Source organism: Eschscholzia californica, unplaced genomic scaffold (assembly GCF_041429995.1).
Source record: "Eschscholzia californica isolate CP2 unplaced genomic scaffold, dmEscCali1.0.p SCAF_1, whole genome shotgun sequence".
In the NCBI taxonomy this organism is placed as follows: domain Eukaryota; kingdom Viridiplantae; phylum Streptophyta; class Magnoliopsida; order Ranunculales; family Papaveraceae; genus Eschscholzia; species Eschscholzia californica.
The window spans coordinates 9362270-9434358 of NW_028238198.1; the positions used below are offsets into that span (position 1 = coordinate 9362270).

Sequence of the window (72089 nt, forward strand, 5' to 3'; positions counted from 1 at the left end):
GAGTAAATGTAACATTCTGACAAGCAGTAATTAACTAGGATAACTCATGCTTTGATAATGTAGTTTTAAGTTAGTGGCCTTAACTTCAATTGTGTAACTCATGTATTGTGTAACTTGGTCATCAAAAACAAAATGTATTGTGTAAACTCCCTCTGCATCATAGGTCCTAGACATATTCCAACTAGAATAAAGTTGGGGATTATACCTAATTTTTGTTGTAGCGACTAATTGATTTCCTTGTAGTGACAACTTGTCAACTTGACATAGCACCGTGTTGTTGTTCTACATAAATTTTATCACATAAATAAATTTATTGCCCATCAAGTTATTGGATGATGGTAGTATGAGGCTATGAGCATCATTATTTAATGAATAATTGAAAATCGGATACAGGTAAAAGTATAAATTTAACCGATGTTAAACCAACGCACTCCAACCTCCTATGTACATAAGACCAAATTAAATTAAAAGAAGAAGACGAAGTAAATTTAGCTATGATATTGAGATTTAAATGTAATATAATAATTAAAATTGACAATATTTATACGACCAAATTCTGGCCGGCGACCTTTAAACATTTAAAAAAAATATTTCACTTCTTCTTCCTCCTTCTCTCTCCTCTTCTTTCTCCCCCTCTCTCTCTTCTTTTTTGTCTCTCTCTTTCCCTCCCTACTCTTTGTTTTCTCTCTCTAGACCTCCGACAAAGTGGAGTCTTCGTCGGAGGTCTGGTGAACCAGCAAACCAGGCCTTCGAAGGTCTGGTTTGCCCGCCAGATTAGCGCGAAGAACCAGACCTTCGAAGGTCTGGTTTGCTGGTTCACCAGACCTCCGGCGAAGACTCCACTTCGCGGAGGTCTAGAGAGACAAAATACAGAGAAGGGAGGGAAAAAGAGAGAGAAAGAAGAAGAAAGTGACAGAGAAAGAAGAAGAGAGAGAGAGAGAGAAAGAAGAAGAGAAAGGAAACATGAGAGAGAGAGGAAGAAGAAGGAATTTTTTATTTTTATTTTTCTAGGTTTGAAGGTCGCCGGCTGAAATTTGGTCGGCCCGCGACCTTTGCCGGCGAAGATGTTGAGGTGGCGAGAAGATGAGGTGGCAGAGAGAGGTGATGAGGTGGAGGAGAGAGAGATGGTGACTGGTTAACGAAGTTATAACAGTAAGTCAAAAAGGGGATCATTTGGGTATTTTTTGGCAATATATGCGGCTAGGCAGGAAGCTGGTTACAAAGTTGGGGCTATTTGGGAAATAACCCTTAATAATTGTATACAATTAGAATTTAAAGTTTTTAAAAAAAAGTTTGAAGAAATTAAAAGATGATGTCTCGGTCTAGGTCTCGATCTGTCTCGGCCGAGATACCCGAAATTCTCGGCCAAACCCTAACTCGGTGTCTCGGCCGAGTCTTTTCTCGGGGGAAGGCCAAGACCGAGTCGAGACCCGAGATTCTCGGCCGAGACCAACTACATAGTAATCGAGTCATTGTCCCATCTAATTGTCAAGTATCTCTCGTTTGTATGATTCCATATGAGATGATCTGAGAAGATATTTTAGTTCATCTAGACATGGAGGTGTTACTTTTTTTTTGTTAAACTTCATGGAGGTGTTACTTGCATTTCCAAAAGTAACATGGGCTAGTTTAATCTAAAGTGTAGCTAGGTTATACTTCTGTAACTACTTTATAATGGGTTGGGTCGAAGGGACCCTATTTTAACTCTAGTTAATGAATGCACATCTATACACACCCTTGTAACTCGTTATAGTGCATTTTAGAACCTTAGTTGAAAATTGAAATTGCAAAATGCCCTGTCTTTGTCCAAAGATTTTTTATTTTTTGGGAAAAGTACAGATAAAGAGGGTAAATGTAACATCCTGACAAATAATAAATTAGCATAACTCATGCATTGATAATGTAGTTTTAAGTTAGGGCACTAACTTCAATTGTGTAACAGTGTAACTCATGCATTTAACAATTTCTATATAAAGAAGCATTGACCCCTAAGTGAACTCCATCATAGGTCCTAAACATATTCCATATCCATTAAAGTTGCCGGGCCATTATATAGAAATTAAAATGGTCAAGTTGGTTCATGTTTCCATTGTATTTTTCGTTCTTCTACTTGTCCCTAGATCCCTCTCAGCCGGTAATATTTTCATTTTTTTTTTGTCTTTCATCTCTACTTTTTGTTTGTTATCTGATAAAATAATCGATTGTACTTTAATTTTTATGGTTATTATTTGATACACCAAATAAATCTTTATTATTGGTTTCCACCTCCCTTATGTGAAGGATAGAAAATACAATGATTGTTAAATAGTTCACAAGTTAAAATTGGCATTTATGTGATTCAGGTCGGGAACTAGAAATTAGTCAGTATTCATCTGGAGCCCCAAGCAGCAATATTGGTGGCGGCAGTGATGGTGTGGATAGAACTCTTCCTCAGACTTATTGCTTTAGGCGAAAGACTCGAAATTTTGGGACCGTAAAGTGTTTTAAAAAATGTAAGGCCTGGGGGTTTCTTGGTATTCAATGGAACAGGATAAGTTGTTGTTGTTCTAATACTTATAGCCCATCATAGTAGGAGCATTATAAGTTAACAAATTTTTTTGTTGTTGAAAGAATTCTAACTTAATAATTGCTAAATGTTGTCATTTGTAATTTGGTTTTTGTTATCTTTTCCTATTTTCTTGTTTTTCGTTCTAATTTTTCAGAGGAAACCTCCCTAAAACAGTTAGTCACCTACCTACTATGCTAATAATTTAGGCGTTTAAATACGGAGTAAAACTCAATCCATTTGACTCAAAGTTAAATTATATGGAGTATCCCAGCAGACACCATTTGATTCAAAGTGAAATTACTTGTTAACTTAATACATTTGATTTAAACTCAAGTAATATGGTGCATGCACCAAACTACTCCATTTGGTTCATAAGTAAAAAATTACACACAAGCTAATATTACCACAGGACAATTTATATTGGACTTAAAAGTTCATAACTAATCAGATGCAGGTGGTAGCCTCTTATTAGAGAGGAAATGGGAGATCAATAAGAGAGATCGTTTCGGGGCGAAAATAGGGACTTCATGCCCTGCTCCTCTCACTGTAACAAATGTTAAGCCGGCATACTCAACTGTCCAACCTCCCACCTAAGAACACATCAAATAAAAACAAAACCACGGCGTATATTTAACCGTCATATTATAAATTACATTTAATTAAGGAAAATTTAGAAGAATTTTTAAGACATACCTCCTTTCTATTGAACCATGGCGCCCAATGTCTAGTTATATTTAGACCTAACTTTCTCAAGGCATACCTAGTCGAGGTCACAGGAACTTGTGTGTCTGTATCTCCACTAAAGAAAAGGAACCAAATCGATTAATGAGAAATAACAGTCATAGAAACATGAAAGAGAAAAGAATCACATATATACCTATATACCCATATCCGGATTCCACCAGCGATGAGCTCTTTGATGATTGGAAGGACAGATCTTGCTTCATCCCAAAAAATGACAGTATTACTGCAAATACAATAATTAATTTTTGTTATAACTTGTAAAATTTAAATAACAAAAAATGCACATATACGAATATACTTGTCCATTCTTAAAAATTCATACCGACAAGACTCCCAAGGCATGATAACATCATCCATATCGACATGCAGTGCTTTCTGCACATTCGGATCATTGAAGTAATGAATAGCATAGCTATCCAAACATGGGTCGTATCTTCTTGATACGCTTCCTAAATCCATCTGTAAAGAAAAGATTATTACTAAAATAGACTACGAAATCACCTGATAACTTATGAAAACTCATCTTTAAAGGTTTACCAATGTCTAAGACAAAATGTTTTCAAACTTACTGATATTTTTATAGTGGTGTCGTTGGGGCACTTTGGCGTGTATAAACTGTACAAATCAATATTTAAATCCAATAATTGATCATTATACTCATCAGAAGCTCTCTGGCATTCTTGATTAGGAGCTGGGATGAAATTACATGATCGGAGTACTTCATATAACTCATCTGAGATTATTGCATGCTGGTATGCATAATCATAGATACCTTTGTACTCTGTTTCCATGTCTAACGTAGGATTTCCAATCTGAAAAATATAATATGATTAATCTTAGAATTCAAAATTTATATGAGAATAAGAAAATGTGAAAGATGATGATGGTTTTATCCTTGATAAATTAGGGATTTACTTACAATAAGACCTCTTAGCTTTATAAAACGATTAATTCCCGATCTTTTGTTCTTATTAACAATCACCTCGGCTAGCTGTGGTATGTAATGCCCTAAAACATACAAAATTGCAGAAAATTATTTTATTATTATATTTTTGTATCACTTACAAACATTATTATGGAGTATAAAGGATCGGTCGTTCTTATACCTGCAAAGCTTTCCCCAGCTATATAAAAATCATGGGATTTATATTGAGGGAATCTGATAAACCATCTCTCCATGAACTCATAAGAATGTGCTAAAATAATAATAAGATAAATAACAAGTAATTAGAAAACAAACCATTTCAAAAGAAGAATAAAACAGCAAAAATATGAAAATTATATAATGTACTATATATAATATATAGTGACTTTTAACATTGGACAAGGATATAGTCTTTCTAAAAAAAAAACATTAGCTAAGAGAAAAAGAAAAACTAACCAGTGATGTTCTCGTTATAGGTTTCGACTGCATTGGAGTATGAAAACCCTGTTTCGACCGGAGAGTCTAAGAACAACAGATTCGCGGCTAACAAAGGAACATGATTGAAAATAATCACATACAAATATTAGAAGAGCAAACACTAAGACTTGGTAAGTGCAATAGATAGTGTTATTTTCGCAGCTAGCGGCATATTTTAGTAGGTTTTACCTTTCACCCAAGAGTAGTTGTTAAATCGGAGTTGATCAGGGCGTCCCGTGACAAGAAAAGGACCCAGTTCTTGAGCTGCTCCTATGCCAACAGAAGAACATCCTGGTCCTGTATAACATAAAATTAATAACTTTGTCAATAATCTTTGGTTAGAGTGGTTACTAAATTCACTTTTCGAAAAAGAAAAAAAAGGAGAAAACATAGTACCCCCATTAAGCCAGAGAACAAGAGGCTTTGTTGTTGGATTTGTTTCGGCTTCAAAGAACCAGTAGAAAAAGGATTTCTCAACCTCTCCCGACTGAATTCTTATGTAACCAGCAAAATGTTGAAGAAAACAGGGGGCTGCCCTGGTAGATTGGTAATCCTGTCGGCTTCAGCTTCACTAGAATATTTTTGAAAACTATTGCTCCCTCCTATGGAGCAAATTACTAATACAATAAGGAAACAAATTCTTGAGGTTGCCATTACTAATAACCTTTTTTCTCTCTCCCTGAGCCTCTCTTTTGAAGAATCAGTGGTGTGTTGCCTTTGTTTATGGATCCTCTTTGTTTATATAGTCTATCAAAATTGATTCTACAATTAATGACTTGAGTACGGCAAAGAGCTTAATTTACTCAACAACCCATTTGTTTTCAATAGGAGCCTACAAGCTCCCAATCAATAGGGGGTATGTTAGGAGTATTTTGTAGCCAAGTTTGTTTTGTTTCTTCAGAAAGAAAAGTTTGTTCATCCAAAATTGTCAAGAACACAACAAAATACAAGATAACGCCAAGAGAAATATTAGGGGTCACAAATACACGACCGATCAATTACACCTGATCCATGGAGAAATCGAGCGATCCAAAGAGATCTAGTTTGACTTGGTCATAGTAGTTTCTTTTTGTTGAGTTAGGTCATAGTAGTTAATATTGTAGAAGATTTTATATGAGGTTATATGTATATCACTTATACCTTTTTTTTTGTTGAACTTATATCACTTAGGTGGTGTTTGTTTTTTTTATTGTGTCTGAATCTGAATTGTCTGAATCCGAAGTGGCTGAACTGAATTGACTAAATTATTTTACAAGTCACATGTTTGTTTTCTAAATCTGAATCACCAAGTCTGAATTGAAAATTTGACTTTTATACCCTTATTAATCTTGTTAACCAAACAACCCTTATAAGTCTTTTTTAATCAAAGAAAACCCTAATTACCATTTCAATTTTTCTCACCTCTTTTCTGCTCTCTTCCATGGCTGCCTCTCCCTCTCTCCATCCTCAACGATTGTCTTCTCTCTCTCTCTCAAATAGATCAGAAGTCTCTCTCTCTCTCTCACGAAGATCAGATGGTATCACTTTATCTCTCTCGAATATCAGCAGCTTTTTGTCACTAGAAGAAGAAGATCGAAGCCCTCGAACATAAGGAGCTCTCTCTAGAACGAAGATCAGAAAGTTAAGTCCTTTTTCTGCTTCGACTTCTACCAAGAGTGATCAGAAAGTTAAACCCTTTTGCTGCTTCGACTTCTACCAAGAGTATCTCTGATTTGTTGTGGTTTGTAGTGGTGGTGGCGGCTCTGATTTGTGTTGGTGCTCGGATTTGATTTGTGTTGGTCCTCGGATTTGATTCGTGGTGTGCTCGGGTATTGGTGGTGGTGGTGGTTCTCGGATTTGATTGTGGTGTGCTCGGGTCTTAGTGGTGGTGGTGGTGGTGGTGGTGGTGGTGGCGGTGGTGTCTTGGGCTAGTTGAAATCTCAGAAGGAATTTTTGGGTTTAGAAGTTCTATGTTTGAGTATCTTTTATATTTAGGAATCCTAATTTGAGTTTATCTAGAAGTGTCCAAGTTCCTACAAAAGGAAGTCAGATATGTCCTTGTTATTCAGATCAGAGAAGAATGTGGTATTTTCCCTCCTTTTGTTCAGAGATGGTAGAATGTGGTACTTTCAAATTCTTAAGAGCTCCTTATACGTTTTGGATGGGAGGACGACATTCATTGTTTTTCCAAGAACAAATAAGGTAATATATGTGGTTTCTTTCGTCAAACTAAAAGACGACGGACGATGTTGCAACTTATTGGACGTTTATACGTCGGTATTGCTTTTGCGAGTATCTTGGCAATATATGTTTCAAGTAATAGTTGTTGATATGGTCAATATTTTTCTTCTTCGGATTTTCAGCAAGTTTGGTGCAAAGTGGCAATTAAGGATCGCATTGTTGGCTGTCATTTGGGGGGCAAGTTTGTTCTCGGACGGGGAGTATGATGGAAGCCATCATCATGGGCCTCATGGTCAAGTCATTGGGCCTCACGGCTGAGTTCATTAGGGTTAGATTTGAGAGTTTCGGGTTTATAAGTTTCTATATTTGAGTATCTTTTATATTTAGGAATCCTAGTTTGAGTTTATCTAGAAGTGTCTAAGTTCCTATAAAAGGAAGTCAGATATGTTCTTGTTATTCAGATCAGAGAATATTATGAATCAAGTTTATCGTTTTATCGCTTTTATCGTTATTTCATCAGTTTTATTTCATTAGTTTAGTTTAATAACAATGGTAAATTCCATTACTTTTACGCTACCGCCACTTCCACGAGCAAAGAGGCCGCAACTCTTGCCATCGACGCTTTTGATCCATCTCGGCCGAACCGACAACGTCCCAAATGTCAACGCCCTTGGTGTGATCTTTGTCGGGTTCACAGCCACGTCAAAGCTACGTGTTATGTCTTTGCATGGGTTCCCTAATACTTCGACCCATCCTAATCGACAAAGGCCCTGGCCCAACCATATAGTCAACAATGTTATAAATGGCCCAACTCATAATAGGGCACCTTTAGCAACTTCGCTGGCCCATGAGCAATACCAGGGCTTCATCAACATTCTTGATCATGTGCGTTTGTATGGAGGCACCCCACCACCCGAACACCAGTACCTAACCCGCCATGAACCTCACAAATATTCTTTTTTCTTCCTCTCCTTGGGCCATTGATGCCGGTGGCGCGAAACACATGTTCATAGCTTTCTCGTTTTTCACATTATACACGTGCACCTCCAAATTACTTTGTCCGGGTCACCTCCAAATTACTTTGTTCACCCCCAGTGTACCCACTGTCCGACCTCCCACATAAGAAGACATCAAATAGAAACAAAAAGATGAAATTTCAACAAAAAAAAAAACAAAAAGATGTAGTAAATTTAACCGTGATATTATAAGTTACATCTAATTAAGGAAAAATTAGATAGATTAATTGATTAAGTTTGATTATGACTTGGAAAATTTAAATAAAACAAAAGCACACGTAAAATTATACATATCAATTTAAAAAACTTCATACGGGCAAGAAGTCCAAGGCAGTTTTAACAAAAAAAAAAAAAAAAGAAGTCCAAGGCAGGATAACATGTACACATCAACATGGGTCATGTCCTCCTCATGTGTTTCCAGAAGGAATAATTTCATGGCACTTAAAAGTCCTTGCTCATTTAATAATGAAAAGGAAATTTAGGGTGGCCATTAGTTTGCATCTTTCCTTCCCCATAGCCTGTCTCTTAGACTTGAAGTTGAAATTAAGGGGTTGCATGGAAATCAGTTCCTTGAACATGTTCAATCTGAAGTAATGTGCCCTCTTGAATTTAAAAACATTACATATTAAGTCCATAAAAACCAATTCTACAATAAATGAATTGAGTGTGGCAAAGAGCATTACTCACTGATCAACAACCCATTTTGTTTTCAAGAGGAGGCTACAATTTGAAGTAATGTGCCTCTTGAATTCGCACATGGCGGGTCTTATTCGATAACATTACATACTAGTCCATAAAAACCAATTCTACAATAAATGAATTGAGTATGGTAAAGAGCATTCATTACTCACTCAACAACCCATTTTGTTTAATTTTGAATAGGAGGCTACAAGCTCTCAATGGATAGGGTCATAGGGGGGTGATGTTATGAGTATTTTGTACCCAAATTTGTTTTATTTCTTCAAAAAGAAAAGTTTGATCAATCAAAATTTAGAAGAAAATATCAAATTTTAATAGGGAAGTTACCTTTGTTGAAGAGGAAACAATTGATGCGTCTTTGATGAACTTTCATAAACTCCAATATATCAAATAAATAATATCTTCTTTCCTATTCTCGTACAAAAAATATCTTCCTTTTTTTTTATTCAGTTGATTTTCCCGTCTTAACTATGAAACATAATCACAAGAATAATCTTGAAAAAGTTAAACAAATCGACAAAGCGATCGAATAATGTAATCACAACTAAAAAGAACAGTTGGAATTTTGACACAACAATATAGAAATTGTTGGGAAAAGCGGAAGCTAAAACACGAACAAATAACCTGCTCATGATACCATGTCAAATTCACGATTATATAATAATCGGGGAAATACATTAAATTAATGACACGATAATTTAACGTGGTTCGGTCGATTACTCAAGACCTACATCCACGGAGAAATGATTCTTTATTAATAATTCACCACATACAATTGTATATGGGTTTGATCGGTTACATTGGTCAGACATAACTCGATGAGTTTGAATCCTAGAACCCTCTCCTATTTATAGATGACTTAGGGTTTAGGGTTTCCTAGTTTCTAATTACTAAACTAGGAAATAATACAAAATCTATCTAATATTACCATTAGATAGTTACAAGAGATATTCTGAATATATTATACTAATATTACATATCTTCACATATCTTTTAATATCTTCACATATCTTCAAATATATTCCGAATTCTTCTTGATCGTCGGATCTCGTCTTCTCGATCCGTCACGTACATACACGTGTTACACACGTATATTGTTTCTGCAACTCATCTTGACCGCCGGTTCTCTTATTTACGATTCCTCTTATATCTTGTATTCTATTAATTGTCAAGAACACAACAAAAATACAAGATAGGGCCGAGAGAAACATTTATAAACAAGAATTATGAGAACTTAGTGTATTTTATATTACCTTGCAGTCATATAAAGGAAATAAGGATTTCTTGTGACGCATACCCATGATATTCTTTAAATATTTGTTTTGCATGGTACTCACCCTGCTTCACTAGTTTTATTTTTATTGATATATACACCAAGGTAGTTTCTACTTTCTTTACATATATACCTAGCTAGCTTTTTTTTTATTAACCAAGCTATATTAGTAATTATATGGGTATGTAGCTTTCACTTAATACGGTTGCATATAGGGGTGGGAATTGGACGGATTTAGTTGGACTTGGGCATAATTGAGTCGGACTTGGGCATAATCGAGTCGGACTCGGGCGGATCGGGCACTACAATGCCTAGCCCGTTACTAGTTACTGGCAGATCGGACTGGACAAATTCAACACCTGTAGTTCATCCAAGCCGGCCTGACCGAGCGGGCTCCACCGTACTCGGGTGACTTTGAGAAAAAAACAAAATAATAACCAACCATTCATTTATAATTTTTTAAATCAACCATTTGATTTATAATTATGTTCTTAAGGGTTATTTCCAAAATAGCCCCCAACTTTGTGACCAGTTTTCCTGCCTAGCCCCTTACTTTAGCAAGTTTGAAGGTTGCTGACCAGAAATTTTGGCCGACCGGCGACCTTCGCCGGTGAAGACGATGATGTGGCGTGATAGATGAGGTGGCAGAGAGAAGTGATGAGATGGAGGGGATAAACTAACTGACAGTTAACGGGAACTGAAAAAAGGGGGTCATTTGGGTATTTTTGATAAAGTAGGGGGCTAGACAGGAAACTGGTCACAAAGTTGGGAGTTATTTGGAAAATAACCCTATTTTTAATTAAGGCACCCAATTTCATATATATGAAATCCTAAATTATCTTTTTTTTGTGTGGAAAAGTTACTCGATCCATTCAATAATACAATGAAGTAAACGACAAGGACAAGTTACTTCTGACATAACTAGGGTGTAAACTCGAATATGAAGGAGAAATATAACTTAATTAAATAGATTTGGAAACTTTGTGGGCCTTCCACTACCGACGAGGTTAGGGTTGAAGAACATATAAAGAACAAAATTACTAACCAAAATTACTAACCAAAATTACAACAAAATTACCAAAATACTAAACAAAACTATCACAAAAAGTTTTGTTTGATCAAACAAGAACATATAAAGAACATAATAAACAAAATTACAACATTACTATCAATCACAAGAAAGAAGATTACAGCAAAAACTAACAACAAATGATCATAATATCAAATCATAAAAACAAATCAACAAATAAGATATGTTTTACAACCTTAAATAAAATGAAAAAGATTACAGTAAAACCTAGATCAAAGAAGATAAAATGAAAAAGACTTAACCGTGTCATTTGATTCGTAAATCATCGACGTATACCGAACATCATCTTATGATTCTTCAATCTTAACCCCCACGTAAATCGAAGAAGATAATGAAGAGGGCTTCAGTTTTAGTTTATCTTGGTCTCTTAGTCGTATTCTTAAATGAGATTTGAGAAGGGAGAGACAGTAATGGTAATGGAGGTTAGAGAAAAAGAGTCGGAGAGAAAGAGAGAGAGAGGCGGATTAGGGTTGAGGCTTTGAGGGCAACTGTTGAGAGAACCTATTTATAGGCTCCAAGGGGCGTTCCATTTTAATCTAACGAGTGAGGTCTATTTTGAAGGGACGCCCTACCTCAACCGTTGGATCTAAAGGATGTACGTGGAGGTATTGACGTAATCTTAGTGAGAATATATTGGCAGTACCAACTCCCAAAACTTAGACAATCTTTGTACTTATGTTTTTCAGTCTTGTAATCCCAATTATGTTATTTTCTCTTCTTGTAAAGTGTATAAACACATTTTCAATGATCAAGAAACACTACAAAAATGCGCTCTATTACCGACGGATGTTGCCGACGGAATACCAAAAAATCGTTTGGGATAAGAGTATCACCCACCGCTTCCTCTATAGCCGTCGGCAGTAGTGCACTCCACCGACAGTTTTTTTAGAAAACCGTCGGCATATCAAAAGTATTCTTTAAAGAATCATAATTTCTCTTTCCTCTAAACAGTTTTGGAAATCAAATTTTCTCTTTCGTATTATCTGAATCAATCAGAAACCAAAATCCTAACCAAAACAAAACGCCATCACCACGGATATTTTCAAATCAATTTTCTCTCTCTTCTTTACAGATTTGGAAATCAAATCAATTTTCTCTAACTTACTATGTAAATTTTTTTTTCGATTCAAAATCAATTTTCTCTCAATTAACTTTCAGATTTGGAAATAATATATTTTCTAGGATCAATTTAGCATGATTTGGGGGTTAATATACAAAACATATATATATATATATATATATATATATATATATATATATATATATATATCACTTTCTCTCACTTAACTTTCAGATTTGGAAATAGTATAATTTTCTGGGAACATGAAAGCAACATCTGTTTTCGTTTTTACTCATACATAAATACGCATTGAATACAAATTATGAAACAAATACGTAAATTATGTGTTATTTATGACGAGGAAACCATCATTTTTCATTTATACAACGTAATTTATCAAATGTATGTGGGTCTTGTTCAATAAATTACACATAATTTCTTTTACATTATACATCGTTTACATTCTGTTACAAAAAAAACGTACAAAATCTTCTCTGGTTCAAAAACGGTGCTCATCCATGTACTCTCCATTTGTAGTCTTGAGCAGGACAAACAACAGTTACGCTATATTGTCGAAGAGCATATCCAAATGCTTTTGCACCACCAGGAAACAACTGACCATCGGTAAATATTTTATCCGAGCCATCAGGTTTTAGTTTCTTTGACTTACTTTGATTTGATGATTCTGTTTGAAATTCTATCTGTTATATTAAATCTACACAGATAAATACACATACATTAAACAAAAAAAATCATATATCTATTATATAAAACGCAATGTTTTTTGCTGTCTGGGACAAACCAAAAGATAAATCTAACCGTCTGTTGTGTTTTTTCTCAGATATTAGCCATTAGATCTCTTACCTACCTAAAAAAAAATACAATTCGTTCACCCACTCACTAAATCTATTATAAAAACCCATGATAAATTTTGACCGTTCAATTCCCACAGTTAAATCTCAACCCTTAATTCTTATCTCAAATTGTAACCACCGTTATAAAATTAATGACAGATTAAGTTTATACTAATGACCATTTTCACAATTTATTATTTCCATAACTTTTTCAATATTAATTGTGTTTTAGGTAATGAAAACATAGCCCTTAGATCTTAATCCCTAAAATCTCCTAAAATCTTAACCTTTGATATCTCCCTCATAACCTCTCTATCCTCATAATTTTCCAAAAAATAATTGTCTTTCGGTTATAAAAGAAGAAAGATTAATGAATTTTATCTCCCAATCCTTTCTCTATATATACTTTCCTCCTACAATCTTTCTTTCTTACACTTCTATCTCTCTCTTTCTTACCAAATTTCTCATTTGTTAGTAGAACAAATTTTCGTCGATGGTTCAACATTAGTTTTTCTTAGTTGATTTAGTATTAGTTTTTTTTAATTTAGTTAATATGTAATTAGTAATGTATGATTAATACATAAAATTCAGTATATATAGATCTTTTATTAATATTGTGTATTCTCCATAAGTTTACTGAGATATTTAATTGTAAATACAATTGTTGTATGGTAAATCTCATTTTCTCTACATGTATCTCTTTCTCTATCGAGCTACTTTATTTTCGCTTTCTATGTTAATCTTTCTAAAGTGAATAATTAATTTTGTTTTATTGAAGTTTTGATTTTCAATCTTTTTGTATCGTTTCTACTAGATATGAAAAACATCTATTTTGAAGAGTTAGTTGTTATTCTTTCTCTAAATTTACAATTAAAATCTATTATCTTTTTTACTTTTCAAAAAAAAATTTGAGATGAGTAAGACTCAATTAGGTGGTAGTATTATAATCTTTTAACAAGACTTTACTAATTATGTAAACAGATAGATGCGCACATATATATATATATATATATATATATATATATATATATATATATATATATATATATATCTTTGCCGGTAATTTTTTAACATGATTTTCTCTGTTATAAATTTTCTCTTGATTTCTTCTTTAGATTTCAATAAAAATGAATTGTTTATCAATTCTTTTGAACAATTCGAATTACTTCTTATAAAAGTCAAATGAATTTTTACCTTCATTATACGACCTCAAAACTTCTGTGAATTTTTATGCTGCTTCCAAAATTAATTATCGATTTCGGACTTTTCAGAATTAAACACTATTAACTTATTTTTAATTTATGATCTTATGTTCGCCAATGTTCTTTTGTGTCTTATTGTTTGTAAATGTGATGTACTTCGTATTCATAAGTCGAAAATCATTGACTTTGTATGATTTGCAAGACACAATTGTCCGTGCCCTAGGGACACGGGTTATAACTAGTTGTATTATAAACTACATGTACAGTTCCGTAAATTATGTATAATGTTTGTCAAATTTTGACAATATTTGAAGGTTTTGAGTAGTTTGGTAAGTTAACAAGGCTACTGTTTTGTGTGAAATGTACGCGTAATGGTAAATAAATAATACATAATTTATGTGCACTTATACGATATTTTAGAATTTATTATAAATTATATATAATGTATAACAAATTACGCGTATTTTACATTCTCTTATAAAAACATGGTTCGGAAGATGTTTGCGTAATGTACTAGAAAGTATGAAAATTTACCGTAAATTACCTATATTGCCGAAGAGCATATCGAAAGGCTTTTGCACCGCCAAGAAATAATTGACCGGGTTCAGTGAATATCTTATCCCAACCATCTGATTTTAGTTTCGTTTTCTTACTTTGATTTGATGATTCCGTATGAAACTCCATCTGTGATATCAAGTTTACATACATTAATAATGAAACATTTAATAAAAAACAAATATTGTATTATAAATAACAGGTACAGATCAATAAATTAAGTATAATGTATGGAAAATTACAATTGTTTATTAGGTTAAGAGAAGTTATATATGCTTGTCATGGCCACTGTTTTGTGAAAAAAGGACGTGTAATGTAGGATAAATTTTTCATACTTTACGTACTTTTGTAAGTAGTTTTTGATATCATTGATAAAGTACGTATAATTTTTATGATAAATACACATATTATCATTCAGTAATAATAACATCTTACGGCAAATGTTTGCGTAATGTGTTGTAAACTATGGAAATGTATCGTAAACTACATATATTGTATATTCTGTTATGAGAATCCGTACGGATATTCAGCAGGTTCGCAAAATTGTGAAGGGGAGTACACTTGGGAGGATGTGTCAGGGAATCCCGACACAATTCATTTTCCTTAATTTACCTTCGGCTTGACCCTAAATAGTCTGTACCGCTGCTCACCCCTAATTTTAATAGTATTTTCGGACGAATGAAGATGGCATGTTTCCTATTATAAAAATTCTCATTAGTTCTGGGAAAATGTGTCAAAAGAGTCATTTGTTCCATTTTGAGTTAAGTTAAAAAGAAAAAGTTCGGTTGTCCCGCTAGTATCCTCGTTGAACACCAAATAGACGGACGTAATTTAGAACCAAATTAATACTGGCCAGGCAAAACATGGCATTGAAGCTAAAATATCTCTGTCCATTAAGCTCTCTTTTGATTATTTAAGACACTTCCTGTACCTAAGTCCATTTAGAAACAGGGGAGTAGGACATGTCACATTAGCAATTGATTTTCTTTTCTTGCAAAACATTAACAATTATATTAGGTGCATATCTTCATGAATATGTATAGTTTATGAACAAAATATTTATCTCCAAAAAGTAGATAATCTTTTTATTGTGTTTATTACATCTTTGGTAGGATCTCAACTACGTACAAGACCATAGCATACTTGTTTTTAGAATGTGTTTTTAGTCTCCCTGTACTAGCTAGCCAAATTTGCAAGTAAAGGTGTAGATAATAGTGTGAACACGAATAAAAAGACTGACTAAATTTTCAAAATTAAGTGAAGGATTTAACTTTCAATACTTTGCCTGCCATGCAAGTTAATGTGTGTTGGATTAAGGTCGGCGAATGAATTATACTTAAAACGAGGCCAGTAGGACCTATATAAGATATGAAAATATTATTATAATAAAAATAAATTAGACACCAAATGAAACATGCTTTTTCTTAGACCCGGATTATAAGCACAGATCTCATCAAAAAAAAAAAAAATTATAAGCACAGTACTTTCATTATTCTTGGATGTCACTAACACATTCACACCCATACCTAACCAAAACCTAACAAAGACAAAAAGATATTGTGATGTAGTCGCAACTGAATTAAAAAAAGAACGATGTAAATAAATGAAGAACGGTAAATAATAAATGAGTTAATTCCTATATGGCCCCCTACTTTGTGACCAGCTTCCTTTATGGCCCCCTTTTTTTCGTAAATTCAAATATGACCCCCTATTTCCAGGTAAATGTCATTACTACCCTTCCTAATTCTAAATTTAAAACATTAAAACAAAATTATTTCCACCTCACCCCTCTCTCCCTCCACCTCATCTCACCCTACACCTCACCCCTCTCTCCCTCCACCTCATCTCACCCTACACCTCACCCTACACCTCACCCTTCTCTCTCTCTCTCTCTCCAATTCACCTCTCTCTCTCCAACTCACCTCTCTCTCTCCAACTCACCCCTTTCTTCTCCGGTGAGGTGGCCGGCCGGAAAATTTTCCGGCCGGCCACCTTCAAATTAAAAAAATAAAATAAATTCTCTCTCCTCTCTCTCTCTCTAAAACTCCGGCGAAGGGGGTTTCCCTTCGCCGGAGGATCTGTTCACGAACAGATCTGTTCGTGAACAGATCCTCCGGCGAAGGGAAACCCCCTTCGCCGGAGTTTTAGAGAGAGAGAGAGGTGAGAGATTAAAAAAAAAAAAAAAATTAGAGAGAGAGAGGAGAGAGAAATTTTTTTTTTTTTAATTTGAAGGTGGCCGGCCGGAAAATTTTCCGGCCGGCCACCTCACCGGAGAAGAAAGGGGTGAGTTGGAGAGAGAGAGAGAGGTGAGTTGGAGAGAGAGAGAGGTGAGTTGGAGAGAGAGAGGTGAATTGGAGAGAGAGAGAGAGAGAAGGGTGAGGTGTAGGGTGAGATGAGGTGGAGGGAGAGAGGGGTGAGGTGGAAATAATTTTGTTTTAATGTTTTAAATTTAGAATTAGGAAGGGTAGTAATGACATTTACCTGAAAATAAGGGGTCATATTTGAATTTACGAAAAAAAGGGGGCCATAAAGGAAACTGGTCACAAAGTAGGGGGCCATATAGGAATTAACTCATAATAAATAAATTAAAACTTTATTAAACTTCAAGTGGTTTTTCTCTTCAATGTATGAAATAAAAGGCAGACTGGACTTCTTTTTTATAGGAAATTAGAGCTTTCCTAGACAGACTCAAACTGGACTTTCCTAAATAATAGAAATACTAGAAGAAGGTAACTTCCTAAACCTGGATTCATTATGAATCTTACTAAACTAGGATTCTTTCTAAACTACTAGCTTGGCCGACTAGGCCATGAACGTGTGGGTTCACGGGCCTGGTCCGGAGGCGCCTGCATCAGCTCCCATTTCCCCAGAAGATTCGTCCCGAACCGTTTCGATGAAGAAAATAATTTGATTCACCCGCATACGATGAACCTTGTCATGGCGATTCGTAATTCCCACTTTGCACGAAAGGTGCATGAAAACCCAAAGACACCAACATGGATTATATCATTAACTTCAATCTCATATTGCAAGGAATCTAGAAAGATCAATTGTGGGGAATATTAATCTTCCAACAAATTTCTACATCTCCCGTCATCTAGTATATCGATGAAGAAGATTACACTCAACGCCATCGAAAAACCCAAGTCTACACCCATCTTTTTCTTGGTAATTAGAGGCTCTGGTGGCTTCCTAAACTTGGTTGCTTGTTCAAATGCATAGGCAATCTCAACCCGTACAGGTTCAGATCCTTTGAGTCCACTGAATGAGATTCCAAAAGGAATGTCATCGTCAACCCCGGCAGGCACATTGATTCTAGGGTACCCTCCAATTCCTAATATGTTTGTAAGACGAAATTCCAGAATCATCACCGCGTCAATCTTTTCGTCAACCATCAGTTTCTCAAAAGCTTGATCAACTCTTCTTAACTTATTCAATGCTTCAAAATATACCCTATCATGTGGGTTTGTATCCTCCGCAGAGAGAAAAGTATTTTGCCCATAGTACTTCTTTCACTTGTTCTTCTTTATTAGCTTTATTGAAGTCAATGATATCAGATAATGTTCTGACATTTGACTGAACCAAATTAGACAAGTAATAGTTGGGATCACGCTTCAACTCATACCGAATAGATACCACTTCGTTATAAGTCATATCTTTCAAGAATGTTTCGTACTCGGGTATACGAATGGGTATAATGGAAGCACCCTTATTGCTCAAAGTAATAAGAGATTGCTGATAAAGAGATTCAATCGGATAAGCATAATAATGGTGCCTGCAGTAACGCCATAAGTTTCCTATCCTCTTACCGGTGAGTCCATCTCCTTTCAAGAATTGCTTGTATCAATCCTTTGGAATAAATGGCGATACTTCTCTCGTGAGTCCGTCATTAGGGTCATTACCAACAATTGCATCCAATACGTGCACGACATCAGATATTGTCCTTCCTATGGGACCAATACTATCTTGTCTAAGACCGATAGGTATAACCCCAGACCTACTTGTGAGACCCACAGTTGGTTTAATACCCACACCACATTTAAGGCAGGTCGGGTTTGTAATTGAGCCAACAGTATCAGTTCCAAGAAAAATCATGACTAGGTTTGCAGCAACACTAACTACAAAACCAAAGCTTGAACCACCAGGCGATTTCTTAGGTGCATATGGGTTTTTAATTGTACCTCCTCTAGCACTCCAACCATCAGGACAATTCATCGATTTCGAAAGACACCATTCACCGAGATTCGCTTTGCCTAATATAATAGGCCCAGCTTCTCGTAACTTTTGAACAACTCGAACATCTTCACGAACAACCGAACCAACCAGAACAAGAAAACCAGATGTGGTTTCAAGATTGTCTTTCGTAGCTATGCTATCTTTCAAAAAAATTTGAATCCCTTGAAGGATTCCTGAATCACTTTTGGAGCTTCCAGCTCAAAGGTTTTTATCGGCTTTTTCAGCTTCTGGAATAACATCTTTATTCACTTCAATTACTGCACAGAGATCTCTATGCAGTTCAATGACTTTTAAGTAATGTTTGACTAAAGCTGACTGAATTTCCTCAATGGTGGCTTCTTCGATCAACAATGAAGAAAGACGGTCAATAAGTTGGATCCGAACTGGTTGTTTATCAACATGCCAAATACAATAGAAAAGCCCTTTCCATATTTTCTTGAGTTCTTCATCTGCAACTTCAACTTCTCCCAAATCGTCTTTTTCTTCGCCGGAGTATGGTTCAGTTCAGGAGTGGTGGCGGTAAGGGGCATATGGTGGCGCATGCCCCCACATACCCACTTTGGTTCCCTCCCATTCCTAAGTTAGATTTTCAAATGTTCAAATTTGGAGTTACTAACTTCAAGGAAATATGATTTAAGCCCACTACCTATAACTTATTACTTGAAAGTCCAAGTGTATAGTGATTAATCATACTTTTTATATGAACATACATTATCTTCTAACTGCTAGATCGACTAAGACAAAGATCAAGTGCTCGCTGCACATACCAACCATACCAACTTTTTCTCCATTACCCTCGACGACGTAACATCGACAACCACCATAAGCTATCTCTAACTTTTTTTCTACATCTATTTATGGCTTTCTCTCTCTCTCTTAACAAAACACCAACACATTCTCTTTGTCGGTTTCTTTTTTTTTCTCTTGAACTTCTTCTTCCTCTCCCTATCAATTAATGGTGGTGGACAATGATAAAATCTCATCCAGTCTCATCTCTTACTCTCTCTCAATGGTAGGGTTTCAGTCAACGACAAGGTTGTGGCTGTGAGTTTTGGATCAGGTACGCTTTGCTACCACCGATAAGAGGTAGTGGGTAACCATCAGTAGCGTCTTACTAATGAGGGTGTACAACTATAGATATATGTGTGTACCTGTCAGTGAAACGTTACGTTATAACTATCGGTAACGTCTTACCAATGAAGGTGTACAATTACAGTCGCGCATGAGGGAGAGAATAGATGATATTTCTTAAATCATTGTATATGATTTTATCATGTAATTTCATTTTTTATGGGTACTATATGTGCCCCCACATACTATAAATTCTGGCTTCGCCACTGGTTCAGTTAGGATTTTCGAGGTTTTGAGAATAGAGAAATTACTCCTCTTTTTCTTCATTATTTCAAGAGAATTTCGCAGATGGGGATTTGATAGAGAAAGATTTGATGTGGGACATAATTGATGCAGAAATTTTTTATGATTCGAAACAAGGATGTCTTCTCCCGGAATTGCATATGCACCAAATAATTCGGCGAGGCAATGGTGCTTCCGACTAGGGTTTAGGTCTAACGAAGGAAAATTATTTCTTTCTTCCTCCTCCGTCGTCGACCGAATTTTGTTTCTTGTGTTAACAACTTCTCCCTCAATATGATCGATCACTCTCGATTCAGTCTTTGTTTCTATATGTGACAAATATTCATCAAGAGGAAGAAAATCATACCTGAGGACACTTTTTAATGTATCCCAATCATCAATGATCGATTTTGTTTGATCAATAAGTCTCCATTGCAGTGCATTGAAATCTTCATAGATTCTTTCGGACATATGTTGCTCAACCAAAAAAACCTTATCTTTGTCATGAAGTTCTTGATTTCTGAACCAATCTTCCATGTGTTGAATCTAGAAATTTATATGGAATTGACCTTCGAAGAGTGGAATTTTAGAAACTTGATGAATTTTTCTTTCATCTTTTCGATCAATATAAAATTGAATTGTATCTCTAATGGGATCCCAACATAAACGCGGAAAATTTTTTCAACATTCAAAAGGAGATGTATCCATAGATATTTTATTTTTATTTTTATTTTTCTTGAGAAAAAAAAATTCCAGAATTTTGATGGCTCTGAATACCACTTGATTTAGTCGCAACGGAATTAAAAGAAGAACGATGTAAATAAACGAAGAACGGTAAATAACTGTAAATAAACTAAAACTTTATTAAACTTAAAGGGGGTTTTCTCTTCAATGTATGAAATAAAAGACAGACTGGACTTCTTTTTATATGAAATTAGACTTTCCTAGATAGAATCAAACTGGACTTTCTTAAATAATAGAAATACTAGAAGAAGGTAACTTCCTAAACCTGGATTCATTATGAATCTTACTAAACTAGGATTCTTTCTAAACTACTAGCTTGGTCGACTAGGCCATGAACGTGTGGGTTCGCGGGCCTGACCCGGATATGCAAAATTTTAAAAATTTTCGGAGATACATATTTTATTGAGAATATTTTTCACAATTAAAAACCCTCCACCTCACCTCTCTCTCTCCGTCTTCTCCGACCAGGTCGCCTACCGGAAAATTTTCCGGCTTGAAATCGAAGACTTGAGACCTTCAAACTGGATCCACGAGCAACCCCAACCGTGAGTGCACAATCAATATTTGAAAAACAAAATAGTTGGATGAAACCCCAACTGTAGTAGATTTCCTCAAACCTAAGTCTTGGGTAGGCAAGCTCAATCCCCAATCAAGGAGACATTGCACCCATATTCATTATTGGTGTTATCTGAAATTTAACGTGACAACTAACATAACACAGCGAGATTTACCTCACGCGTGTAGAAACTAATAATTTATGTTCTTGATTATTAGGCTTTCAACGTCTTCGTATTCTAATACAATACTAATTCTCATAATATAGAAATCTTTCTCCTTTTCAATAGATATAAAAAGATCACACTTTTAACTAAGATAAACCTTTATAGAATCCAAACTTCACAATTAAGTCGACAAAAAATTATGCCAAAAGACAGAATCATCAAACTCTCGTCGAATAATATGACAAGTTGGTGTCCACGTTGAATGAGAGTGTGGTCCACAAGGCCATCCATTGTGTTAGCGCCGACCCCATACGCTCCATACCTAGATCGCATCCGGTAGAGAGGGCTGAACTAACCACAAAAACTCATACAACCCTCCATCAACTCCATCACATCACACACATAATAGCATCATACAACAAACATAAGTTGAATGAGAGTGTGTTCCACAAGGTCATCCATTGTGTTAGCGCCGACCTCATGCACTCCATACCTAGATCGCATCCGGTAGAGAGGGCCGAACCAACCACAAAAACTCATACAACCCTTCATCAACTCCATCACATGACACACATAATAGAATCATACAACAAACATAAGTTGAATGAGAGTGTGGTCCACAAGGTCATCCATTCTGTTAGCGCGACTCCATACGCTCCATTGTAGGGGAATAACCTAGTGTATCTCATACACCTAATTGACTAGTGTTGGTAGCGGAATCTCAAACATCATATGTTTAACACTATTTCCAGAATCTATACATGAACATACCAATGAACTAGATTGGAAAGATGATTACCTCTTAATCGCTTTCCCGCGAACTAAATTCCGATCAGTATTCGGAAGATAAGAGCTCCAAGTGTAGCTCCTCTACTTGAGACACCGAATAATGACTTGAACTCCCTCCTTTCAGTCAGCTAGGACCTTCTTGAAGGTTGAGATGAAGAACTCCTTCTTCTTGACTAGATACTTGAGAAAACTCCTTTTCTCTCTCTCTCTCTCTGAGATGTATATTCTGAAACTCTTTCAGTTAACTCTCAGACTCTTGAGAATTTCTCCTCTCTCTTTAGGTTGTATAATTAGGTATATATAGAAATCCCTAGAAGAGGTATTAGACTCAAACTAGAATTCCATAAACCTAATTATTAGGCAACACCCAAAGTACCCTCCATTGGGTCACTTTAAGTGGCCGGCCAACATAGCCCTTTATGGGCTTCCTTGGCCGGCCCTATTGCCTGGGCCGGCCATCACATGGCCGGCCTCCCTAAAGCCATTCCGGGCCTCCTTTTTGGGCCCGGACATGTTTATCTCTTCGGACTTCTCCGAATCTTTCAGGACTTACCAATAACGGATCCAATCCACTTATTTGCCATTATCCATCTAGTCAATTCTCTCCGTTCAAATCATTACTCTGTTGTGTAACCCTTGTAGGATCCGGTCTATGTTAGCCGCGAATCAACTCTTGATTCGACGATCGTAGTTGGCTTCTAGCTAAGCATTACGACCCCTAATTGGACCGGACTAATGATCTTCCGAATAAGGTCATTAAGATCCTAATAGCCAAATTGCACGCATTGCATCCTTGGTCGAAGGACAGTCCTTCGGAAGGATACCATTCCTTCAGACTTTAGGCATCATATCCTTCAGTCTCCCACTTGTACTTAGAACAAGTGCAATGCTCGATTCCCATGTTTTTTCGTATCTCATCTGATATGTCATATTTATCAGACTCTCTTGATCCCGAGAACAACTTCCAATCCAAACGATTAACTCTTAATCCGTTTGAGCACGACCATGCATTTTTCAGTTGTTTCTCATCAAGTGGCCCGGAGATACTTTATCCTGATTTTACTCAGGAAAACATAATCCATTCTTGTACTCCCACTCAATTTCATGTCTATCCTGTCTCCCCCAGTATGCCGCTTTTATAACCACTTTTTACGGATGGCGTTTGACGGTACCAAAGTTCGACATTCCTTCCATAAACTGAGTGAGTACTCATGTTTTGAGGAATCTCTCCAATTTGCTTAAATGAGAGTTATGACATCTTATAACTTCAACTCTTGAAGTACTCTCATTCGGCGGGTTTCCAGTGTATCAACTATACACCCATGAAGTTGACCTTTGAATACTCCTATTCCCATAGCCCAAGAAACAGCGCTATCTTGTCAATCACTCATGCTAGTCTTCCTAAGTCATTATTGTCCAACTAATGACCTGGACTAGGGATAGTAGGATGATGTGCTTCCATGTTCACTTAGTAGGGTTTCTTTCATTAGATCACGTATCTAATAAACCTACCTGGAACACTCCATCTTTTTGGACTGTCGTCTAAATTCTAAACCACAATTTAGATGACGAAATAAACCCAGTTTATTTCGGATAACAAGAGTTTGTAAAATTTGAGCATCCGCGTGAACTCTTTCACGTTCTCAATTTTACAAGTCTTCTTAGGATTCTCCTCATGGATCCTAATTCCTTAGACCCGAGCATCTCATGATCGTTCTAAGGTGACAGTTTAGTTTCCTTTTCACTTCGCTTTGTTATTATCTTGCTTTCGAACTCTTCGTAAGCTGTTATGATAATATCAGTTTTTCTCCCACTGAAATTAGTACTTCCCAAGTTCTAATTTTACTTTCTTATCTAGTAGAGTTAAGTAACGACTCCCAGCATGGAAAACTCTTTCCCATCTGTTAGCCCTTCCTAAAAGATTCCTATCTTTATCTTCGGAAGATTACTTTTATGACTTTCTTCAATCTTCTAACTTGTATGGGCGACAACATCTTCTCGTATTCCAAGTACCTTTAGATGTTCGGGTAAACAACAATCATCTCATGATCGTTCTTATGTTTTCTAACATAAGTGTCTCTCCTATGTTTATCACGGGAGTTGGGTAGAATTTCTCTCCAAGAGAACTTTTTATTCAGACCTCTCCAAAACTCCTTTTGAACGATTCTTTATCATCTCAGGTCTATCTCCATAGACTTTTGATGCCCATGGTTAATTCACCCTCGTCTTCTTGTCCTCTCTTGTACGTCTCCTACATACAGGACCTGAAACAACGCTTGTTTCACTCCCACTTACCTTCTTGTCTCACAAGATTTAACCAATCTTACTCTTATCTCTTTGGATTTCCGATCCAATTTCAGAGTGGTTTCTGCTATAGTTCTTTTGAATCTTCTCAAGACTCATTGGGGTTTTTGAGCAACCTTCTTAACTCCTTAAGAAGTTTCCAGGCGATCGTCCCTTGAACCATTCAAGACGACATCCCTTGTCACGTAAGCCGAGTAACTCTTACTCTCTTTCGTTTTAAAGCCGAGTAATTCTTACTCTCTTTTGTTTAAGGCAAGTAACTCCTTACTTCCTCTTTTTGCTCTTTATCGAATCCCATTCGATTTTTCCTCCCACTTGTCTTCTTTGAAAGGACCCTCCTTTGAATGAAGACACCATCGAGAGCAACAATCTCATTGTGTTTCGATGATTGGCGAGAAAACCCCGTTCTTCTTCTTGAAGAACTTATGTCTAACACGCTTTAGGCATTAGAATAATTGACAATTTTAGAACTCCTTCTAAAATAATATCCATATTCAGATGGACTCAATTATTCACTACAGCTTTTTAGGTTTTTAGTGGTTTGGCATATTCGTATTAGACTTTGTGTTTTGGAAGACCGATGACTATCGAACTTATGATCTCATCATATTCTTTAGTCACCCAGATCCGTTTCTCGATTTAGGATTTGTTTCCAAAACTTCTCCACAATCAAGTCTTACGTCCATTCTAATCACACTAATCGCAGACTTTCATGTCAAACATTATTTTCTACGATTAACTGAACTCTTGTACTCCTACAAGATTTAGAATGACTAAGTCGGATCATTCGTTAAAATTACTTAAAAGCTAGATAGGCTCTTTTAAGAACATCATAAAATATCTCATATTTTATTTACTCCCATAATCTCATTACAGAGTCAACGTTCTAAAAAGAAAAAAGAAATACTAAAACTACTTTAAAGTATTGCCTATCGAGTCTATGATCCTTCTTGAGCTTTTCCAGCAACTCTTGCCTTCTCAGCTTTCGACAGGTTCATCTCCTCTTCAATAAATACTCAGCTCCCTCTTGCTCCTGTCATTCTTAATGATAAGAGTCTTTTAGGTATCACATACCTTGAGGAATGTGTATTTAATTGAATAACTTTTAATAATTTTTACCTTGACCGGAACTCCCAGCTCCGTCGTTTAGATCTTCCAAGAATCGCGGGCAATCTCTTAATCGAAAATGAGATGTACTACCGCACACAAGACATCTCTTGTTAGGAAGGATAGTTCTGGGTCTTGGTGCTTTCCTGCCCATTCTCTTGCCAGACGGCTTCCTTCTCCTAACGTCTTCCGTTCCCGTATTTACAGTCTCCTGAACTCCTAGAATCTCTTCTAGAGTTTCAGGGGTGCTGAACCTACTTTCAGCAACTTCCAGAATCGCCAGTAGACTTTCGAAGGATACTCGTCCAAACTTATCTTCAAAGTTTGCTACTACATCCTGAAACCTTTCATCCAATGAATTCAGGATGATGTCAACAGCCATGTCGACTGGCATAGGAGACCCCATCCATTCCATGTCTTTGAAGTGATCAATCATCTCCAAAACATGATAACGGACTGGTTTTCCTTTCTCTAGTCGCATTCCCAGTGTCACCATTGTGATTCTAAATCTTTCTATTCGACATTGTGTTCCAAACACTTCTCTTCGCCGTCGAATAATGGTGTATGCCTCCATTTCAATGAACATATCTATATATTTTCTTTCCATGGCCATTAGCATTAAACCGGTTACTGGCGCTGACTTCCTTCGAATATCGTCTACTTGCTTACGTTCTTCATTAGAAGAAGTTTCTGAAAGTACGGGGATCGGAATGTCCAATATTTCTGCGCTTTCTCCTAGAACCTTTCTCAGGTTCCTCTCCCATTGAACGAAGTTGGTATCGTTCAATTTCTCAAGTATGGTGTAGAGGTTGAAGATGTTTGTTGTCATAATTAAACTACATGTAAGAAATGCGAAAGTGATTAAACTCGTTATCCTGGCAATTTTTTTTAATTTGCCTATATTATTCTACTTTTGTTGTCCCCTTAGAATAATATAATTCCAAGATCCCATTCCTGTGAAGCTAAGCGTACTTTGGCACTGCCCTTAACTTCACCCTCCTGGGTGAGTAACTCCTTACTGATCATATCTCATATGACTCTTGGTTAACGATTTAAACATTAAATCGTCCTTTAGCCTCGAAGTCCAAAACCCTTTTGCTGACTCGTTTGAGAATAACCATTTAGACATGTAGACCTCTTCATAGATCTACCCGCATTGTCCCGAGGTAAAAGATGGCACCCTGCTTTGGCATGACCCACCATCGATGAACAAGGGCTCAACAGGTGTCTTAATCTGGGTAGGCTTTACTCAAAATTCTTTTTGGGACTTATTACGTAATTTATCAAGTTGCGTTACTGTGAACTCTTGCATAACCATTCATGATTTATTACGTAAAAGTTTATGTGGGTTTGCGTAATGATTTGTTAAATCTTAGTATTACCCCTTAAAAGATCTCATCTTTTAAGTTTATTTCTTGTTCGCCTATGGTTCGATTGGATCCATATCCAAGAACCTCTATTGACTACTCCCACTTGAACCATGATCTCATCATTCAGTTCGTCAATAGATTCTAAGACCCTATACTCTAAGTATTATTCGGGCACAACTCCTTGCGCTTAGAACAAGAAACGATAATCCTATCTAAAGGTATACTATTCTACGCAATCACACACATCCATACATACAAAAATATGACAATCATAATAAATAAAGTACGTATCCTAGATTCGTTTCTAGGTTTTGCTATCGTATAGCTATTCGTGGGAATTTGTGACATCTCTATGTCTAATGTTTCTAAAGTTTCGTATTCTCAATACTCAAAATAGAAGCACATTATGTTTCTTCCTTAATTGTTTCCAGAATCAATATAAGGAAAAACTCCGTTCGGGTTCTCCTCTAACCCGGGTCTATGTCGGAAAAAAATTATGCTCGGAACCGGGAGAAAAGTCTGAAAAACTCCCTTTCAGATCATGGCCTAAAAGACCCTTGAGTCCCACTCAAAAAGATCTGAGTCAACCCTGGTCAAAGTCCCTTGACTGGTCTCTGGTCAACTCTTGACTCAACCTGGTCAAGGTCCGGTCCTAGAGACACTACCTTCCTGCCGTGCTTGGTCTCTCGGGCAGACGCGTCCTAGCCTGGCTAGACGCTTCTGTCCTAGGACAGACCATAGACATCTCGGGTGAGATGTCTAGGATGCGTCCTGGTCGCGTCCCAGACGCGTCCAGACCATCCGGTCGCCTTACATCCCTCTCGGATTCTTAATCCGAGAGCTGTTGGAACTCCCAGACGCGTCCCAGACGTGTCTGGTCTCGGGACAGCACTTGTGCCATCTCGGATGTTCGGTCCGAGATGCACCCGTGCTCCACAGTCGCGTCCCAGACGCTTCTGTGCATAGACGGAAAGGCCATCCTTTCTGGGATGCCTTCTGGACGCGTCCAGACGCGTCCTAGATGCTTCTGGATGCTCCGGTCGCATCCCAGTCGCGTCTGGAAGCTTCCAGTCGCATCCGAGATGCTTCTGGTCGCTCCAGACGATCTTGGATGCGTCCGGACACCCGTCCAGTGTCTCGGTCCTAGACCGAGACTCTAAATAGGTTCCCTCGAGCGCGTCCCAGACGCGTCAGGGATATCCGAGACGCTCCTGTCTCGGAATCCTATTCCGTCTCGGACTGGGATGTCCCAGACGCGTCCCACGCGCTGGGGCGTCCGAGACCCGAGAGTCTCGGACTCCTAGTCCGTGTTGGACTGGGATATCCCAGACGCGTCCAAGACGCTCTGGGACGTCCGAGACCCGAGAGTCTCGGACTCATAGTCCAGCTCGGACTAGGATTCCCGGTCCTCCACGGACTGGGATTTCCAGTCCCTGTCTGTCTCGGACTGTCTGTCCGAGACGTGCTGGTCCGGCCCGGACGCGTCCTGGACGTGTCCTGGCCGGTCCGGCCATTAGGGTTTCCAAACTTTTTGGAAATCCAACCGTTCCAACTGATTTTTCTTTTCTTTTTCTTTGTTCCAGCTGCTGTTAGGTACTGTTTTTGATCAATTCATCAACCAATCTTCATGGTTTTGACGATTTTTATCAAAATTCTAATACCCTAAAGCTTGTTTATGAAAACTCTTTTCATAAAACTAGGTTTCTAGTGTTTCTAGGTCATGAATCTCATCCAAAACCCTAATTTGATCTCATCAAACTTATGTTTAAATCTCTATTCAAACATCAAAAACACTAATATCTAGTTGTTCAAGTATGAATCTAATTCATCTAGTCAAAGATAGTTCATGCAAACGGCTCGTGATGCCACTATAGGGGAATAACCTAGTGTATCTCATACACCTAATTGACTAGTGTTGGTAGCGGAATCTCAAACATCATATGCTTAACACTATTTCCAGAATCTATACATGAACATACCAATGAACTAGATTGGAAAGATGATTACCTCTTAATCGCTTTCCCACGAACTAAATTCCGATCAGTATTCGGAAGATAAGAGCTCCAAGTGTAGCTCCTCTACTTGAGACACCGAATAATGACTTGAACTCCCTCCTTTCAGTCAGCTAGGACCTTCTTGAAGGTTGAGATGAAGAACTCCTTCTTCTTGACTAGATACTTGAGAAAACTCCTTTTCTCTCTCTCTCTCTCTGAGATGTATATTCTGAAACTCTTTCAGTTAACTCTCAGACTCTTGAGAATTTCTCCTCTCTCTTTAGGTTGTATAATTAGGTATATATAAAAATCCCTAGAAGAGGTATTAGACTCAAACTAGGATTCCATAAACCTAATTATTAGGCAACACCCAAAGTACCCTCCATTGGGTCACTTTAAGTGGCCGGCCAACATAGCCCTTTATGGGCTTCCTTGGCCGGCCCACTTAGGGCCTAGCCGGCCATCACATGGCCGGCCATATTGCCTGGGCCGGCCATCACATGGCCGGCCTCCCTAAAGCCATTCCGGGCCTCCCTTTTGGGCCCGGACATGTTTATCTCTTCGGACTTCTCCGAATCTTTCAGGACTTACCAATAACGGATCCAATCCACTTATTTGCCATTATCCATCTAGTCAATTCTCTCCGTTCAAATCATTACTCTGTTGTGTAACCCTTGTAGGATCCGGTCTATGTTAGCCGCGAATTAACTCTTGATTCGACGATCGTAGTTGGCTTCTAGCTAAGCATTACGACCCCTAATTGGACCGGACTAATGATCTTCCGAATAAGGTCATTAAGATCCTAATAGCCAAATTGCACGCATTGCATCCTTGGTCGAAGGACACTCCTTCGGAAGGATACCATTCCTTCTTACTTTAGGCATCATATCCTTCATCCATACCTAGATAGCATCCGGTAGAGAGGGTCGAACCAACCACAAAAACTCATACAACCCTTCATCAACTCCATCACATGACACACATAATAGAATCATACAACAAACATAAGTTGAATGAGAGTGTGACCCACTAGGTCATCCATCGTGTTAGCGCCGACCCCAAACGCTCCATACCTAGATCGCAACCGGTAGAGACGGCCGAACCAACCACATAAACTCAAGAAACCCTATTTTTCCTTGTAACCCACTTCTATTTTATGATACTCAAGCCCACATATTAGGCCCACACCTTATTTCTCTCTCTAACTTACTCTTCATGTTAGCGCCACAAGGTCATCCATCGTGTTAGCGCCGACCCCAAACGCTCCATACCTAGATCGCAACCGGTAGAGACGGCCGAACCAACCACATAAACTCAAGAAACCCTATTTTTCCTTCTAACCCACTTCTATTTTATGATAGTCAAGCCCACATATTAGGCCCACACCCTATTTCTCTCTCTAACTTACTCTTCATGTTTGGCCCAAACCGAAATTGACCTTGAGAAATACCAGGGCCTCATCAACATTCTTGATCATGAGCGTCTGTATGGAGGTACCTCCACCACCCGAACAACACAACTGTACCCGCCATGGACCTCACAAATATTTCTTTTTCTTTCTCTCGCTGGGTCTTTGACGCCGGTGCCGCGAAACAGCATATGTTCATAGCTTTCTCCTTTCTCACATTATACACGTGCACCTCCAAATTACTTTGTTCGTCTACCTAATGGGTCACCTCCGAATTACTTTGTTCACCCCCAGTGTACTCCATTGTCCGAACTCCCACATAAGAAGACATCAAATAGAAACAAAAGACGAAGTAAATTTAACCGTGATATTATAAGTTACATTCGATTAAGGAAAAATTAGATACATTAATTGATTAAGTTTGGTTATAACTTGGAAAATTTAAATAAAATAAAAGCACATGTCAAATTTCACATATGGATTTAAAAAACTTCATACCGGCAAGAAGTCCAAGGCAGGATAACATCGTATACATCAACAAGCATTGCTTTCTGCACATTCGGATTGTTGAAGTAACCAATACCATAACTATCCAATCATGGGTCATATCCTCGTGATATGTTTCCTAAAGGAATAATTTCTTCTTTTTTTTTGTTGAAAGTCTAAAGGAATAATTTCTTGGCACTTAAAAGTCTTTGCTCATTTAATAATGAAAAGGATATTTAGTGTTAGAACTAAAAGTCGCGGAAGCTATCGAACCTATCCTAGAAATTGATCCGATTATGAAGATTAATCGAAAAGCTAAGTCAAAATCAAATATGCGAACAGAATTTAACGAGGTTCGGCTTTAAAGCCTACGTCCTCGGGCGAAAAGAAATCTTTATTGAAGGATAGATGAAGACGACTAACACAACCCGCAAGTTCGTCCCAAGATGGTACCGTATAGAAATTAACCTTCTATACTAGATCTTCGACGACCGAGAAATTTAACACCGCTCAAAACTATGAACAAAAAATTTCTCTCTCACTTGCTCTCTCTCTTTAGCTCTCTCTAAAGAAGAGTTGTTGTTGCTTGTGTTGGTTGATGTTAGGCTCTCAATACCCCATATATATATATGCAAGGGTTTCCAAATTTTGAGTCCAATTTGGACTCAAAATTGGAGTCGGTGGAATGGGATGCCAATTCCACCGACCTTCACCAAACCGCCTACCAAATTTTGGACCGCCTCTTACAATTCTCCACCTCGTACATAATTTGATACACTTCAAATTTTGGACGAACACCAGGATACTCCTTGTAAGATATATCTTCTTCTTGTAACTTCATCCGACTGCACCATATGACCATGGTTGCCTACGTACCCTTTTACAGGATCAAGCCTACCGTAGTTCTACCAACCCTTCACATAGAGATTACCTTGTTGCCATTACGCCCTTTCGGGCAACTTAACACGAGCCGATTTGTAGCAATTCCAGGCAATGCTGAAACTTGCTACATGTCACCACTTTAGTCAACATGTCCGCGGGATTCTCATCTGTGTGTACCTTCATGAGAGAAACATCACCTTCCTCTATGACATCTCGTACAAAGTGATACCTGACATCGATATGCTTAGTACGAGCATGATGGACCTGATTCTTCGCCAAGTGGATCGCACTTTGACTATCACACCATACATCCACGCACTCCTGCTTAATCCCTAGATCATCCAGAAGACCCCACAACCACAATGCTTCCTTCACACCCTCGGCCATAGCCATATACTCGGCCTCCGTAGTAGATAACGCAACTGTAGATTGTAACATCGATCGCCAACTAACTGGAGCACCATGTACCCTAAATACATAACCAGTAGTAGATCGTCTTCTATCTAGATCGCCAGCATAATCCGAGTCAACATAACCGCTTACCTGACATGTGTCTCCACCAAAGCACAAACCCGTATCAACGGTACCCTTCAAGTACCTCAAGACCCACTTCACAGCTTCCCAATGTGTCTTCCCCGGGTTTGCCATAAACCTACTAACCACACTGACCGCTTGTGAAATATCCTGACGAGTACACACCATAGCGTACATCAAACTGCCAACTGCACTAGCATACGGTACACGATCCATATGATCCTTCTCCACCGTAGTAGTGGGAGATTGTTTTCCCGAGAGCCTGAAGTGTGGTGCCAAAGGTGTTGACACCGCCTTCGCATTCTGCATCCCGAATCGAGAAACTACTCGTTCGATGTAACCTTTCTAATTCAAGTACAGTTTCTTACTTGATCGCTCTCTCTTAATCTCCATTCCCAGTATTTTCTTTGCAGCGCCCATGTCTTTCATCTCAAACTCTTGACTGATCAGTTGAGATTTCAACTTATCTATCTCCACCATGCTTCTAGAAGCAATAAGCATGTCATCCACATACAAAAGGAGATAAATAAAGTCACCTTCGCGAAGCTTCTTGATGTATACACAACAATCATAGTCACTTCTGCGAAAACCATGTTTTAGCATGAAAAAATCAAATCGTTTGTACCATTGGCGAGGGGATTGTTTCAATCCGTAAAGAGATTTCCTCAAACGACATACTTGATTTTCTTTGCCCTCAACCTTGTATCCCTCAGGTTGAGCCATATAAATTTCTTCTTCCAAATCACCGTGCAAGAAGGCGGTTTTAACATCGAGTTGTTCCAGCTCAAGATCCCTGTGAGCAACAATACTCAATAGCACCCGAATAGAAGTATGTTTCACGACCGGTGAGAAAATCTCATTGTAGTCGACCCCTTCTTTCTGTGCATAACCCTTGGCCACTAGTCTTGCCTTATACCTTTGATCTCGGAAGAATCCTCTTTCTTCTTGTACACCCATTTACAACCAATAACAGACTTACCTTCGGGTAATGGGACAACCTCCCATGTTTTGTTCTTGTGAAGAGACTCCATCTCTTCTTGCATAGCAACCAACCAACTCTCTCTTTCCTCCGCGGTAATAGCTTGTTTGAAGGTGACCGGCTCGTCGTCTTCCACCGAGAGTGCATATTCAACCACATTTGCCTGCCCGTAATGCCTAAGAGGTTTGTCTGACCCTAACCTCTGTACCGGCTTATATAACCGTTTCGGCCTAGTGTGTACCGAAACATCCTGCTGTTGTTGTTGTAAAACTTGTGTACCTTCCCCTTGAACCTCCTCATGATCGGGTTCATCAATTTCCTCATCCTCAGTTTTATCCTGATGCTCCACCTGATCATGATTCCTAGAAACCCGTTGGTCTTCGGCTTCTACTTCCACTACTTGAGCTTTAGTAGACCCAACATCACCACAACTAGGCACCGTAGCTTTCGCCATAGCTACAATAGATGACTCATCAAACACCACATCTCTGCTGATTACAAACTTCTTGTCTTCCGTACACCATAACCGATAACCCTTGACTCCTGTAGCATATCCTAAGAAAATTGCCTTCTTTGCTCTATTGTCAAGTTTGTTACCTTTAACATGGTAATAGGCCGTACAACCGAAAACCTTAAGTCTCCTGTAATCTGCATGTTCACCTGACCACACCTCGTAAGGTATGCCGCCATCTAAAGAAGAATGTGGAGACCTGTTCACAATATAACAAGCTGTAGCAACAGATTCTGCCCACCATTCTACGCCTAATCCCGAATTGGAGCGCATACATCTAGCCTTCTCAAGTAGTGTACGGTTCAATCTCTCTGCGACTCCTGCTGAGGTGTGTTTACTACTGTCCAGTGCCTCACAATGCCTTCCTGATTACAAAACTCCTTGAATGCCCCATCCGTGTACTCGGTCCCATTATCCGACCTTAACGTCTTCAGCTTTCGACCAGTTTTGTTCTCAACCATTGCTTTCCACACCAGGAATGTGTTGAATATCTCATTCTTATGCTTCAGAAAATAAAGCCAGACAAATCTCGAATGATCATCAACGAATGTAACAAAATACCTGGAACCACCCTTGGAAGGTAACTTTGCCGGTCCCCAGACATCGGTGTGTACGTAGTCTAACACCTCTTTGCTCCTGTGCTTACTTGTAGAGAACGTCACCCTGTGTGCCTTCCCGAACACACAATGCTCACAAAACTCCATGCAAGGCTTCTTCATGTCCTTCAACAAGCCTTTCCCGCACATCAAAGATAGACCCTTTTCTGACATATGCCCAAGGCGCATATGCCAAAGCCTCGTACTAGCCGTTGGATCCCTTCCACTGATTCCTACTGCTACATCTCCCGTAATTGTTGTCCCCAAAAGTTTGTATAAATTACCGTAACGAGTACCTCTCATTACCACCAAAGAACCCTTAACGACTTTTATGGAGCCATTCTCTATAATTATCTTACAGCCGTTCCGCTCCAACACACCAAGGGAAATTAGATTTTTCCGCAAATCGGGTATGTGTCTTACGTCCGTCAATGTTCTCACCACTCCATCGTGCATCTTGATACGTATTGTTCCGAGTCCCACAGTTTTACATATACTATCATCACCCAGTATAACTGTACCACCATCTATACTCCTATAGGTAGTAAACCACTCCCTATTTGGACACATATGGTGTGACGCCCCTGAATCAAGCATCCACTTATCGAAGATTTTCTCAGACACCTCTGTCACCGAGAAACATTCATCCGCCTCTTCTGACACATATCCCGCCTCTTGCATCTCTTGTTTCTCCTTGTAGCCTTCGTTCTTTTGCTTCAACTTTCTTTTTGGACAAGCCGCTTTAAAATGGCCAAGCTCACCACAACTAAAGCACGTTTTCTTGAAAGAGCCTCTAGATTTGGATCTAGATTTCCCGCCCTTTCCCTTTCCCCTTTCATTACTCCTCCCCCTCGTTACAAATAACCCTTGTGCTTGTTCCTTGTCTACTCCACCCGACGCCATACTGCTAGTAGCAACCTTACGAAGGTCATCCGCTAATAGCGAATTTCTCGTCTCTTCCATGGTTAGACTATCACCAACAAGCATCAAAGTTTGAACAAGGTTCTCATAGGATTTTGGTAATGAAAGTAACAATATGAGGGCTTGGTCCTCATCCTCAACCTTAACATCAATATCCTTCAAATCTGAGATAATCCTGTCAAACCTATTCACATATTCCTGAATAGAAGAACCCTCTTCCATTCTACATGTGAATAATTTGGATTTTAAGTAGACCCGATTCGTTAAAGTTTTTGTCATGAAACTGCTTTCTAGCTTTAACCACACACTCGCCGTCGTTGCTTCTCCGTCTACTAGGAACGCCACGTCCCTCTCAAGACACAACATAATGGTTGTCCGTGCTTCGAGATCTAACTCCTCCCAATCCTCATCTGACATATCTCCTGGTTTCTTTCCCGTCAACGTCTTATGTAATTTCTGCGAGATTAACAGATTCTTCATCTGCAACCGCCAATAAGAAAAATCGTTTTTCCCATTGAACTTCTCTATCTCATATTTCCCTGATTTGACCGTACCACTTCTCGATCCCATCTTCTCTTCGTTCAATCTCAACAAGGCTCTGATACCAATTGTTAGAACTAAAAGTCGCGGAAGCTATCGAACCTATCCTAGAAATTGATCCGATTATGAAGATTAATCGAAAAGCTAAGTCAAAATCAAATATGCGAACAGAATTTAACGAGGTTCGGCTTTAAAGCCTACGTCCTCGGGCGAAAAGAAATCTTTATTGAAGGATAGATGAAGACGACTAACACAACCCGCAAGTTCGTCCCAAGATGGTACCGTATAGAAATTAACCTTCTATACTAGATCTTCGACGACCGAGAAATTTAACACCGCTCAAAACTATGAACAAAAAATTTCTCTCTCACTCGCTCTCTCTCTTTAGCTCTCTCTAAAGAGGAGTTGTTGTTGCTTGTGTTGGTTGATGTTAGGCTCTCAATACCCCATATATATATATATGCAAGGGTTTCCAAATTTTGAGTCCAATTTGGACTCAAAATTGGAGTCGGTGGAATGGGATGCCAATTCCACCGACCTTCACCAAACCGCCTACCAAATTTTGGACCGCCTCTTACATTTAGGGTGGCCATTAGTTTGCATCTTTCCTTCCCCATAGCTTGTCTCTTAGACTTGAAGTTGAAGTTAAGGGGTTGCATGGAAATCAGTTCCTTGAACATGTTGAATATGAAGTAGTGCCCTCTTGAATTCAAAAACATTACATCTTGACTCAGTCTTTTTCGATACATAATTCACAGTTAAAAAAAAGACATGATTCAATACATGGTTCAAATCTTTCACTTACATCATCATTTAACATAACAAAAAAAAACAAATAAGTGAGATCCATAGGTTCAATACAAAGGAAATACACATGAGATCGAGAGATTCAATCATTGACTTACATCATTCAACATAAAAAAACAACAATAATCAATCAATGATATACAAATCAGATCTTAAAGTGAAGTTCCAAAGCTTACGCCCCATTGGATCCGTAGATCATCGGCGTATTGGCCGAACTTTCATCATTGGCTTGTACTTGGTTGGTTTAAAGACTAAACTAGGTGAAATTTTGGTTGTTAAAAAAAAATGGGGGTGTATATATAATAGTGGGGGTTATATGTCAAAAAATCTAACAACAACTACAAAAGTGTAAAATTGTCTTGATTGGTGTGTGTATGTCGCACACTCCTAACTTAACTCTGAGTTGACGGTTTCCGTCTAAGTGGGTGTGTATATGAAAAGTTTTCAAAAAGTGGGAGTGTAGGCCTATGCATATAGTAGTGGGGTTGTATGTCAAAGTCTCCCTTTCTTTTTTATGTTTGAACAAAGACCTCCCTAAAACAATTAATCACGTAGGTATGTTGATCATTTTTGTGGGGCATCCAGTAGACACCATTTGATTAAAAAAATTGCTCATTGACTTAACCCATTTGATTCAAAGTGAAATTACATGGAGCATGCCTAACATCATTCATAACAACATGCATTGCTTTTGGCACATTATGGTCGTTTGAAGTAACCAATGCCATAACTATTCAAACATGGATAAATCACATTGTTATAGAGGTTCCAAGAGTTCCAGGGTTTCGAAGGAAGAAGGAAATGCCACTAGGGTTTTTTTTTTTTTTTTTGAAATATAAATAACATTAATCATCAAGGTTACAAAGTCTCGTTTCTAAAGTACTCTGCCCGAAACAGAATACGAAAAAAGGGTTAACTTGTAACAAATTTAACAACGTAGGGGTTAAAACCCAATAACTTAAAAGTCCTGGAGTAACGCTAAAGCTGCAAGATTATGTGCATCTGAGTTGCAAGATCTCGGGCAGAAGCACAAATGCGCATCAACTTAACACGTGAGTAGCCTCAGCTCGTTGATTTCATGTTCAAGTCTCCAGGGCACCTCCGAATCAACGGTCGAGATTAGCTCTAAGAGGACCTTAGCATCTCCCTCTATATAAAACGAATCCAGCCCTAATTCCGCCGCTAGCTCCATTCCTTCTCTGAATCCCTTCATCTCGCTATGTATAGCTGATTTAGGGTTTATGCGTTTCAGTCTAGATCCCAACATGCAACCTTCTGAATCCCTTGCTATAGCCGCACATGAAGCTTTATCATATGTGAACGCACCATCAAAATTAATTTTAACCGATCCCATCGGAGGAGGACACCACTGATTTTGCTGCAAAATTTCATTAGAAGTTAAGTTAGTTGATGGAATAAGATTATACCTTAGGTTTTGCTTCGTAGTCCACCAACCTAGGTAGATCCAGCTTTTTGTTGTTGAAATGAAGATCATTTCGTTGTTTCCACCACTCCCACATAAGCTGAGTAATACCGTACCATACTTCATCATTATTCTCATTTTGTGTCAAGATCTGCTTCAAATAGTTTACTGGTTCCAAATTTTGTTGATGAGAGTCCATTAATCCAGTAATATTAATTAGTTCTTTGTATTTTTTGCAGCTTCCAAAAAGATGGTCTACTGTTTCTACCTCTTCTTCTTCACACATTATACAATACTGAGGTAAGTGTTGAAGAATTGTTCCTATTTTACCTAAAGTTGGTATACCATCATGTATTAGTTTCCATATGAAGTTCTGAACCTGTGGTATCATACTAGACTTCTTCCAAAACTTAATCCATGGGAAGTTGTGTGCTTGATCCGAGAGAATTGGATTTGATTTTATTACCTTATAGTATGATTTGGAAGTAAATTTTCCTGTCGGTGTCGGCTTCCATATTAATTTATCCTGTTGATAGTGATGAGGAATAGGAATGTTATGAATTGCCTCTATTGTAGCCTCATCAAAATGTCTTGTGATGATTTCTTCATTCCAACATTTGGTTTCCTGCATAATAAGATCAGCCACCCAACATATATTTGGTGGGAGATCACTTATAATGATAGGCTTGTGGTTAGTAATATCAGGTATCCATGGATCGGACTTAATTTTGATAGAAGTCCCATCACCAATTTTCCACATCACATTTTGTTTCATAATATTTTTGGTCTTCATAATAGCCCTCCAGAAGGATGACTTAGATTGCACACTAATATCCTCCCAAAAATCATCTGTAGTGACATATTTTGATTTGAGTAGTTTCACCCATGTTGAATTTGGTTGAGTAATTAATCTCCAAGTCATCTTTGCAATAATCGATTCATTTACCTCTTGAATCGATCTGATTCCTAATCCACCCTTGTTCTTAGGGCTAGTAATGATATCCCACCTGATAAAGTGAAATTTTTTTTCTCCCTGGTTATGACCCCACCAAAAGTCCCTTTCTATTTTTTCTAGTTGGTTGATAATATTGACTGGTAGCACTTGATAGCTACAGGGATACGTACAAAATGAAGCTAGAACTGATTTAATTAGAATAGTACGACCTGCCTGTGACACTATCTTATTTTTCCAACCTGTCAAAGAGTTTTTGAATTTGTCTACTAACCATGTATGACTTTGGATTCTGTTACCTTTCTTGAGGACTAGAGCTCCCAAATATTTTGCCTCATTTGTCATTGCCGGAGCATTAAGTTTGTTGGTGAATTCTGTCTTGATTGCTGTGGGAACTCCTTTGCTAAAGAAAATGGATGACTTCGAGAAGTTGACCTGCTGTCCTGAGAAGCTTTCATAAATTTCCATTAAAAGTATTATTGTATTTAGATTATTATTTGTTGCTTCTCCAAACAAAATCAGATCATCGGCAAAGAGCAAGTGAGAAATGCTTGGGCTCGATCGATTGATTTTGTAGCCAGTGTATAACCCTTGATTTACATAATGAGAAATTAAGAGCGAGAGTGACTGGGAGGTTAGGATAAATAGATAAGGGGAGAGAGGGCATCCCTGACGAAGCCCTCTAGATGCCTTAAAATCCCCTTCAAGCCTACCATTAATTTGAATTTTAAAACTAGCCGATTTAATGCACGATAAAATAAGGCTAAGAATCGTTCCTCGGAATCCAGTGGCTTTAAGGACAGTTTCCAGAAAATCCCAACTCACTCGGTCATAGGCCTTAGCCATGTCCATTTTGAGAGAAAAAGCCCCCTTTTTTGTGGTAAATTTGCTCATAGAATGTAAAAGCTCCTGGGTTATTACTATATTGTCCATAATTTGTCGATTAGGTATAAATGCATTTTGTGTCCACATTATGCATTCCTCTAAGTAAGGTCGAATTCTATTGGCAATCAGTTTTGTGATGAGTTTATACACCGAATTGCATAAGGCAATAGGCCTGAACTCGGTGGCCATACTCGGGTTTCTTACCTTCGGAATTAAGGCGACAGTTGTTAAGTTGAGAGAAGGATCAATAGTACCTGAATTAAAGATGGATTGAATATAAGATATCAGCTCAGACCCTATTACCTCCCAATTGTGTTGGAAGAAAAAGCATGGCAATCCATCTGGACCCGGACTCTTTGTTGATCCCATCTCCATGACGACAGCCTTTATTTCCTCAGGTGTAGGAATCCTTGAGACGTAGCCTAATTGTTCAGGAGTAAAAACCTTATATGCATTTAATATTTCGGTTGGAGGTGAGCTTACTGGTTCACTTCGAAATAAATTTTGAAAATGCCTTACTAACTCCTCCGATATTAATTTCTGATCGCTAGTGATTTCACCCGTACTCAGTTGTAATCGTTGTATTTTGTTTTTCTGCCTTCTAATAGACATAGCCATATGATAAGCCTTTGTATTTCTGTCACCATTTAACACCCATTTTGATTTGGCTCTTTGCTCCACTTTTGTTCTCTCAATATTTTCTAAAAATAATATCTCTTCTTGAATAATACTTTCGATCTCCTGTATTTGCCCTGTTGGAGAGATGGTTTGTATATCCAACAATCTTTTCCTCAAAATTGCCAACCTGTTTTTAATAACTCCAAATGCTTTTTTGCTCCAACTGTTGATATTTTCTTTTGTGGTTTATAATTTGTTTAGAAAATGACCCTCGGACAGATCCCACTTGTCTTTGAATACCTGTTTATAATCTTTATGGTGAGTCCAAAATACTTCGAATTTCGTAATGGTCTTCATTATATTGCCCTGAACTTGTAATTTGAGCAAAATAGGAGCATGGTCGCTATTGTAGCGAGGTAAATGAAATAGTCCTGCCTCCGGGAATTGAATTAACCAGTTCGAATTGCATAGTACTCTGTCTAATCGTTCTTTTGTCAAGTGGTGAAACGATTTGTTGTTTGTCCAAGTGTATGCTGGCCCATTAAAACCGATGTCCAACAGATTTGCTGTAGCGATAAAGTTCTGAAAATTTTGTAGAAAAGGAATATTAGTGCTCCCACCCCATTTTTCTGTTATGGAAGAAATTGCATTTAAATCCCCGATCAAACAGAAAGGATGATTGTTCAGTCCATTAATACGGATTAACATGTCATCCCAAAAACTTTGTCTGTCTTGGACCCTAGGAGGTCCATAGATGCAGAACAAGTCCCAAGGGTCTGAATTTATCGAATGTTTAATAGTCAAGTGGATAAGGTTGGGGGAAGAATAATTAATATTCACATCAATTGTAGGATTCCAGTGAAGGATAAGGCCCCCACTCCTACCAGTGGAAGAAACATAATAATAACTACTAAGATTATATTTACTAAACATAGATAAAGGTACATAATTAGTAATACGAGATTCGGAAAGAAAAACCAGTAGAGGTTTAGTCGATCCTAGGAACTGTTGTAAAGTTTCTCTTGTCGGGGTGTTCCCAAATCCCCGACAATTCCACGCAAGTATGCTCATACTGAACCCGGCATTTGGGTTGCCGGTACCCCTTCGTTGGATGGTTCCATAGCCATTTGTTTAGCCGTCCTCTTGTAATGTCGTTTAGCTCTTTCTTCCTGGGGATTTGAGATGCTTTGACTTGTGAATTTTCTCCTTTGTGATATTGTTCTTCAAGTGTATAAGCCAAGTCTCTCGGTATTTGGACTGATGGTATGGCCTTTGATTGAGTTTTGAATCTTTTTACCTGACACAAACTATTAAGCAAATCTCCAAAATTAGCATTTATAGAAAAGTTAGGGAGATCTGTATTATCTTTTTCACTCCCTCCTAAATTAATTTCTTTCCCTAGATTGTCCCCTAAAGGATAGTCCAACCCGTAAGACCCTAGTTCCTTGCCTGAATTCCTAGAGTAAGGAACTTTAAAATTCTCACTGTAAGTTGGAATCATGGCCTGGTGTATCTTACGGGTCTGTTCTGGTGTAAGATTCTCCTTAAGTAAGTCCCCAAATGCTAGGATTGTAGAACAGAATTTTATAGTATGCCCAATGAGACCACAATAAATACAAAACCTGGGTAATTTTTCGTAACGTAATTCAATGGAGATAAGTTTGTAAGCAGATAATTTTAAATTAACCCGAGAAGTAAGTTTAGTAGATAAACTTGTTTCAATTCTCACTCTTCCGAACATACTCCATTTTGATGCTTCTTCGGCCGTAGTAGGAATAAAATTTCCAATCTTTTCGGCTAACCTGTTCACCGTGGTGCTAGTAAGCAAACCTTGTGGTATTCCATGAAATTGGACCCAGAACCAAGCCGAATCAAAAATATGATCTTTTGGAGATAAATCGTTTCTACATTTTTGGAGAATCATTAATTCCTCTTGAATTACCCACGGCGAACTTTCATATGCCAGGTCTAATTCCGAAGCCGTCATAAATTTGAGAAGAAAAGTATTATCTTTAACCTCTGTTAGATTGAATTTGTTAGGACCATGAATAACTCTTGTGAGACGCATCATAGCCTGCCCTATATCAATTTTCTTGGTACTCTGAATGTGAACTACTCCATTTTTTATAATCTCCGACGAACATTGTAGTAAATCTTCACCTTCCACCTCTATTGGTGGTGTTTCATTTGTAGTCAATGCCGCGAACTTGGTTATAAATTGATTGTTTGCTTCCTCCATATCGAAATCAACAAATAAACTAACAACAAATACAGACAGAGAGAGACTAATCTCGTAAATGAAAGCTCCTTTAGAGCGACAGGCCACTAGGGTTTTAAAGAAGAAGAAATGAGATTAAGTTTCTGAAAGAAGTTTTATATATTGACCGAGTCAAAATCAAGTCAAAGCCCACAAACTTATATCAAGTTAAGGTCCAGTTCTCTTCTCCCAACTCATGAAGAATTCTGAAGGCAGTCACTGTTGACTTGTGTTTATTGAGATTAGTTAGTAATTAATTTCCGTTAGTTCTGGAAATATTCCATTACACTAACAAAATTCTTTCTTTCTCTCTCTCTATTTCTGTATAAATACAACTTGTAACAACAAATTAAAGTTTTTTTTTTGAATTGTTTAGCGTGTCTCAAACCCACAACAAATTAAAGTTGATTGAAACAAAATTGAATTTGGAAGAAATCTTAATTTCAAAAATATTTATGCATATTTATGTTGTATAAATATTAAGATTTAATATATATATAAACATGTATAAACCTAATCTCATTTCCTCTTCTGTAAAACCCTAGCCGCATTTCCTTCTTCATTCGAAATCTTAAAGCTCTTCGAACCTCTATAGTTAACACACATGATAACTTATGAAAACTCATTTTTAAGATAAATGTTATCAACTTACGGAGTGAGGGATACTTTGATGGAGTCCTCGTTGGGGCATGTTGTGGGTACAAACTGTACAAATCATTATTCAATCGCGAAAATTCATCAAATTCTTCGAAACCCCTCAAGCATTCTTTCGTATGAGTTGATTGGGTGAAATGGAATTCACCAGAGTATTTATTATTTATAGTCCATCGAAGATTATTGCATGGTGGTATGCATAATCAGAGATCTTAATGACATTGGGAAATTACTTACAATAAAACCTTTTAATTAACCTTATATAACGATCTTTTGTTCTTATTTATATGGACAAGTAATCCCTATCACATGGTGAGTTTTTTTTAGGGTTAAACAAATTGCAAAATTGGCCAATAATATGCCATACACTTATAGAAGAGAGAGAGAGAGATAAGAGTATATAATATATATGCCATACACTTATAGAGGACAAGGGGGTCTGTAGAAAGTTCATCTCCAGCTTCAAAGAGAAATGAAAAAAAAAAAGTAATGCAACTTATTTTTGTGTGGTTGAGAGGTATTTTAAAACCCTAGTTCCTATCTGGCTATACATGATCAATTGAGTAGTGGGTTGTTGCCTTGTTGGGTTTGTAAGTCTTCTCTTAAGGGCGTTGCTAGAAACACCCGCCGAAAGGGCTATTAGCGGGCTGGGCAACAACTGAAAATTCTACAGGCTTGGGATATCGAAGAAATCTCTGGAGGTTAAAACTCTGGGGGTTAAAGCTCTGGGGTACCTCGGTAGTTGGATCTCGACCGTGTCTCGAAGAGTAGAATGTTTTTCAATATTTTCACATCATCCGAGACAACTATACAAGGTATTGTTATGTTAACTTACTAGACTACTACTCCTCTCAATCGAGAAATCTTCAATGAGAAATCCCTCCTAGTCTTTTCTAGAATGACCCGTATGAGAAAATTACAAGAGTACTACAGTGTGGCCAGTTGAGAAAAACAGCACGCGATTGATTTCTTCGCTTGGGGATTGAAAATCTTAATTCATAGTTAATTTCGATATGGACAACGGCAAAAAAAAGAAATAGTATTTGAAAGAGAACGTTCCACATTGGATGAGATATTTAGTCCACTACGTAACTATACAAAACATTCTAGCGGGAGTGTGGTTGGATCTCGACCCGTGTCTTGAAGAGTAGAATGTGGTTTAATGTTTTTAATATTTTAACATTCTTGTCTGGTGAGTGAAGAATGTTTTTTATGGGTTGTATTTATATATATAGGATTTATTATTACTATCATCAGTAATGATATTTAATGATATTCAATGAAGTTGAAGTAGAACTGGTTAACTAGGACTAGGAGACCTCCATACTATTGCATTAATTGTTGCATGCTTTTTAGTGTAGACATTGATCCAAGATAGTGTGAAACTAGTTTCACAAGGACTTGTCATTGCTACCCTTTATTTTGAATTGAATGCCCACAATCTCACCTAGTAAAAGACATATAAAAGATTACTGAGTGAAGGTCCACTAGTGGACTAAGGTCATAATGCCATACACGCGAGAATGAACGACGATCATTTAACTTAATCTTATACTTTTTTCGAGTCTTCTTCACGCGGCCTCCTAAAGAGTCACAGACTTCGTAGTTTATAGTTCAAACCAAAGTGCCACCTCCACAATATTGTCCCCGCCACCATTGAAACCTAAAATATGTAGTCGTTCGATAATTGCAGTTATTTTATCCATATTATATTATCTCTTGACATTTCAATAGGAGTACTGTTGTTAATCATAATTCATTTTATTAATTTATTTTTCTCTCACATTTTATTTGGTTGACTGAGTTCGGGCAGATTGGCTAACCAACTGAAAAGACCAAAATAGCCTTGTCCTGTGAAGGGGAGTACACTTGGGAGGATGTGTCAGGGAATCCCAGCCAATTCATTTTCCTTAGTTTAGCTTCGGCTTGACCTTAAATAGTCTGCACCGCTGCTCACCCCTTAAATAGTCTGTATGCAATGTTCTTTGTCACATCAACCTAATCGACAGTAATGGTTATTTAGAGTGGTACTTTGTCATGGAAACTAGGCCTATTCAATTTATTTAACATATATGTTGTAAAAGCAAAAAATAATCACAATAAAATATCACCTAGTAGGCTAATACCTATCAAGTTTATTTTAGAAAGTTAAAGAAAAAATATTTTTTTTTTTATTTTTGGAACACCTGGTACCTATCAAGTGATAGCTACCTTGTTACATTCTATGAATAAAGTAGTTGTTGAATTTGCAAAATGCCCTATCTTTATCCTATTAAGGCCACCTAGTGGGTAAATATTGTTAATGTACATTTGTAACCAGTCGTGTTGGCTTTTGCCGAAAAAAAAATGATTTTGGCACATTGGTCGTACCAATGCAGATTTATCCATCTCAGAAAAAAAGAAGGATGCAGTATAGTAATACCTTTAACTTGATGCAACTCCATTAGTTTATAGAAAAGAATATATAGAGAGGGCATATGTAACATCCTGACATACTCAACGAAACAAAGAAAAAATGTAGATTTAAGTTAGGGCACTAACTTCAATTGTGTAACTCATGAATTTAATAATTTCTATATAAAGACGCAGTGACCCCTAAGTGAACTCCAGCATAGGTCCTAAACATATTCTCTATCGATTAAAGTTGCACGGCATCATCATCTAGAAATTAAAGTGGTCAAGTTGGTTGATGTTTCCATTGTACTTTTTGTTCTCCTACTTGTCTCTAGACCTACCTCTGCAGGTAATGTTTTCATCTTGCTTTCTGTTTGATCTCTAGTTTTTGTTTGTTATCTGATAAAATAATTAATCGTACCTTAACTTTTATGGTTATTATTTGATGCACCAAATAAATATTTGTTATTGGTTTCGACCTCCCTTGTGTGAAGGATAGAAAAGACAATGATTGTTAAATAGTTTACAAGTTCAAATTGGCATTTATGTGATTCAGGTCGGGATCTAGGAATTAGTCAGTATTTGTCTGAAGCCCCAAGCAGCAATATCGGCCGCAGTTTTGGTGTGAATAGCTTTCATTGCATTGCGAGAAAGACTCGAACTTTCCGGACTCTAAATTGTATTGAGAAATGTAAGGCCTTGGGGTTTCTTGGTATCAAATGGGACATGTTTATATGTTGTTGTGGTAATTAAATCAGAAATTATCATATAGTAATACTTGTAGCCCATCATAGTATGAGCCTTAACAAATTTTTTTGTTGAAAGAATTATAACTTAATAATTGCTAAATCTAATCCTAGTAGAAGTATTATGGAGATGTCATTTGTAATTTTGTTTTGTTTTGTTTTCATCTTCTTTTTTGTTTTTCGTTCTAATGTTTTAGAAGAAACCTCCCAAAAACAATTAGTCACGTATATATATGTTGATAATTTAGGCGTTTAAATACGGAGTAAAACTCAGTCCATTTGACTCAAAATGAAATTATATGGGGTATCCAGCAGACACCATCTGATTCAAAGTGAATATACATGTTAACTTAATACTACATTCGATTCAAAGTGAAGTTATATGGTGCATGCACCAAACTACTCCATTTGGTTCATAAGTAAAATTACAAACAAGCAGACAAGCTAATATTACCCTATATGGGACTATTTATCTTGAACTTAAAACTAATCAGATGCAGGTGGGAGCCTCTTATTAGAGAGGAAATGGGAGATCAATTGCAGAGCTCGTTTCAGGGCGAAAATAGGGACTTCATGCCCTGCTCTTCTCACTGTAACAAATGTTAAACCCGCATACTCAACTGTCCAACCTCCCACCTAAAAACACATCAAATAAAAACAAAACCACTAAGTTAATTTATTTAACCTTCATATTATAAATTACATTTAATTAAGGAAAAGTTAAAAGAAAAATAGGACATAACTCTTTTCTATTGAACCACGGCGCCCAATGTCTAGTTATATTTAGACCTAACTTTCTCAAGCCATACCTAGTCGTAGAAACATGAAAGAGAAAAGAATCACATATGTTATGTTTCTCCTGATTTAGTTTTAATCAGTGGATTGATTATATAGATTTGATGTTACTTGAAATATATTTTGGGCCCAATCTATGTTTTAGTCTCCGAAAAATCAATAATTGAGCTATGTAGTTGGTCACGGTCTCGGTCCGGTTGAAGGCCGAGACCGAGACGTGACCGAGAAAACTTGTGTAGCTAAAGAGTACTTAGTAATAAGCTTATGGTGTGTTTGGTTACAGGATTCCTAAGTAGGATTCCAAAATTTGTATTGGACCAAAATCCCACCCTACCTCCTAGATTTGCTAGGATTTTGGATTAATAAACTTAAATTTCAAATTTAAAATCAACAAAAAGATATTTTCTTTTACAAATTGAAAAATATTATTTTCCCAAAAAAACATTATTTATGTTCCAAAAATCAATTGTTTTTCAAAATTCATTTTTTCCAAAGGTGTGTTTAAAAATACTCGAATAATAATAAACCATAGGATTGTTATGAGTTGCTAAACAAACCTGAATCCGCGAATTCATGATTCCGTCATCCAAACACACCATTAATTTCTTGACTCTTCATTGCCTCATAATTCTCTAGACTTTAAACATAAAACTACTTCAATCATTCATAATAAACAAAATTTTATCATAATAAACAAAATCTTATCGTAATAAAAATATTGTATTTTAATCTACTAGAATTTCAAAGTTTGTACAAGACGAAAGACTTAAAATATCTATATAATAGTAGGCCACGGCTTTGGGGAATAAAGAAAAATCTCTAGGGAATAAAAACATCAGTCAATTAGATTTGACTCACGGGGCATCTCCATTTTGATTCCGAAAATTAAATTTTTTGATTTTTGCCCTTCAATCATTATCTCATCCTGTTTTTCTCTCTTCCTCTCTCTTTAACTGTTTCTCTCTTCCTCACCAAGACAAACCAAGATAGAACAAGATCAATGAACACGACCAATAAAAATGGACCCCAAAACATCAGATCAAAGATAAAATCATGAAATTTCACATAAATAGATTGAAATTGGTTAACATAAATTGAAACCCTAGAAAAGGATACTGAAGAGGTAGCACTCCCCAACTCCCACCAATCCAACATATAGAGACCCTAAGTGACTAATGTGTAATAATTTAATTAGAATGAAAGAATGAAAGAAGAGAATCCAAAGTGATGTAATGGGGGGCAGTAAAGCACTCCCAAAGTGACTGAAGAGGTATATCTCCCTTTGAATCGATTGTAATAAGTTAATTAGAATGAAAGAAAGAAATCCAAATTTAAAGAGGTATAAGAAGTTTTATCCTTGTCGGTCTTCATTAAAGGTCGCAGGTTGGGGTTCATTTTTCTTCATTGGTCTTGTTCTATCTTTGTTCAATAAAAAAGATAGAAAGCCAGAGAGATAGTGTTAGAGAAAACCCAAATGATGATCCTTCCCAGAAGGGTCAACTTTTCCTCCCATCAAAATCAGCAACCACCCTTAGTTATTAGGAATTATTTAGGGTTAGGGTTTGGTTGTTGTGGAAGAAGGTGAAGTAATATGGGTAGCAAGGAGGAGTGTTTTATAATCTCCTGGTTGCATGTTCAATTAGGGTTTATTTTTTTCTTAAATTGCAGGGCAGGAGGAGGAGAGTGGAAGAGAGAAAGAAAAGAAAGGAGGTGATGAAGATTAGGACACAAAATTCAATCAAGTGAATTCTTGGACTAAACAATAAATATGACTTCTAAATCAATTTTGATTGACTGAGTCTTTATTACCCGGAGAGTTTTCTTTATTTCCCAAAGCCACGGCCATAATAGTAATGCTACTTACCTTAGATTGATTGAGAATATAATAAGTGGGTAAGAAAGTAATAAAATAATAGGGTTATTTCCCAAATAGTCCCCCAACTTTGTGACCAGCTTCCTGCCTAACCCCCTACTTTGTCAAAAATATCCAGATGACCCCCTTTTTGACATACCGTTATAACTCCGTTAACCAGTCATCATCTCTCTCTCTCTCCTCCATCTTATCACCTCTCTCTGCCACCTCATCTTCTCGCCACTTCATCATCTTCACCTGCAAAAGTCGCCGACCGACTAAATTCCGGCCAGCGACCTTCAAACCTTTTAAAATAATTCTCTTCTTCTTCCTCCCTCTATCTCCTGTTTTCTCTCTCTTCTTCTTTCTCTCTCTCTCTCTTCTTTTTTCTCTCTCACTTTCCCTCTCTTCTCTCTGTTTTCTCTCTCTAGACCTCCGGCAAAGTGGAGTCTTCGCCGAAGGTCTGGTTCACCAGACCAAAGAAGGTCTGGTGAACCAGCAAACTAAAGCTTCGAAGGTCTGGTTTGCCCACCAGATCAGACGAAGGACCAGACCTTCGAAGGTCTGGTTTGCTGGTTCACCAGACCTCCGGTGAAGACTCCACTTCGCCGGAGGTCTAGAGAGAGAAAACAGAGAGAAGGGAGGGAAAAGAGAGAGAAAGAAGAAGAAAGAGACAGAGAAAGAAGAAGAAAGAGAGAGAAAGATAAAACAGGAGAGGAAGGAAGAAGAAGGGAAATTCTTTTTTAGGTTTGAAGGTCGTCGCCTGGAATTCGGTTGGCGACCTTTGCCGGTGAAGATGATGAGGTGGCAGAGAGAGGTGATGAGGTGGAGGAGAGAGAGATGGTGACTGGTTAACGGAGTTATAACGGTAAGTGAAAAAGGGAGTCATCTGGGTATTTTTGGCAAAGTATGCGGCTAGGCAGGAAGTTGGTCACAAAGTTGGGGGTTATTTGGGAAATAACCCTAAATAATAGTATACAATTAGAATTTAGAGTTTTTAAAAAAAAAATTTGAAGAAATTAAAAGATGATGTCTCGGTCTGTCTCGACCGAGATACTCGAAATTCTCGGCCAAACCCTAATTCGGTGTCTCGGCCGAGTCTTTTCTCGAGAGAAGACCAAGACCGAGTCGAGACCTGAGATTCTCGGCCAAGACCAACTACATAGTGATTGAGTCATTGTTCCAAAAATAACATGGGCTAGTTTAATCTAAAGTGTAGATAGGTTATAATTCTGTAACTACTTTATAATGGGTTGGGTGGAAGGGACCTATTTTAATGAAATCACATCTGTACACACCCTTGTAATTGGTTATAGTGCATTTCAGAACCCTAGTTGAAATTGCAAAATGCCCCGTCTTCGTTCAAATATTTTTTATTTTTTTTGGAAAAGAATAGATAAAGAGGGTAAATGTAACATCCTACAAATAAAAAATTTGGATAACTCATGCATTGATAATGTAGTTTAAAGTTAGGGCACTAACTTCAAGTCTTCAATTGTGTAACTCACGCATTTAAGAATTTCTATATAAAGAAGCATTGAACCCTAAGTGAACTCCATCATAGGTGCTAAACATATTCTAAATCGACTAAAGTTGCAGTTCATCATCTAGGAATTAAAAAGGTCAAGTTGGTTCGTGTTTCCATTGAATTTTCGTTCTTCTACTTGTCTCTAGACCTATCTCAGCCGGTAATATTTTCATATTTTTTTCTCTTTCATCTCTACTTTTTGTTTGTTATCAGATAAAATACTCGATTGTACTTTAATTTTTATGGTTATTATTTGATGCACTAAATAAATCTTTATTATTGGTTTCGACCTCCCTTATGTGAAGGATAGAAAAGACAATGATTGTTAAATAGTTCACAAGTTAAAATTGGCATTTATGTGATTCAGGTCGGGATCTAGGAATTAGTCAGTGTTCATCTGAAGCCCCAAGCAGCAATATTGGAGGCAGTTTTGGTGTGGGTAGGGTTTATTGCATTGCGAGAAAGACTCGAAATTTCCGGAATCTAAAGTGTTTTCTTAAATGTAAGGCTTTGGGGTTTCTTGGTAGTACATGGAACAGGAGAGTTTGTTGTTGTTCTAATTAAACGAGAAATTATCATTTACTAGTAATACTTATAGCCCATCATAGTATGAGCATTATAACTTAACAAATTTTTTGTTGAAAGATTATAGCTTAATAGTTGCTAAATCTGATCTTAGTAGAAGTATGATGGAGATGTCATTTGTAATTCTTTTTTGTTTTTCGTTATAATATTTTTAGCAGAAGCTTCCCTAAAACAGTTATATGTTAATAGTTTAGGCGTTTAAATACAGAATAAAACTTATATGGGGTATTCAAAGTGAAATTACTTGTTAACTTAATACATTTGATTTAAAGTGAAGTTATATGGTGCATGCACCAAACTACTCCATTTGGTTCATAAGTAAAATTACACACAAGCTAATATTACCATATAGATTATAGGGAACTTAAAAGTTCATAACAAACTAATCACTTAATCAGATGCAGGTGGTAGCCTCTTATTAGAGAGGAAATGGGAGATCAATTGCAGAGCTCGTTTCGGGGCGAAAATAGGGACTTCATGCCCTGCTCCTCTCAGTGTAACAAATGTTAAACCCGCATACTCAACTGTCCAACCTCCCACCTAAAAACACATCAAATAAAAACAAAACCACGAAGTTTATTTAACCTTCATAATATAAATTACATTTAATTAAGGAAAATTTAGAAGAATATTAAGACGTACCTCCTTTCTATTGAACCATGGCGCCCAATGTCTAGTTATATTTAGACCTAACGTTCTCAAGGCATACCTAGTGGAGGTCACAGGAACTTGTGTGTCTGTATCTCCACTAAAGAAAAGGAACCAAATCGATTAATGAGAAATAACAGTCATAGAAACATGAAAGAGAAAAGAATCACATATATACCTATATACCCATATCCGGATTCCACCAGCGATGAGCTCTTTGATGATTGGAAGGACAGATCTTGCTTCATCCCAAAAAATGACAGTATTACTGCAAATACAATAATTAATTTTTGTTATAACTTGTAAAATTTAAATAACAAAAAATGCACATATACGAATATACTTGTCCATTCTTAAAAATTCATACCGACAAGACTCCCAAGGCATGATAACATCATCCATATCAACAGGCAGTGCTTTCTGCACATTCGGATCATTGAAGTAATGAATAGCATAGCTATCCAAACATGGGTCGTATCTTCTTGATACGCTTCCTAAATCCATCTGTAAAGAAAAGATTATTACTAAAATAGACTACGAAATCACCTGATAACTTATGAAAACTCATCTTTAAAGGTTTACCAATGTCTAAGACAAAATGTTTTCTAACTTACTGATATTTTTATAGTGGTCTCGTTGGGGCACTTCGGCGTGTACAAACTGTACAAATCAATATTTAATTCCAATAATTGATCATTATACTCGTCGGAAGCTCTCTGGCATTCTTGATTAGGAGCTGGGATGAAATTACATGATCGGAGTACTTCATATAACTCATCTGAGATTATTGCATGCTGGTATGCATAATCATAGATACCTTTGTACTCTGTTTCCATGTCTAACGTAGGATTTCCAATCTGAAACATATAATATGATAATTTTAGAACTCAAAATTTATATGAGAATAAGAAAATATGAAAGATGATGATGGTTTTTGCCTTGATAAATTAGTAATTTACTTACTATAAGACCTCTTAGCTTTATAAAACGATTAATTCCCGATCTTTTGTTCTTATTAACAATCACCTCGGCTAGCTGTGGTATGTAATGCCCTAAAACATACAAAATTGTGGAAATTTTTTTTATTATTATATTTTTTATAACGTAAAAACATTATTATTATAAAGGATCGGACGTTCTTATACCTGCAAAGCTTTCCCCAGCTATATAAAAATCATGCGATTTATATTGAGGGAATCTAACAAACCATCTCTCCATGAACTCATAAGAATCGTGTGCTAAAAATATAATAAGATAAATAACAAGTAATTAGAAAACAAACCATTTCAAAAGAAGAAAAAAACAGCAAAAATATGAAAATTATATAATGTACTATATATAATATATAGTGACTTTTAACATTGGACAAGGATATTTCTTCCTATTGTATGAGCTCAAAAAAAAAACATTAGCTAAGAGAAAAAGAAAAACTAACCAGTGATGTTCTCGGGTCTCGGCTGCACTCGAGTATGAAAACCCTGTTTCGACCGGAGAGTCTAAGAACAGCAGATTCGCGGCTAACAAAGGAACATGATTGAAAATGATCACATACAAATATTAGAAGAGCAAACACTAAGACTTGGTAAGTGCAAGACATAGTGTTATTTTCGCAGCTAGCGGCAGTAGGTTTTACCTTGGACCCAAGAGTAGTTGTTGAATCGGAGTTGATCAGGGCGTCCTGTGACAAGAAAAGGACCCAGTTCTTGGGCTGCTCCTATGCCAACAGAAGAACATCCTGGTCCTGTATAACATAAAATGAACTAGTTTGTCAATAATCTTTGGTTAGAGTGGTTACTATAAATTCACTTTTCGAAAAGGAAAAAAAGAGGAAACGTAGTACCCCCATTAAGCCAGAGAACAAGAGGCTTTGTTGTTGGATTTGTTTCGGCTTCGAAAAACCAGTAGAAGAATGATTTTTCAACCTCTTCAACCTGAATTCTTATGTAACCAGAGAAATGTTGGATGGCAACAGAGGGCTGCCCTGGTAGATTGGTGACCCTATCTGCTTCAGCTTCACTAGAATATTTTTGAAAACTGTTGCTCCCTCCTATGGAGCAAATTACTAATACAATCAGGAAATAAACTATTGAGGATGCCATTACTAATATTTTCGAAAACTTTTTATCTTTTTCTCTCTCACTCTAAGACTCTTGTGAAGAATGAATACTCTTCTTCCTTTGTTTATATAGGCAGATTCACTTAATAATGAAAGTGAAACTCTATAGACAACACATGTGATATGAAACTAGACTCCCTAGCTAGTGAGTCGAAATTCAACAGAATTCTTAAAAGCCCATAAAATTTGTATATCTTCTTTCAGTATGGTCTGTTTTTGGGACTTGTTTTCTTCCTAATCAAATTAGTTTCTGTCTATGTACGAAGCTTGAAATAATGTGGGGCTGCATCGACTTTCATGATTATGACCAGTCTCTAAATAATTGTTGATCACATGTAATATTGAACTAAGCAAACACTTACATTACAGTATCCATGCATGTATAACAGTTTATATAAACAATAAGAAAGAGATTTTAAGAGGCCAGAGAGAAAGAAGAGAGCGACAGTGCTACGGGTAAAGAGGTAGAGAGAGCCAGGGGCGTGGGAGAGGGGGTGCGACCGGTGCGGTCGCATAGGGCCCCTCTCCATCTAAGGGCCCCATATTGGTAATGTTAAAGCTGTTTAAGTATAAAATAAGAAATGTTGGAGAACATGCAAGAGGAGGTAGTAGCCTATTTGGTAGATGATACAGTCTCGCGCCCACAAGGTTCCGTGTTCGAGACCCCTACTTTACAAACTAAAATCATATTTTTTCAAAGTTTTATAGGATATGACACCTAAGGGCACCCGTTATGCAAGAGGAGGTAGTAGCCTATTTGGTAGATGATACCGTCTCGCGCCCACAAGGTTCCGTGTTCGAGTCCCCTACTGTACAATCTAAAATCATATTTTTTCAAAGTTTTATAGGATATGACACCTAAGGGCACCCGTTCTGTAAGATATGATACCTAAGGGCACCCAGTTCAAAAAAAAAATCTACTCTAAAGGCCTCTCCAATTTTGTTCTCTATTTGGTGTTTTTATATTTTCATTTAATTTTATCTTTATGTTTCTCATTTCTTTTCTCTCTATGCTATTGTTTTATCTCTCTCTCTCCCTCCCCTCCTCTCACATACTGAAATACAATAGGATCGTATGCCTTCTCTAAATGTGCATTTTTTTTTTGTCATCCTAATAATCTTTAGTTAATTTTAGCTATTTTACTAATATATTGCATGTAACTATTTTTCGGTTCTTGCATCATACGATGAAGGGCCCCAGTTAAAAGTTCGCACCGGGCCTCTAAAATCTCAACCACGCCACTGGAGAGAGCGAGAGCACCAGATAAAAGAGTAATGTTGTTTGGGGCCAAGCCCTCAAAGCGACTCAATAGAAAGAAGCCGCGCGTCTCCCTCAAGTGGAAAAAGTCATTTTTTCATGCATTCTCAGTTGCATCCACGAAAGTCACAGGTTCAGTGTTAAGTCCCTACGTCTTATAGATGTGGACGGTTGATTGAGGCAATGGTCCAGATCATAAACTAAAAGTTCCCACAATAGACGTACCCCTATCTCTCTCTTTCTCGAGACACTCTCTCTCTCCCTCTCTGAAAAACTCAACACCAATAACCTACTGAATTCTCTAAGCAACTAAGCCTTATAGATTGATAGTCACTTGATACATCAACATTGTCATTCCCTGTGTGAACCATTTTTTTTTAATCCAAGGTTGACCAATGTTTAGTTCAACAAAAGTCACCGCCATAAATATGATATAAAAGTGATAGAAAATCAGTGAGAGCTCATGGTAGAATAGAAATGTTGGTGATGAAGATTATTAAGATATTAATGGTGAACAATATATGGACAACCAAATACACTATGTGGACAACTGTTTTCGGGTCGGGTGTAAGTCAATTGTGGTTGACTTAATTGACTCTAATTTAATAGGAGGACAACTCTCTCTCTCTCCTCGTCTCTTTTTACCCCTAACAAATTATTTTACCTCCTTATGCTTGAAAATCCATTAAATTGGTTTTCCAATAACCAATGATCAATCGACTTTCCAAAAGAATGGATTGTTGTAAAAATCATTTATTGACACACTGAAATGTCATAGATATTGAGGATAAGTAAAACCCCTAAATTTGAAAACTCAAATTTTGAAACCTAAAAAACTAAATGACAGTAATTGATACAAAAAAAATATGGGGTTAATTTAGATCAAAGCTTCAACTAAGATAGGGTCATCATATTCTCTCTCTTCATCATCTTCATTCCCATGAATCTTCAAATCATGCACAGATGCACTTCATCAACACAAGATCTTTCATCTTCAATATAAGAACTTTCATGAATATTTGAATCAACTACTTCATCAGATCCCTCCTCATATTTCCGGTCTTTCCCACAACCCATCACTTAACATCCGGGAACTTCCAGCAAAAACCCCCCTTTTCCGTATGAACATGATACTGGTCGGCCAGAAATTAGGGCAATTTCGATGAGTGTTTCAGATAAACTACCATTTTTTTAAGCCTTCAGGTAAACTACCATTGGTAGAAGCTAAAAAGGATTTTTATTCAATACAGTTTCCATCATTCAAGAATTGTGGCTAATAGATCTCTTGAGCATTTTTCATTAATGTTAGAGTTCTTGTAGATCTCTTGAGTATTGTTCATTAATGTTAGAGTAAATCATTTCCAATTGGTTCAAATGATGGTGGGATTTTTTCTTGGATTCGTTGGGGTGAAGAGGAGAGAGAGATTATGAGAGAGTTGTCCCCCAATTAAATCAAAGTCAATCAAGTCAAAGACGGTTGACTTGAAAATAGTTGTCCACATAAAATATTTGGTTGTCCATGTATTGGCCACCATATTAATTAGGAAACAAAATTTAGAATGTTTGGAACTATAAATATTGGCAGAATGTCATAAGGGTTAAGTGGGTGATAAAAGAAAGCGTCATGTGAGCCTAATGGAGAAGTGGATAGAAAATTGATTTAATTAGGGTCTATATGGGAAGTTGGTCATCGTTAAGGAACCATTTTGACGAGTTGGTCATTTTTTGGGGCCAAAATGTAATTAATGCAATTTTTTATCATATACTGTGATTATTAGCTATTTTTATACTTTAGTCGATATAACCCGTCACTACGCCACAACCCCTTCTTTAGATATTTTAGGTGTTTAAACCTTCAAAATATCTGATATACACTTGAATGTCATAAACAAAAAATAATGAGTTTGTTCGTAGAGAAAAAGATGAAGAGATATTTAAGTACACAAATTTGTTTGGGTCATTTCTTCTTCGATGATGTCAATTTATTAGAAAAATCAATCTCGCTCTCGCAATTGAGGGAAGAAGTTGGATAACGGCTATCTTCCTATATCAGGGCGAAGCCAGAAACTTTTATGAGTTGGGGCACCTTTGTTATAGGTAATGAAAGGATTCCACAACACATGATCAAGCTAGAATCGAAAAGCAAATTCTTAACAAAATTTTATTTGTAGTTTAGATATTTCGTGGTAATTTTGATGTATAACAATCAAATTCTAATTTTCTCAATATGGATCAAGGATGTTTCCTCCAATTGGATTCCCAAAATATACTGAAATAAAAAACAGGAGGGGATGAAGAGATAATGGTGAAGATTAAGAAGAACCCATATAGTTACTAATATAAATAGTTAAAAACTATTTTGAAGAGGAAGTGATTGTAATGGAAGAAAATATGAAGATTTAGTTTTCTTTCTAATAACATATTTACCAGGACAAAAATCTAAAAATGACAATTTTGAAGTTCAAAATACAAGTCACCGAAAAATCAGACAAAATCAAAATTTAAGGGGGGCGTTTAGAAAACTCATCATCTCTAGAAGACCATTTTATTTAGTTGGTCACTTTGAGGAGGTCAAAATTGAGATATCTCAATTAATAAGTACCAATTTTAAGCCAAGCATGACCTTTATAATGTATTTTTAATAAGTAGTCATCTTAAACCAAACAATAATTTCAACTAACTTAAGTAGTTCCTTTACAAAAAAAAAACTAACTTAAGTAGTAGATACTTTAGAAAAAACAAAGTGTTAGTAGAAATTTTCTAGAAAAAAAGAATGTTGTGTGTGGGACTCGATCCCTTGACCTCGATATTGAAAATAATAGCTTCACCAACAAAGCTAGGGAAGATATGTGATTGAAGAATGGAAATATATATACATATATGTATCTAATATAGCGGCAAATGTCGCATAACATTAACGAACCACGTTAGGGTCGTGGGGGCCCGCGCCCCCACGGGCTCTTATGTGGGCTCGCGCCCCACGGGCCCCTATGTGGGCTAGCCCCTGTCCTATATCACGATCTTATTTTGACACAAAGCCCTATTCTCCGCTTACTTAAAACTAGAGGAAGGTGAGACACTTTTTATGGGAAACACCACAAAAAGACCAGGTTCATGAAAAAGAGGTGGTTCTAAAGTTAACTTCGGAAAAAGAACTCTTAATGACGTTTGCATGCACCAGACTTTCGAAAGAATCTTGTGCCTGAATTTTTCATGAGCAAAAACACATTCAAATTTATATTTATTTCTGATAATTTTGTGTTGTATATTGAAAAGTTGGATGTACATGGAAGTGGTGGGTAAGACTAAGGGTCAGGGGGGCCATGGCCCCTCCTGCCCCTAAGGTAGATACGTCCCTGCTTATGTGGGACTTTCAAAATGAATGTATGATTGTAACTTGAAAAAATTATTCATATACACTATGTTTAGCTTACATTAATTATTTTGGTAATATTTGATATTTGAGACTGGACCAAGTTCACTATATATCTCTGAGGTAGTGGTGGCCAACGGGCCGTGCCGACACGGAAACGGACCGGCACGGCCCGTTTATTTGAGGACACGGAACAGCACGGAACGGTCCGTTCTGTGCCGTGTCGGGGCTAGGATTTTAGAGCCCCAGACCCGTTAAACACGGGCCATTAGACACGCAGGAACAACACGGAACGGATCGTACACGGCACGACCCGTGGGCACGGAACGACACGGAACGGAAACGGCAACAACGACACGCTAGCAACGGCCCCATTTAGTTATTTAAATTTTAAAGCATTACCTAGGGTGTACTAACATCCTCAAAACACTTTTAATTTTTTTAATTTTAAAAAGTTATTTAAGGTGTACAATACTCTCTTTTGAGGGTGTGGTACACTCCCACCCCATTTATTAGTAATTGGTGTAATACAAAAGAGGTTTTACTTTTTTTTTTTTTACTTTGATTTTTTTTTTGTTGAAACAAACTAAAACTTATTTTCAAAAAAATAAACAAATAAAGTGGTAAAGATAGTCCCACACCTAAACCACAAAATATAAAGTAAATGTGGAGAGTCTTTATACAACTCTTTTCCAATAAAATAAACAAAGATATGACATAGACTCTAAAGTTTTTGTACATCACAATTTTTTAATTGAAAAAAAATGTAATATTTCTTTTATTACTTTTTTTTACAAGTAAAAAATATTTATGAATGGGTCGGAGCCACGGGAGCGACTACGGGAACTCCACGGAACGGCCACGGGAACGCCTACGGGAACGACCACAGAAACGGCCAGAAATGCAACGAAAACGCCATGGGAACGGCCGGGCCGTTCCCATGGGCCGTTTCTGTGCCCAGACCTTTGTGGTCTGGGCACGGCACAGCTCAAGTCGTGCCTGGCGTGGCCGTGGCGTGTCTGACACGCCACGGCTGCCAAACGGGCCGTGCCGGCACGGCACGGCCCGTTTGCCACCACTACTCTGAGGAAATTAATTAACATGGACTTAATCTTAATATCTGGTATCGGTTCTGTAGGAAAATGTCAAACATACCTAAAATCAAAATTAACAAAGACTCGTCTTCATTACATCAAAAGATATACGAAACTATTAGAATTAATTAATAGTTATATGTGATTTAGAAATTGTTTACACTAGGTAGGATAAAAGAATATTTTCACATCATCCGAGACAACAGTATAAGGTATTGTTATGTTAACTTACTAGACTACTCCTCCTCTCAATCGAGAAATCTTCAATGAGAAATCCCTCCTAGTCTTTTCTAGAATGACCCCTATGAGAAAATTACAAGAGTACTACAGTGTGGCCAGTTTTTTTTGTTGAACCCAGTGTGTCCAGTTGAGAAAAACACCAAGTGATTGATTTCCTCGCTTGGGGACTGAAAATCTTAATTCATAGTTAATTTCGATATGGACAATGGCAAAAGAAATAGTATTTGAAAGAGAACGTTCCACGTTGGATGAGATTTTTAGTGCACTACTTAATTATATACAAAACATTCTAGCAGGAGTGTGGTTGGATCTCGACCCGTGTCTTGAAGAGTAGAATGTGGTTTAATGTTTTTTAATATTTTAACATTCTCGTGAGGTGAGTGAAGAATGTTTTTTATGGGTTGTATTTATATAGGAATTATTTATTACCATCACCATTAATGGTATTTAATGATATTCAATGGAGTTGAAGTAGAACTGGTTAACTGGGAGACCTCCATACTATTGCATTAATTGTTGCATGCTTTTTAGTGTAGACAACGATCCAACTTCCAAGATAGTGTGAAACTAGTTTCACAAAAAACTTGTCATTGCTACCCTTGATTTTGAATTGAATGCCCACAATCTCACCTAGCAAAAGACGTGTTAAAGATTACCGAGTGAAGGTCCACTAGTGGACTAAGGTCAGACATGCGCGCGAGAATGAACTGCGATCATCACGGGCAGCCCGTGACCAAAGCCACCAGCCTAAATAATGAAGGACCTCATGTTTCCTATTTCGTATGCAACTTTCGAAAAATTAATTATATTTTAAACCAATTTAAAACATAATTCAAGCTTGGTACATAGACATAAACTAATTTGATTAGGAAGAAAACAAGTCCCAAAGACGGACCATGCTGAAAGAAGATATACAAACTTCATGGGCTTTTAAGAATTCTGTTGAATTTCTACTCACTAGCTAGGGAGTCTAGTTTCATATCACATGTGTTGTCTGTAGAGTTTCACTTTCATTATTAAGTGAATCTGCCTATATAAACAAAGGAAGAAGAGTATTCATTCTTCACAAGAGTCTTAAAGTGAGAGAGAAAAAGATAAAAGTTTTCAAAAATATTAGTAATGGCATCCTCAATAGTTTGTTTCCTGATTGTATTAGTAATTTGCTCCATAGGAGGGAGCAACAGTTTTCAAAAATATTCTAGTGAAGCTGAAGCAGATAGGGTCACCAATCTACCAGGGCAGCCCTCTGTTGCCATCCAACATTTCTCTGGCCCATGCCGCCACGACACGGCCACGGCTGTCAAACGGGCCGTGCCGCCACGACACGGCCCGTTGGCCACCACTAATATCACATGGGTATGGGTTGTCATAGATAGTGGTGGCCAACGGGTTGTGTCGGCACGGAAACGGACCGACATAACCCGTTTATAAAGCAACACGACACGGCACGGAACGTCGCGTGTCGTGTCGTGCCGACCCGTCACGGGTCAAGCGGACCGTGGCGGGTCTGTGATTTTAAGCTCCCAGACCCGTCAACCACGGCACGTTAGGAACGGAAACATGACACGCCACGGCCCGTGGCGTTCCTAACCCGTCACGGCACGCTAACCCGTTAAAAACGGGTACTTAATTTACAAAACATTACTGTTATTTTGTTGAAAGTAGTTGTTAATTGATAAAATTAATAGTTAATAAAATTATTAAGTAATAAAATAAACATAGATACTACAGTTTAAACAAAGATCACAACGTTTGACTAAAAAATTATTTAGTGCTATCTTTTGTTACGTTTGGCAATAACTGGCCCATTAGCGATGACCGGCACATAAACGACTGGGACCGCCACGGAAACGGCACGGCAACGGCTGGGTCGTTGCCATGTGGCGTTTCTGTGCCAAGACCTTGTAGTCTAGGCACGACACGGCACGGCTCAAAGCCGTGCCTGGCGTGGTTGTGGTTGTGGCGTGTCTAACACGCCACGGCTGTCAAACGGGACTGCCGCCACGGCACGACCCGTTGGCCTCCACTAGTCATAGAGTTTCACTTTCATTATCAAGTGAATCTTCCCTTAAGAGCCAAGTTAGTGTGAAAGTAGTCCCACAAAGACTTCTCATTACTACAATTGGTTTTGAATTGATTTCCACAAACTATATATTAATTGTACAACTAAAATTAGGCTTACACTTTATAGATCTACTGGGGCTCTATGTCACCTAACAAAGACATGTACAAGATTTTGAATAAAGGTCTAATAGGGGCTAAGGCCAGTCAGACAAATTGAAAATCACATTTCAATTAAAAAAGACTTTGGTATACAAAGATAAGCAATTTGTACATACTGTGGATTTTTGTATAGGCAAAGTTTAACCATAGTAAGTTAACCAAGTCAAAAGACATTTCCATGTACTCGGAAAATACCACAGTCCACAGTGTATAAACTAATTTGATTAGGAAGAAAACAAGTCTCAAAGACGGACCATGCTGAAAGAAGATATACAAACTTCATGGGCTTTTAAGAATTCTTTTAAATTTCTACTCACTAGCTAGGGAGTCTAGTTTCATATCACATAGTGGTGGCCAACGGGTCGTGTTGGTACGGAAACGGACCAGCACAACCCGTTTATAAGGCAACACGACACGGCACGGAACGTCGCGTGCCGTGTCGTGCCGACCCGTCACGGGTCAAGCGGGCCGTGGCGGGTCTGGGATTTTAAGCTCCTAGACCCGTCAACCACGGCACGTTATGAACGGAAACACGACACACCACGGCCCGTGGCGTTCCTAACCCGCCACGACACGCTAACCCGTTAGAAACAGGTACTTAATTTACAAAACATTACTATTATTTTGTTGAAAGTAGTTGTTAATTGATAAAATTAATAGTTAATAAAATTATAAAGTAATAAAATAAACATAGATTCTAATGTTTAAACAAAGATCACAACGTTTGACTTGAAAATTATTTAGTGTTTTCTTTTGTTACGTTTGGCAACAATTGGCCCATTGGCCACAACCCGGCACGGAAACGGATGGGACCGCCACGGAAACGGCACGGCAACGGTTGAGTCATTGCCATGGGGCGTTTCTGTGCCAAGACTTTGTCGTCTAGGCACGACATGGCACGGCACGACTCAAAGTCGTGCCTAGCGTGGTTGTGGCGTGTCTAACACGCCACGGCTGTCAAACGGGCCGTGCCGCCACGACACGGCCCGTTGGCCACCACTAATATCACATTGGTATGGGTTGTCATAGATAGTGGTGGCCAACGGGTTGTGTCGGCACGGAAAGGGACCGACACAACCCGTTTATAAGGCAACACGACACGGCACGGAACGTCGCGTGTCGTGTCGTGCCGACCCGTCACGGGTCAAGCGGACCGTGGCGGGTCTGGGATTTTAAGCTCCCAGACCCGTCAACCACGGCACGTTAGGAACGGAAACATGACACGCACGGCCCGTGGCGTTCCTAACCCGCCACGGCACGCTAACCCGTTAAAAACGGGTACTTAATTTACAAAACATCACTGTTATTTTGTTGAAAGCAGTTGTTAATTGATAAAATTAATAGTTAACAAAATTATTAAGTAATAAAATAAACATAGATTCTACAGTTTAAACAAAGATCACAACGTTTGACTTAAAAATTATTTAGTGCTATTTTTTGTTACGTTTGGCAATAACTGGCCCATTAGCGACGACCCGGCACAGAAACGACTGGGACCGCCACGGAAACGGCACGGCAACGGCTGGGTCGTTGCCATGTGGCGTTTCTGTGCCAAGACCTTGTAGTCTAGGCACGACACAGCACGGCTCAAAGCCGTGCCTGGCGTGGTTGTGGCGTGTCTAACACGCCACGGCTGTCAAACAGGACTGCCGCCACGGCACGGCCCGTTGGCCACCACTAGTCATAGAGTTTCACTTTCATTATTAAGTGAATCTTCCCTTAAGAGCCAAGTTAGTGTGAAAGTAGTCCCACAAAGACTTCTCATTACTACAATTGGTTTTGAATTGATTTCCACAAACTATATATTAATTGTACAACTAAAATTAGGCTTACACTTTATAGATCTACTGGGGCTCTATGTCACCTAACAAAGACATGTACAAGATTTTGAATAAAGGTCTAATAGGGGCTAAGGCCAGTCAGGCAAATTAAAAATCACATTTCAATTAAAAAAGACTTTGGTATACAAAGATGAGCAATTTGTACATACTGTGGATTTTTGTATAGGTATAATTTAACCATAGTAAGTTAACCAAGTCAAAAGACATTTCCATGTACTCGGAAAATACCACAGTCCACAGTGTATAAAATTATAACTTGAAAATGCACCGAATAGCCATTCGAACAAACCCAGGGGTGAGTTTGCGATTATTTGTTCCTAGCTTGAAATCGTAAATCAAATGATTTACTAGCGAAGTTAGTATCAGTGTGCCATATATTTTTACCAAATTAAACAATAAATAAGACATGGAAATGATTAAAAATCATAATGCAAATTTAAAAAATTTGGTATTTACATTTTTTTTCGGCACACTGGAAACACCAAAAAGTGAATAACTTATGAAGGTCCCCCTCAAGCTTTTTGGGCCAGTGCTCTAGGGTAAAACGAACTTTGTAGAACCCGATTAACAAATGATAATGAATCAGATCATCGGCAAAGGTGAGTAGAGAAAAAAAAAAAAACATCACCCAAATTATCAGAGACTTAAGTGAACGAGTTAACTTTCAATAGTAAGCCGGCCAGGTATTGGCTTTTGCCTTTTGTGGGTTGGTCCATGAGTTTTAGAAACCATCTAAACTGTGTGACTCGTGGATCTAACATGAAATTCCAAAGAAGAGTTTCCTTCAAGGCAAACTTAAGGGTTTGTTTGTTACGTGGAAAAATAGTGCTGGAAAATAGATTTACGTAAGAAAATAGATTTACGTAAGAAAATAGATTTTCGTCAGCTAGTAAGCTTGCAGAGACTTTTCGGGACGTATAGTTGAGGGCAGGGTACCCTACTAGCTAATTTAATAGACCAACTAGAGAAAAATATAGTTAGGGAGCGGCTAAAAGCAACTGAAGATTGTTGTCAACTCCTGGAGTCATCTTTTGACCCCAAACATCTGTTCGCACCCGAGACAGAGCGGACTGTCGGAAATCCGAAACAAAACCTCTCTAGTAGACACCTTGGCTTTACTGAGTTCAAAAAGACACTCTTCTTCTACTAACAATTCCGCCGGATGCATTTAGCCTCCCCCATATAGTTATAATTTATTTGACGGTCAACTTTTAGATAAACTAAGTATAACCCATAGTTGTGCCACTAATGCTTTTCAAAATATTTTAGGCATTTGAATCTGAAAAACAACCCAGATTTCTGTGGCAGTGATCGTTATAACGGTTATAATGCATACACGTTTTTTGTTATAATTATTTTGTTGTTATGTCACCTTTATGATATGAGATCGTATGTTTGATTTACAGCTAGAGAAGCTATTGGATTTGTTTAGGGAAGGCTATCAAACAAGGTAGAAGAGCTATAAAGTTGGTTGATTAATTTTTCGAGATTTTGATTATATGTTATTCTTCAAAATTTTCAAATTTGTTATCCTCAAAACAACTTGTAATATATACACCTTCTCATTTTAATCTAATGACCCAAGTTACATGCTACTATCATCTTCTTCCATAAACGCCTTAGCTTCACTGAAATGTCAACAAAAGTTGAATACTGAGAGAAAACATCAAGTAAATGACAAAAATAAAGCACATAATAGTATGCTTTTCTAAATCGTGTTATGTGACCAGATAGGTTTAATCCAGCTACAGTTTAACTGCGTCTTTGTGCCATAGAAATCTTTAGCGAGAAGTCGACGAAAGTAAAATATTGAAGATAAAGAAAGTAGAAAGTGTAATGTTCCACGAGGAAGTCCGTGAAGGACATATGTCCTTGGAGTCTGAAGGTGGCACTACAAAAAAAGTGGTCAATAGGGACAGATATTTTTACGTATGTCCCTAATATATACAAAATAGGGACCATTTTCTTATATGTGTCCCTACTAAGATTACAATGGGGACGAATAAATTGTTTTAGGGACCAAATAATTGGGCGCGGAACATTGGGAAATTTGGGCAAAAAATTGGGCGCGGAACATTGGGAGAAAAATTGGCGCAAATAGATACACCCCTTTCCCTCTTTTTTTCCCTTATTTTCTCTCTCCTCTTTTCCCCACGATTTCTACTTTTCTTCTTCTCATTTCAGCTAGGGTTCCTCTAAAACACAATTTCCCTCTTTGTTCTTCATCTACAACATGATTTCCTTCTCTATTGTTCCTTTAAATCGCAGTTGTAGCCTCTGCAATTTGTTCATCTTCTTCTTTTAGGGTTTTCTTGCGGCATCAGAGGTCTGTTGGCATCTCCTCACCACCAGGTTTTGTTCTTCCTCTTCTTCTTCATCTTCTTGTAAAACAAATCAATCGATTAATACATTTATAACATGAAACCTTAATTCCTTTTTGCAGCAAAATTTTTCAATAGTTTATATTCGATTGTTCCAGGAACCAGATTTTTCCAGCAAAAGGTTTGTTGTTCTTCTTCATATTCTTCTTCTTCAAATTAAGCAATGTAGAGTTTACGACCTAAAATCAGCATTGAGAAGAATGATTTAAGGTTTGATTTAAATTATGGGTCAAAATAGTTTTTATAGATCATAATCCCTTATAGAAATATGTAATTAGTCTAAACTTTCTCGAATTGAGAACTGTTGTGAAGGTGTGAAACTGTAACAAACTTCATTCTTTATAATTTAGAACTGGTAACTGTTCTGAAAGTGTGAAATTGTCGAATACAAGTTTTGTGTTTCAGTTGTCCATGAAAGATACAATATTGGAAGCAGAAGGTTTCAATGGAAATAGGTAACCATAGTTTAGGTTTTCTATGATTTTTATGCAGCTTTTTCTGTGTTCTTCCTATTCAGACCTTAGATTTGAAACCCCCTCTTCTTATATGCTTCTTAGATTTGAGATTTTCTATAAATTGTGAGGTTTTCTCTATGTTGTTTCTATGCTTCTGTTAGTTTGATTTTTATATGCTTTTTCTACGACTAAAACTACACAAGAGGAACCCCAAATAAGGTTTACTTTCATTTATATTACTGGTTTCAAGTTCTCTTCTCTCTAAAATCATTAACAGGAACCAAAACTTAAATAATTATTCAGATTTCATAAGAACCCCTCCTGTGAACTCACTTTATCTCTTCTGAAAACCATAGTAATCACGAATACCGGCTGCAAACAGATCCACTATTTTCCATCTATATTAAGCTCATCTCTGGGAACGTTTCTTCTCAATCAAAAGGTAACGGCTTAGTTTCACTTCAGTTCCATTATTATTTTTCTAATTTTGCACTTTCTTAATCATCTACCATAAAGAATTAGATGTTTTTGGTACATTATCTTTCATTATATTATTTGCTCTTTACATGTTTGATCATTTGACTCAAAGAAACTTTTCTTTTATATGTGTTATATTTGTTGTTGTCTACTTATCCTTAACTATGTGTCGTTGTCTTGAATCTGGTCTAGTACCCTTACAAGCTTTGTAGAGATGAGGAAGGTAAGAAATCATAAAAAACAAGGTTAAGCTATCATCTATGTATTGGTTTGTCACATAACATCTGTTAGTTTAAGAACCCGACTAATCTTAGATTTTAGGGTCACACCGAACTAAGAAGAAATAACAAGCTAATTAGCACGAAAAAGTTGAAAAACATAGAGAGATTTTGTTAAGTATTCAACTAGTCCAGGATGTAGCTTAGGATAGCTTGTTAATTCATATATGTATAGTCTCTATCTTCTAACTTTTGTGTAAGATATTAAACCTTGATGTTTCGAACAAACAAAACTTGAGGTATCGTGGTAATATTACCAAGAGAGTATTCAGAAAATTGTGTATTTCATAGGCAGTTAGTTGATTATATAAAATTGTAGATTTTTTTATTTGTTTGAAATTTTCAGGTCGAATTCCTTTCGCGAATGAACTCAGATTATGGTTTTACATAGCTCGAGCCTCCATATTTTATATGTAGTTATAGGAAATTCAAGTTTTGGTGGTAAACAGGATTTTGAGGTTCAATAAATTTATTTACTTGCAACAACAGCCAATGGTCTTTATGGATCTGAAGCTACTTAGACTTATAGATAAATATTCTTTTAGCTTACGTTAAAAAATAATTGAAACTCTGCCAAATAAGTAAGCTAAATTTCAAAGTCAAACTCCATTTGTACTTGGCTTATAGCATACCCCATCATTAGTGGAGTTTTAGTAAGTTAATACTCAAACTTTATTACTTCTTGTACTGATGGAAAATTTTACATATGGATTCTTTTAGTGGCCAAACGAAAAAAAAATACAAATCCTTCGAAGCAAGTATGTGTTTCAGTGGTGCCTTCCTTGATCTCTTCTCAATGACTAAATATCCAAATCCAATGTTGTTGGACATTGTAGGGCTTTTCAGTTTAGTGCTTTCCTGATAGTTGTTTGGGCTGCTACGAGGATTGGGGGTTATGCAAGAAATGTGTGAAGCAGTTAACCTTATGTTCCGGATTTCAAACTGTAAGTAACAAAAGCTTGCTTGTATTCTTTCTTTATGTTTTTTTCTACATACCCATTCTATTATGTAAATTCTTCCATTAATAAGTCATGATTAAATTTGTTGCTGAGTTACTAATGGTTCTGTGATTGATTAAATAAAATAAATCAATCCAGTGATAAGATTAAATGGATCTTGCAGTTGAGCAGTTTTTCTGTTCCGTTTGTATTCTTGTTGTTTTTCGTATTTTATGGTTCAAGAGTTAATTTGGGTCAAATTTTGGAAAGTTAAGTAACATAATTGAGTTCTTTTACAGGGTGTCGTTTGGAAAATCGGGAAGATACGTTTAACATTTAACTTGCACCAATTTTGTGTACCATAATTGTGAGTGTTTTTCGACTTCTTTCCCTATTTCAAGTCTAGTTGTTATTGCACTGCTAGCTTCCTCATTGACTCTATAACATGACCTTTCAAATTTTGAATATCGAAAATGCTATTTTGCTTCTCTTTGACATTTGATCAATTTATACTTCCCTTGCAATCATGGATAACTCTACGACATGTCTACGGAAGGGGGTTATTGTGAAGTAGCTCTGTTTTTACTTGTAAATAAGGTTGACATCCTAGTTAAGCAAATGCGGATGACTTTCTCTATTTTTCGTTTGGACCAGAAAAAACAATTGAACCGCCAAACTTAAAATACACTTGAAGTGTCACACTAGATTCTCACTTTGTTTTTTCATCTCTTTAAAATTATCTTACTGAAATATTATAACTTGTTTCTGTATTCGTTACAAATATGAGAGTTATAATTTTCAGCTTCTTTTTTTTAGTACTAGTTATTCATAAAAGAACTGCCATGACCGATTGCCAATTCTTTTACCTTTTCAGTTTTGGTTGTCACTTGTTGTATAACTTTATTGAATATTCTAGTACTTAGTTGATATCTTTTTGTTTCGTTGCAGTTTCCAGGACATCCTTTCTATGTTAAAGGCGTCGATAAAGTTCAGTGATAGATATTCAAACGAATTGCACACTCTTGAACGTTTTTTCTATATATTTTTCCTTGGTATAATTGTCAGTGGATGTTAAATACCCAAGTTTGTAGAGGCTTTGGTCAATAGCTATAAGCGAAATATATTATCTAATTGTATGGACAAGTTATTTTGATTATCGATGTTTAAATTATTTTAGTTGTCAAATTTATGTGATCATGGACAACTTCTACCTAAAAATATTTATCTCGAAGGAAATTTGACTGCCCCAAATGGAAGCTATAGGACATTCCCATCAAACTTTTGGGGACAGATAGCAACGGTCCCAAATCCAAACAAAGAGCTAATTCTGAAAAAAAATTAGGGACAATTAATGACTGTCCCTAATAACTCTTTATTTAGGGACAGGTAAAAGTCGTCCCAAAATAATATTGGGGACAGAATCTATCCGTCGCTATATCTGCCCCAATAATATTTGGGACGCCAGTTTCTGGGACGGATAAAATCTGTCCCCAATATTCTATTGGGGACGGTTTTTACGTTTTTGGGACGATTTTTAGCCGTCCCTATTGACCACTTTTTTTGTAATGGGTATATCCTTTTGAAGGAATGTATTTCGACCAATATGGCAATGCGTATGATTTGGCTCATAGGATAATGATGACTCTATTAGAAGATCATCAATCCGGTTTAATTAGGAGTCGTGATGCTTAACTAGAAGCTGCTTACGATTGTCGGATCACTTCGGTTATCCGCGGCTAACATAGACCGGATCCTACAACGGGTTACACATGAGAATTGGTAACTAAGAACAGTGAGAATAAACTGATGGGAACATGTAAACAGGGATATGGTCCAGTCTGAAAGATAGAAAGAATCGACCTTGAAAGAGAAGACCGAAAAGGTTAAAACCCAATTTTAGGGGCAACCAGGGATTTCCTTAAGGGGAGATCCCCTGGCCGGCCACTTTCTGGGGTTGGGCCGGACAAAGCTGCTCTTGCCTGCCATATGGGAAGGGAACCCTAATTAGGGTTTTCCCATAAAAGGAGTCTAAGTTGGTTTAAACACTGACTTGTGCTTATCTTTTCTGAAAGAGACTTTTTAGGATTCCTTATTTGAGTAGGACTCTACTAAGATAATGCCTATATAAAGCTTCATTAGTAGTTCAGAAAAGGTGTGGAATTTCTCAGAGAAAATCATCTCTCTCACACATCTTAGAGAGAAGAAGATTTTAGAGAAAGTCTCTCATTCTTTCTATCAAGTCTAGAAGAAGTAGTTCTTCATCTCAACCTTCAAGAAGGTCCCAGCTGAAGCTCTTTGGTCTTCCGAATCTAGTCGGAATTTTGTTCGAGGAAAAGCGAATTCAGGTATTCTTCTTCATTCTAGTTCAATGATATGTTCATGTGTAGATCCTGAACAACCTAGTATTAATCATTAGATGATTGAGATTTCGCTACCAATACTAGTAACATGATTAGGTTATGTATTAGATACATATAAAACCCTACAGTGGCATCACGAGCCGTTTGCATGAAACTATCTTTGGCTAGAACGAATTAGATTCGATCATTAGATTGATAGATAGAATTGTTTGAATAGAGATTCAGCCAAAATTTTGATTTGTTTGAAAAGTTTTTGTACACTTTCAAACATGTATTTGAAAGTGTTTCAATACGGTATTTTAACAATTGCTCTCATTGACACTTCATCAAAAAAATCGTATATAACCCTCTTTTTCTACCGTTCATGTATATCTTTCTTATTCAGGCTAAACCCTTTTTTTTCTAAATGTTCAGCGTGCCACGAACCTTTGACCTCTAATATGGAAGATTAAACATCTTACCACTCCAACCAAAGGTTGTTGGCAAATTTAAAAATGTGGGAAGCTGAATTTGAACCCACAACATCAAGGTAACTCGTCAAGAAGACACATCGTGTCTACCACTAAACCATGCCCTAGTTTTTTTTAGGTACCAATGGGTCTCAGGATAGGCCCTGGACTCAAAGCAGACAAAGCCTCGGTTTGGGCCATCACATAATAAGGGCCACATTTTAGTAAAAAAAATTTAAAAGCTCCCCCACATCTTATTACTTGAGGCCCCCAAAAATTTTAAGACAGCTAATGAGTTACATTTTAAAATACCATTCCAGTCCACTTTTTTAAAAACTTAGACCCTACTTCCCAGGCTGCCCCATTCGTAAAATCTTTTTCCG

General features: G+C 37.3%; 1 long non-coding RNA gene and 3 pseudogenes across 3 annotated transcripts; 1 reads left to right on the forward strand and 3 right to left on the reverse strand.

Moving 5' to 3' along the window:
- Positions 1-2813: 2813 nt before the first annotated feature.
- Positions 2814-5400, reverse strand: LOC147563919 (serine carboxypeptidase-like 34; annotated as a pseudogene). The gene is made up of 10 exons (XR_015225629.1): positions 5091-5400; positions 4884-4991; positions 4674-4760; positions 4399-4488; positions 4212-4300; positions 3862-4104; positions 3615-3751; positions 3426-3515; positions 3242-3347; positions 2814-3138 (listed from the first exon to the last, which is right to left on the reverse strand). The product of XR_015225629.1 is annotated as a serine carboxypeptidase-like 34 (transcript).
- A 12659-nt stretch (positions 5401-18059) lies between these two features.
- On the reverse strand, positions 18060-18818 carry LOC147563920 (putative amidase At4g34880 pseudogene; annotated as a pseudogene).
- A 28289-nt stretch (positions 18819-47107) lies between these two features.
- Positions 47108-54365, reverse strand: LOC147563921 (serine carboxypeptidase-like 34; annotated as a pseudogene). Its single transcript, XR_015225632.1, has 10 exons — positions 54064-54365; positions 53857-53964; positions 53659-53740; positions 53369-53461; positions 53187-53275; positions 52838-53080; positions 52591-52727; positions 52402-52491; positions 52218-52323; positions 47108-47451 (listed from the first exon to the last, which is right to left on the reverse strand). The product of XR_015225632.1 is annotated as a serine carboxypeptidase-like 34 (transcript).
- A 12030-nt stretch (positions 54366-66395) lies between these two features.
- On the forward strand, positions 66396-70082 carry LOC147563922 (uncharacterized). Its single transcript, XR_015236733.1, has 6 exons — positions 66396-66720; positions 66812-66870; positions 67561-67646; positions 68796-68903; positions 69197-69264; positions 69853-70082. It is a non-coding gene; the product is annotated as an uncharacterized LOC147563922 (long non-coding RNA).
- The last annotated feature ends 2007 nt before the right edge of the window (positions 70083-72089 follow it).